The sequence below is a fragment of the Notothenia rossii genome (assembly GCF_949606895.1).
Source record: "Notothenia rossii genome assembly, contig: scaffold_262, whole genome shotgun sequence".
NCBI lineage: Eukaryota > Metazoa > Chordata > Actinopteri > Perciformes > Nototheniidae > Notothenia > Notothenia rossii.
In genome coordinates this window covers 1-59,462 of record NW_027639968.1, presented here as the reverse complement: position 1 = coordinate 59,462, position 59,462 = coordinate 1, and the positions used below count along the sequence as shown (strand labels likewise).

General features: G+C 44.9%; 1 protein-coding gene across 1 annotated transcript; it reads right to left on the bottom strand.

The window, feature by feature from the left end:
- Positions 1-6,206: 6,206 nt before the first annotated feature.
- gpatch1 (G patch domain containing 1) lies at positions 6,207-48,725 on the bottom strand (the record flags this gene model as incomplete). The annotated part of the gene is made up of 16 exons (XM_079695410.1): positions 48,566-48,725; positions 44,981-45,115; positions 44,738-44,823; positions 44,452-44,612; positions 39,191-39,288; positions 38,798-38,838; positions 37,977-38,216; positions 29,221-29,371; positions 24,880-24,959; positions 20,900-21,125; positions 18,799-19,053; positions 15,302-15,486; positions 14,810-14,937; positions 13,005-13,093; positions 10,748-10,917; positions 6,207-6,483 (listed from the first exon to the last, which is right to left on the bottom strand). Coding segments are annotated over exons 1-16 (2,386 nt in total), but the record flags the coding sequence as incomplete, so codon positions are not given.
- Positions 48,726-59,462: the final 10,737 nt, after the last annotated feature.

Sequence of the window (59,462 nt, the reverse complement as noted above, 5' to 3'; positions counted from 1 at the left end):
AGACACTACATACTGATATACACCTGAACATCAGCAGGAGAGGACTCTTTAAAGTAGAGACACTACATACTGATATACACCTGAACATCAGCAGGAGAGGACTCTTTAAAGTAGAGACACTACATACTGATATACACCTGGACATCAGCAGGAGAGGACTCTTTAAAGTAGAGACACTACATACTGATATACACCTGAACATCAGCAGGAGAGGACTCTTTAAAGTAGAGACACTAAATACTGATATACACCTGAACATCAGCAGGAGAGGACTCTTTAAAGTAGAGACACTTCATACTGATATACACCTGAACATCAGCAGGAGAGGACTCTTTAAAGTAGAGACACTACATGCTGATATACACCTGAACATCAGCAGGAGAGGACTCTTTAAAGTAGAGACACTCCATACTGATATACACCTGAACATCAGCAGGAGAGGACTCTTTAAAGTAGAGACACTACATACTGATATACACCTGAACATCAGCAGGAGAGGACTCTTTAAAGTAGAGACACTACATACTGATATACACCTGAACATCAGCAGGAGAGGACTCTTTAAAGTAGACACATTACATACTGATATACACCTGAACATCAGCAAGAGAGGACTCTTTAAAGTAGAGACACTACATACTGATATACACCTGAACATCAGCAGGAGAGGACTCTTTAAAGTAGAGACACTACACACTGATATACACCTGAACATCAACAGGAGAGGACTCTTTAAAGTAGAGACACTACATACTGATATACACCTGAACATCAGCAGGAGAGGACTCTTTAAAGTAGAGACACTACATACTGATATACACCTGAACATCAGCAGGAGAAGACTCTTTAAAGTAGAGACACTACATACTGATATACACCTGGACATCAGCAGGAGAGGACTCTTTAAAGTAGAGACACTACATACTGATATACACCTGAACATCAGCAGGAGAGGACTCTTTAAAGTAGAGACACTTCATACTGATATACACCTGAACATCAGCAGGAGAGGACTCTTTAAAGTAGAGACACTACATACTGATATACACCTGAACATCAGCAGGAGAGGACTCTTTAAAGTAGAGACACTACATACTGATATACACCTGAACATCAGCAGGAGAGGACTCTTTAAAGTAGAGACATACTGATATACACCTGAACATCAGCAGGAGAGGACTCTTTAAAGTAGAGACACTACATACTGATATACACCTGAACATCAGCAGGAGAGGACTCTTTAAAGTAGACACATTACATACTGATATACACCTGAACATCAGCAAGAGAGGACTCTTTAAAGTAGAGACACTACATACTGATATACACCTGAACATCAGCAGGAGAGGACTCTTTAAAGTAGAGACACTACACACTGATATACACCTGAACATCAGCAGGAGAGCACTCTTTAAAGTAGAGACACTACATACTGATATACACCTGAACATCAGCAGGAGAGGACTCTTTAAAGTAGAGACACTACATACTGATATACACCCGAACATCAGCAGGAGAGGACTCTTTAAAGTAGAGATACTACATACTGATATACACCTGAACATCAGCAGGAGAGGACTCTTTAAAGTAGAGACACTACATACTGATATACACCTGAACATCAGCAGGAGAGGACTCTTTAAAGTAGAGACATACTGATATACACCTGAACATCAGCAGGAGAGGACTCTTTAAAGTAGAGACACTACATACTGATATACACCTGAACATCAGCAGGAGAGGACTCTTTAAAGTAGAGACACTACATACTGATATACACCTGAACATCAGCAGGAGAGGACTCTTTAAAGTAGAGACACTACATACTGATATACACCTGAACATCAGCAGGAGAGGACTCTTTAAAGTAGAGACACTACATACTGATATACACCTGAACATCAGCAGAGAGGACTCTTTAAAGTAGAGACACTACATACTGATATACACCTGAACATCAGCAGGAGAGGACTCTTTAAAGTAGAGACACTACATACTGATATGCACCTGAACATCAGCAGGAGAGGACTCTTTAAAGTAGAGACACTACATACTGATATACACCTGAACATCATCAGGAGAGGACTCTTTAAAGTAGAGACACTACATACTGATATACACCTGAACATCAACAGGAGAGGACTCTTTAAAGTAGAGACACTAGATACTGATATATACCTGAACATCAGCAGGAGAGGACTCTTTAAAGTAGAGAAACTACATACTGATATGCACCTGAACATCAGCAGGAGAGGACTCTTTAAAGTAGAGACACTACATACTGATATACACCTGAACATCAGCAGGAGAGGACTCTTTAAAGTAGAGACACTACATACTGATATACACCTGAACATCAGCAGGAGAGGACTCTTTAAAGTAGAGACACTACATACTGATATACACCTGAACATCAGCAGGAGAGGACTCTTTAAAGTAGAGACACTACATACTAGAGATGTTAAGATTCACCGATTCGCATCGGTGCACCGGCATAAACGTTCAAGATGCGAGTGCACCGGTTGAAAGAGTGCACATCGGCTACAGTTTGGGTTGAACTCGCGATGCATCGATTGCGTAGCGTCTTTGCATCGGTAAAAAACCGATTCATTCATATAAAATCCCCTTATCTTGTCAACGTTCAGCAGAGACGATCTTTGATATTTGCTTCGCCACTACGGAGAACGAGAGTCTCAGTTATCAACACACACGGAAGTTGAGGAGAAAGAGAAACACAGCGCAGCGAAAAATACCTACAAATCAAACGTTTGGCAACACTTCGGATTGTTCAAGAAAGACGGTGTAATAGTCATTTATGCTATATAGTTGACCGCAGGTCATGGAGAGTAATAAGGTATCCGTAGACCTTTGTATGAGGTATCTTTATTACTTAACAGGTCTACAGCCATGATACATAGATCCGTCCTAGATGCGGACTTGCATACACACAGTATCACTCCGCAGCCGCACCCCATCAGTAACGTCCTGATGGTATATGTGCGCGGCACTATTACTACAGACGGTCAACTTGAAAAATCACTCGCAAATTGTTAACGATGCCGAGCCGCTTTAAAGTACACAAGTAGTACGAGGAACTTAGCGACGCACATAAAGAGGCGACATGGGGTCTGCGGCTGAAAAGAGAAACCTGAAAGTGAGACATATGAGTTAAATCACTCAGTGAGGTGTTCTGTCAGAGAGAGGTGTTTAGCTTACAGCAGCCTGTGACGGCCAATAATAATTTAAATGTCTTCCTTACTGTAAGCAGTTATGAAATACCTGTTTGTGAAAGGTTATTTGTTTTCTTTATTGTTCAGATAGAAACCACTGCTTTCTGCTCACTGGTGAGTTAGCCTCTGAGTGTTAAGCACATCAGGCTGGCAGCTGTATGGGCATTGCTCTATGGTAGCTGTTATTTGCACATTGTTAATCATGAGCAATGCATCCTTACATTGTTTAACTGTGAGGTGTTATACAATCGTACTGTACTCTGGAGAGCTTTTAAAGGTAAAAAAAATAAACGGCATGATGGGATGTGCAGTACCAAATATGTAAAGCACTTTTTTGTTAATGTATGATTTGCTGCATATAAGGAATAAAACAAAAATCCTCTGTCGTACCATATTGAAGTATCATTATTTTTGCATCGTGTTGAATCGCATCGTATCGCCCCGAATCGCATAATGTTGAATCAAATCGTATCGAACTGTATCGCAACAGGGGTGAATCGTATCGTATCGCATCGCCTGGTGTTTCAAAGGTATCGTTAATGTATCGTATCGTGGCAACGTATCGAGATGCGCATCGCATCGGCCTCAGTGATGGAGATGCACATCCCTACTACATACTGATATACACCTGGACATCAGCAGGAGAGGACTCTTTAAAGTAGAGACACTACATACTGATATACACCTGAACATCAGCAGGAGAGGACTCTTTAAAGTAGAGACACTAAATACTGATATACACCTGAACATCAGCAGGAGAGGACTCTTTAAAGTAGAGACACTTCATACTGATATACACCTGAACATCAGCAGGAGAGGACTCTTTAAAGTAGAGACACTACATGCTGATATACACCTGAACATCAGCAGGAGAGGACTCTTTAAAGTAGAGACACTCCATACTGATATACACCTGAACATCAGCAGGAGAGGACTCTTTAAAGTAGAGACACTACATACTGATATACACCTGAACATCAGCAGGAGAGGACTCTTTAAAGTAGAGACACTACATACTGATATACACCTGAACATCAGCAGGAGAGGACTCTTTAAAGTAGACACATTACATACTGATATACACCTGAACATCAGCAAGAGAGGACTCTTTAAAGTAGAGACACTACATACTGATATACACCTGAACATCAGCAGGAGAGGACTCTTTAAAGTAGAGACACTACACACTGATATACACCTGAACATCAACAGGAGAGGACTCTTTAAAGTAGAGACACTACATACTGATATACACCTGAACATCAGCAGGAGAGGACTCTTTAAAGTAGAGACACTACATACTGATATACACCTGAACATCAGCAGGAGAAGACTCTTTAAAGTAGAGACACTACATACTGATATACACCTGGACATCAGCAGGAGAGGACTCTTTAAAGTAGAGACACTACATACTGATATACACCTGAACATCAGCAGGAGAGGACTCTTTAAAGTAGAGACACTTCATACTGATATACACCTGAACATCAGCAGGAGAGGACTCTTTAAAGTAGAGACACTACATACTGATATACACCTGAACATCAGCAGGAGAGGACTCTTTAAAGTAGAGACACTACATACTGATATACACCTGAACATCAGCAGGAGAGGACTCTTTAAAGTAGAGACATACTGATATACACCTGAACATCAGCAGGAGAGGACTCTTTAAAGTAGAGACACTACATACTGATATACACCTGAACATCAGCAGGAGAGGACTCTTTAAAGTAGACACATTACATACTGATATACACCTGAACATCAGCAAGAGAGGACTCTTTAAAGTAGAGACACTACATACTGATATACACCTGAACATCAGCAGGAGAGGACTCTTTAAAGTAGAGACACTACACACTGATATACACCTGAACATCAGCAGGAGAGCACTCTTTAAAGTAGAGACACTACATACTGATATACACCTGAACATCAGCAGGAGAGGACTCTTTAAAGTAGAGACACTACATACTGATATACACCCGAACATCAGCAGGAGAGGACTCTTTAAAGTAGAGATACTACATACTGATATACACCTGAACATCAGCAGGAGAGGACTCTTTAAAGTAGAGACACTACATACTGATATACACCTGAACATCAGCAGGAGAGGACTCTTTAAAGTAGAGACATACTGATATACACCTGAACATCAGCAGGAGAGGACTCTTTAAAGTAGAGACACTACATACTGATATACACCTGAACATCAGCAGGAGAGGACTCTTTAAAGTAGAGACACTACATACTGATATACACCTGAACATCAGCAGGAGAGGACTCTTTAAAGTAGAGACACTACATACTGATATACACCTGAACATCAGCAGGAGAGGACTCTTTAAAGTAGAGACACTACATACTGATATACACCTGAACATCAGCAGGAGAGGACTCTTTAAAGTAGAGACACTACATACTGATATACACCTGAACATCAACAGGAGAGGACTCTTTAAAGTAGAGACACTACATACTGATATACACCTGAACATCAGCAGGAGAGGACTCTTTAAAGTAGAGACACTACATACTGATATACACCTGAACATCAGCAGGAGAGGACTCTTTAAAGTAGAGACACTACATACTGATATACACCTGAACATCAGCAGGAGAGGACTCTTTAAAGTAGAGACACTACATACTGATATACACCTGAACATCAGCAGGAGAGGACTCTTTAAAGTAGAGGCACTACATACTGATATACACCTGAAAATCAGCAGGAGAGGACTCTTTAAAGTAGAGACACTACATACTGATATACACCTGAACATCAGCAGGAGAGGACTCTTTAAAGTAGAGACACTACATACTGATATACACCTGAACATCAGCAGGAGAGGACTCTTTAAAGTAGAGACACTACATACTGATACACACCTGAACATCAGCAAGAGAGGACTCTTTAAAGTAGAGACACTACATACTGATTGAAATAGTAAGTTGTGTTTTGTTTACCTTGCTCTTGGCTGGAAGTGGAGGAGGGGATGGAGGAGGGGATGGAGGAGGGGATGGAGGGGGGGATGGAGGAGGAAAAGGACGAGATGTTGAATAGTTGTTCCTCTACTTTCACTTCCTGTTCCTCTCTTCCCTCTTCCTCCTCCTCTTCCTCTGATGAAGAGGAGGATTCGTCAGAGGAGCTGGCGAAGATGGCTTTAAACAGATCCAATGGAGGCCGGCTCTCCTCTTCCTCCTCTCCTTCTTCTTCCTCCTCGTCTGGGTCCTTTGACTTCCTCTGTATGAAGAGAACATTGTAGGTTACAGACACACACACACACACACACAGAGAGAGAGAGAGAGAGAGAGAGAGCCAGAGAGAGAGAGAGAGAGAGAGAGAGCCAGAGAGAGATAGAGAGAGAGAGCGAGATCGAGAGCGAGCGAGAGAGAGAGAGCCAGAGAGAGAGAGAGAAAGAGAGATAGAGAGAGAGAGAGAGAGAGAGCCAGAGAGAGTGATAGAGAGAGAGAGCGAGATCGAGATAGAGCGAGAGAAAGAGAGAGAGAAATAGAGATAGAGAGAGAGAGAGCGAGAGAGAGAGATAGAGCGAGAGAGAGAGAGAAATAGAGATAGAGAGAGAAAGAGAGAGAGCTCTAAAGTCAGAAGTTAGTGAGTTAGTGGTTAGTGAGTGTGACGGGGTTCAATTGTCCGTTCAAAAAAACTCTGGCCTAGTCGATTGGGTTGAGCTCCAAACAATTTAATAACAGCAGCAAAACAAAAAAATAGCGAATCAGTGCAAGTTAGACAACAAAAATCAAAAAAACAAAAACAGACCCAATCGACTCACCACATTTCTACATAAAAAATCAGATTCAAACATAAACAGGTTAACCACCTCATAATCATTTAACAAGATTAACAAACGCACAATAAATAATAAATGTCATGGGTTCATAGCAGGAAATGTTTGGTGTGTGTGGTGTGTGTGTCAGCTGTCAGTGGCAGTCAGTCACTCTGTGACTCGCTCCGTCACACTGAGTTAGTGGTGAGTGAGTTAGTGGTTAGTGGGTGAGTGAGTTAGTGGGTGAGTTAGTGGTTAGTGAGTTAGTGGTTAGTGGGTGAGTGAGTTAGTGGGTGAGTTAGTGGTTAGTGAGTTAGTGGGTGAGTTAGTGGTGAGTGAGTTAGTGGTTAGTGGGTGAGTGAGTTAGTGGGTGAGTTAGTGGTTAGTGAGTTAGTGGGTGAGTTAGTGGTTAGTGAGTTAGTGGGTGAGTGGTTAGTGGGTGAGTTAGTGGGTGAGTTAGTGGGTGAGTTAGTGGTTAGTGGGTGAGTTAGTGGTTAGTGGGTGAGTTAGTGGTGAGTGAGTTAGTGGTTAGTGGGTGAGTGAGTTAGTGGGTGAGTTAGTGGTTAGTGAGTTAGTGGGTGAGTTAGTGGTTAGTGGGTTAGTGAGTTAGTGGGTGAGTTGTTAGTGGGTGAGTTAGTGGGTGAGTTAGTGGGTGAGTTAGTGGGTGAGTTATTGGTTAGTGGGTGAGTTAGTGGTTAGTGGGTGAGTTAGTGGTTAGTGGGTGAGTTAGTGGTTAGTGAGTTAGTGGTTAGTGAGTTAGTGGTTAGTGGGTGAGTTAGTGGTTAGTGAGTTAGTGGTTAGTGAGTTAGTGGTTAGTGCAGTGGTTCTCAAACTTTTTCTGTCAGGCCCCCCCTTTGGAGAAAAAAAAAAGTCGGGCCCCCCCAACCCAAATAGTCAGGCTCAGTGGCGGCGGCAGAAATTTATTTTGGGGGTGCTGTGGGGTAGCTTGACGTTTCATAGAGGGTGCTCAAACATTTAGGGTTTCCCATTAATGTACCGGGCGCTACAGGGGAATTTTCTACTGCAACAATCCCCACGCATATACACAATGAGACAGTTACAATGAAGGCTCGATAATAAGCTCACGGCATAGGGTAAAGTGCTATTTTTATAGGTGGTGTGTGGACCTCACATAGGGGGGTCCGGGGGCAAGCTCCCCCGGGAAGATTTATTTTTAAATATTGAAGTTAAAAGCATCAATCTGGTGCACTTTGAGAGCAACATTAAGAGATCTATGGATACATCTCTCAACACCCAGATGAAACAGAACTGTAAACAGATTTACTTTTTCTTTATGGATATTTTACAAATCACCCTTTTAAACGTTATTCTTGTTTTACTGCCATATAGTATTTCATACCTGTTTTTCATTTATTCTCTTATTTTTTTATGACTATAATGATCATATAAACGTGTGCCTCAGAAATAATTGTTTACATTAATCGTGAACAAACCGTTTGAGACCCACAGAGATAACATAGACTAAAGTGAACTATCTAAACACTGAGAGTCCTTTAGCTCAGGGGTTCCCAACCCCCGGTCCGCGGACTGGTACCGGGCCGTGGAGGTGTTACTGCCGGGCCGCGAAATGGCTGTGAGTTTATCGTAATATTTGCAGAATTAGAAATATTTAAAAATATTTTATCATTGTTCATTTATGCACAGAGAAAGTTACCGGTGCGCCAATAGGAAGTGGAGCACACAGGGGACAACCGTTTAATCGCAGACTGTTATGTTTATGTGGGGAAGTGGCAGTGCATACATTATTTGAGATATATTTCGAACTCGGACTTCATTTTAAGGACATTGCGGCCAGGGGTGTAGAGCTATTTTTTTTATTTGTAAAACCTCCTTCACTTCATGAAATGGCTGCAGCTTCAGGAGGCAGCCTCTGAGAAGTGCAGCACCAGCGTGTACACACAGCCTTCACTGTGTTCCCCACTGCAGGCTGCTGCGTTTCACACACACACACACACCGAACGGCCTGAATATTACCCCTATTACTCGTTGTATGAAGGAAATGTCCGGTCACAAAGGCACATGATGTGTGTGTGTATGTGCTCTGCTCAGCTCCGCTGTGTGTGTGTGTGTATGTTCGGTGTGTTTGTGTGTGTCCAACAACGGCATTTGTTTTCAAATTACCATGAACAGTAATTACACACATCTGGCCAACTCCATAGGTATGTGGGTGTTCCCAAAAGAAGTTAGTTTAATCTTAATCTCGATGTAGTGCTAAATGCTGTCGGAGTGCACCGGAACCAACGCCCCGGTATGACGTTATTATGGCTGGCAAACAAGCCCAGGGGTCTCCCTGACATTTCAGTTATATCAATATGTGTACAGTGGTCCTAATTTTTTTTGATTGTATCCTGGTTTTAAACGTTGTTAATATGTTTTGGATGGATATTGTTCTATTATTTGTTACATACAATGTAACAGCCTGATATTGCCATATTAGGCTATATTATATAATATATTATATTAATATTTGTAAAGCGGTCCTAATTTTTTGTTTTAATTGTATCCTGGTTTTAAACGTTATTAATATGTTTTGGATGCATATTAGTATTTCTTCAGGCTGTTAAAAACAATTAGCCTCTGTTGCCACCTGCTGGTGAGTAAATATTAAAATCAGCTAAAATTGACAACCGGTCCGCAATTTTTTTTTAATGTATCTGCCGGTCCTTGGCACAATAAAGGTTGGGAACCCCTGCTTTAGCTCACTGAGTCTCTCAGTCTGACAGGAGAGGACTCTCCTCCACTTTGTTGTTGAAAAAGCTCCTTATATCCGTTAGCGTAGCTCGCTAGCACCAGAAGCTAACAACAACGATCCCCGGTACCAGTGCGCTCTCTCTCTCTCTCGCTCGCGCACACAAAATGTCTCGTTCCACACACACACAGAGCCGAGCTTTAATGAAACACAGAGACCCAGACGGAATAGTACTGCATCATATTATTTTCGAATAAATAATTTTTCAATTTATGATTTATTTTTTTATCTTTTACATTTTTACTCCTGGTCTCTCGCGCCCCCCCTGGTATGCCTTTGCGCCCCCCAGGGGGGGCGCGCCCCCCACTTTGAGAACCACTGGGTTAGTGGGTGAGTTAGTGGTTAGTGAGTGAGTGGTTAGTGAGTTATTGGGTGAGTGGTTAGTGGGTGAGTTAGTGGGTGAGTTAGTGGTTAGTGGGTGAGTTAGTGGTTAGTGGGTGAGTTAGTGGTTAGTGGGTGAGTTAGTGGTTAGTGGGTGAGTTAGTGGTTAGTGAGTTAGTGGTTAGTGAGTTAGTGGTTAGTGGGTGAGTTAGTGGTTAGTGAGTTAGTGGTTAGTGAGTTAGTGGTTAGTGGGTGAGTTAGTGGTTAGTGAGTGAGTGGTTAGTGGTTGAGTTAGTGGTTAATGGTTAGTGAGTTAGTGGTTAGTGAGTTAGTGGTTAGTGGGTGAGTTAGTGGGTGAGTTAGTGGTTAGTGGTTAGTGGGTGAGTTAGTGGTGAGTGAGTTAGTGGTTAGTAGTTGAGTTAGTGGGTGAGTGAGTTAGTGAGTTAGTGGTTGAGTTAGTGGTTAGTGAGTTAGTGGGTGAGTTAGTGGTTAGTGGTTAGTGAGTTAGTGGTTAGTGGGTGAGTTAGTGGTTAGTGAGTTAGTGGTTAGTGGGTGAGTTAGTGGTGAGTGGTTGAGTTAGTGGTTAGTGAGTTAGTGGTTAGTGGTTGAGTTAGTGGTTAGTGAGTCGTTACCTCTGGATCTTCAGCTCTGTTTGCAGTCTGGTTTCTTGCGGCGCTGAGCAGCTCAGACAGCGGGTCCTTCTTCTCCTTCTCCTTCTCCTCCTCCTCCTGCTTCTGCTCCTCTTTCTGCTGGGACTGATCCCACCTGGACCTCCTTCCCGACTCCGGAGGTTTGGGAGGAGCTGAGGAAGAGGAGAGCAGTGGATACAGAGGAAGATGGAAACGGATTATAACGCATTGATCTGTCCTCACTCAAAACAAACTCAAAACCAAATCTTCCTTTTTATTTTATTTTGAAAAATAAGCCATTCTGAGCTTTAAGGTGGGGAGGTAAGTTTGAGAAACCGGCTCGAGATACACTTGTTGTTATATTCCATGGAATGCTCTCAACTTCCTGATAGCAATGAATATCTGAAGTGCTTTGACAAAAAATACATTAAATATCATCTTTGGAGCCGTAGTTCTGTAAAAAGCACGACCAATCATCTGAGCCGGCTAAAGTAACTGGATGGCCTACCTGCCTGTCAGCCTTCCATCTGTGCACAAACTTATCTCGTGCCCTCATTGGTCATGTGCGCGTTCACGTGTGTGTTGGAGGAGGGGCTCTGTGAGGAAGGGGCAGATTTTTTCCGGCTGTGTATTTTCTAATTGGTCATTTAGCCACAGCGCACTCGAGCTGGTTTCTCCAAAATTACCTATCCCACCTTTAAAGCAAGGAAAAAGTTACTTTGTGCTTTTATTTTGAAAATGTAAGTGTCATGCTGAGCATAAAGGTCTCATGTCATGGCCATTTCTACTGATCATGATTCCATTGTTGAGGTCTACTAGAATAGATTCACATTGTTCAATGTTCCAAACTCACATTGGTTTCTCAAACAGCATCTCTGTATAGTTTGTGTATTCACTCTCTGTCCTAAACGGCTTGTTGGAGCTCCTGACCCCCACTCCCCCCCCCTCCCTATGAGCCCACTGTGCTCTGATTGGTCAGCTCGCTGCTGCGAGGAGCTGTCAGTGTGAGCTGGCTTACTGGTGTGGTTTCCTGCTTGCTTCGAGACAGCGAGAAATCCGCATCCCCCCCGCACCCTCAAACACGGCGTACCTACAGTGTAAGCGCGCAATAGTTTTGCCACGCTGCGAGGCTCCACTAGCGCCGCTCAGACTACAGTCTACCGGTCCAGAGGGTAAACCCTGTGTATTAATACCTTCCAGTGGCGTTTTCTCCTGGAGGCCAAGGGAAGCCAGGCTTCCCCTGTTTTTCTGATTGTAGTTATAATTTTAATAAATAAATAAAAACACTTTGTTTAGTTTCGGAAATTCTTTGTCGTGTGTCTCTCCCCCATTCTCATTGAGTATTTTACAAAGAGTGAAACAGCGCCCCTCTAGATGTTATGGTGAAACAGTAGATTGCACTCTCTGTTGCGAGAGGAGGCCAGCCGAAATTGGCTTCCCTTGGTGAAAAAAAAATGGAGGGATTGACCAATCAGATGAGGCTCACGTCATGTCCCTGCCAACCTGTGATTGGTCAGGGCCATGCCAAGGGAAGCCAGAGGCGGCTGGCTTCCCTTACCTCACAATCCAATAAAATCACATCAACTTAGTGGTGCAGTGACGCGTCCTAAAAAGCAGAAGTAAGCTGCGCTCGGTTTCCCTCGACAAAATAGCAATTGGATTTCTCAATAGGATTTTGGAAAATAGCTCGAAAAAAGGTGAGTGGAAAACGAACCTGTTAGGTAAATGCACGTTTTGTTCAGTCGGATAATATCCACATGTCTACCCTACTTTTATAATTTTCTAATCATAAATCTAATCGATAGAAGATAGATAGCGTCACTGCACCACTCTCACCGCCGTTAGAAAGTAGCAAGGAGGAACAAAGGAGCCAACCGGACGTTAAAGCTCTCCTGATTTACTTTGTGAATGAATGCTTATTAGAGTTTGGGCTGGAGAGTGCGTGCGGACCTGTCGGTCATAGATAGCAGGCGTGTGTAAGTCCTGCATCTGTATGATACAAATGTGTGTAAAATGGTACCGGGCGCTGTAATCACTCATCTGGTTACGTTATTACATTGACCACCACACCCCCCCCCCCCCCCGACCCAAAAGAAAGGACGTGTTATTGGCTTCCCCTATTTCCCCACGCCACGCTACTGATACCTTCAGGTATTAATACACACGGTTTAACCTCTGCCACCGGTAGACTGTAGTCTACCGGTGGCAGAGGTTAAACCATGTGTATTAATACCTTCAGGTATTACTATCGGAGGCTTACCTGGCGTGTCTCTGCTCTCCGGCACCGACAGGAAGTTGAACACAGAGAACTTGTCCCTCTTCACTTTATGGAGACCCACAAACCCAGAGCTGCAAAAACACATTAAAAACATTCTTATATTTCACATTTAAAGGACCAGGTGTGTGTGTGTGTGTGTGTGTGTGTGTGTGTGTGTGTGTGTGTGTGTGCGTGCGTGCGTGCGTGCGTGCGTGCGTGCGTGCGTGCGTGCGTGCGTGCGTGCGTGCGTGCGCATCACTTCCTGTTCCCTGGTCTCAGAGCCAATGGGATCTCTCCATAGGATTTAGGAAACTATCTGAACTAAGGTCTGTGTTTGAGACACGTTGAAGAGACGGATCACGTTTTGTTCTACATTAAATCATCAGCAGTGACCCCACTGGTGATTTCTGAAGAGTGGACGTGTCTGAGAAACGATGGTTGTTACCAAGTGGCTGAATAGGACTACAGAAGTCGTGGAGGTCGTTGTACGTCATGACGCCGAACACGTAAACACTCCTCTAAGTTAGTTTCTGTTCTGCTTGAGAGCAAGTCCCTGCCTCCTGCAGACTGTTCAAACAAACGCTTCAACTCCTTCCATCTAGAATCTGTGTGTTTGAATATGGATCTGAAGTTGGCGAGACGTGGAAGACCTGCTGTAGTTAGTTTATAGCATAACGTTAGCATTTTGCTTCAGCAACTCAATCAACTTAGTATTCACTTGTCCACTAAAAAGACAACATTTCTCAATATTTCACTTCCTTCCATGATCATTTTAGGCTGTGCAGGTTCTATCATATGTCAAGGTGTCTGTCAGAATGAAATCCTCTGTCACTTTTCAATGACAGCCGACTGGTAAAGAGATTGTCAGAAATACTTGTATTGTCCATCGCAAAATCCCTGCATTAAAAACAGGTGTTTGTCATCAAAGCAACAACAAAAAAGCTGCATATCTTGATGTTCAGGTCTCTGAACACTGAGGGCTGTGAACATGAGAAAGTGCTCTGCTCTTTGTACCATTGCTCTCCTAAGTTAAATACTTTTTTCTGTTCAACATTTAAAATAAACGGAAGTATTGGGCTACTTTTCAGTAACAAAATATTGCGCAACACATGTTTGAGGATAATGTCCAGTGAAACCATTATTGTCCTCATGAGTACAGGTTTTCTACAATTCTGTGTGTGTGTATATTCTCCAGATATACCATTGTGGTCCTCATAACTCAGGGACTTGCTGTGTGTATGGGTAATGTCCAGCTAATCCAGAGGGGTTCTCATAAGTCATAATTGTGTCAGGAAACTCCCGCCCAGTCCCGCCCCCGTCCTCACAGTCCTGTAGAATTTCAGGTCTACAGATCTCTACACTCTTTTACCAAAACTGAATTCTAAATAGCCAGAAATGTAGCTGAATTGTTTATGATCAGTTCAAGCACTCTGCTGTCTCTCTACGGCAAAGGGAAAGGTGGGTCCCCATAAGTCAGTGTTTGAACTGGTACGAGGAAAAAGTCCTGACAAACCACCCGTACGTGGGAGTGTATGTGTGTGTGTGTGAGTGTGAGTGTGAGTGTGGGTGTGTGTGTGTGTGGTGTGTGTGTGTGTGTGTGGTGTGTGTGTGGTGTGTGTGTGTGTGTGTGTGTGTGTGTGTGTGTGTGTGTGTGTGTGTGTGTGTGTGTGTGTGTGTGTGTGTGTGTGTGTGTGTGTGTGTGTGTGTGTGTGTGTGTGTGTGTGTGTGTGTGTGTGTGTGTGTGTGTGTGTGTGTGTGTGTGTGTGTGTGTGTGTGTGTGTGTGTGTGTGTGTGTGTGTGTGTGTTACCCAGGGTGAGGGTCTGGGATGTTGAATCTCTTGCAGAGCAGTTTGTCTGGATGCCACTCGAACGTTTCTCTCGTCAGTTTCCCGAACATCTTCATGTTCACCGCCGCCTGCTGGTCGTCAACGACAACCTGACAACACAAACAAACAACGAGAGATTTAAAGTAAATTGCGGAAACATTGAGATTTAACATTGATGTGTAACGTTAAACTCAAATCGTCTAAAATGTTAAAGTGCCAAAAGAATATTTTTTCATTGTACACTATAGTTATAATAAATACATATAAAATCATAACATGGTATTATTCAAAATAAATTAAAGCATTTCAAATAATTCAAATGTATAATTTTTCAAAAGAGCTTAGATTGTTCATTTTTTATGTATTTCAGTTTTCAATTATAATCACTAGATACATGGAAGCATGACATTAGTGTTACTGCATGTTTAAAGCTCTTGTATCAGTCATACGGTGTGTTAGCGCCCCCTGCTGTACCTCCTGCTCCTTGCCCTCCTCCTCTTCCTCCGGCTGCTCCTCCTCCCCTCTCTTGGCTCTGGTGAAGCGAGAGGAGAGGAAGGAGGAGGACGGTCTGTAGAGGATGGACGCTCGGACGAACTCGTCTCTCTCTCTGCTGCGTTCCCACTCCGTCATGCTGGGGTCCAGACTCTGCTCCAGACCGCCTGAGGGCGCATGGAGCGGTATCAGTATATGATATCATGAAAACACTACGTTTCAGCAGAGGTGGGCGTCTAGCCGTCATTTGACACCCTTACTCAGCTTGGAACGCCCTGAACTCCAGCCGAGGGCGTCCAAAAATATTAATAATACGAGAGAACAAGGACATCCCCCTGTTGGAGGGGCAAAGGGGTCTGGTGGGATTATTTTCGTGGCCAGCAAAGCGTGTTCCTGTGACGGCGACTGTGGCTGTGAGGGAGTGCGGTCGTCTTTCAACCAGAAGGTTGTGGGTTCGATCCCAGCCCATGCAGTCAACATCTCGATGTATCCTTGGGCAAGATACTTAACCCTGAGTTGCTCCCGATGGCATGGCCAACGGTGTGTGAATGTGTATGAATGTTAGGTCCTATAGAGTAAGGTACACTGCTCTGTATGAATGGGTGTGAATGGGTGAATGACATGTAGTATGTAAAGCGCTTTGAGGGGTCTTAAAGACTGGATAAAGCGCTATATAAGTACAGTCCATTTACCATTTACCATTTACGGCAAGTGTATTGCGGGCGAGCGCCAGAGCCTCGCAGCGGCGAAACTGAGGCTCTGGTAAACTGTGGTAACATGACGAGCCCCCCCCCCCCGCTCTCGGGGTGGACGCCCTCTCATCCCTGTTCTGGCAGAAACACTGTAGTGGAGTATATATACTTTGTTACTGTACTTAAGTACATGTTTCTGGTATCAGTACTTTACTCCACTACTTATCTTCCTGACCACCTTTTACTTTCTACTTCTTACATGTTGAACTCAAATACCTGTACTTTCTACTTCTTACATGTTGAACACAAATACCTGTACTTTCTACTTCTTACATGTTGAACACAAATACCTGTACTTTCTACTTCTTACATGTTGAACTCAAATACCTGTACTTTCTACTTCTTACATGTTGAACACAAATACCTGTACTTTCTACTTCTTACATGTTGAACACAAATACCTGTACTTTCTACTTCTTACATGTTGAACTCAAATACCTGTACTTTCTACTTCTCACATGTTGAACTCAAATACCTGTACTTTCTACTTCTTACATGTTGAACACAAATACCTGTACTTTCTACTTCTTACATGTTGAACACAAATACCTATACTTTCTACTTCTTACATGTTGAACTCAAATACCTGTACTTTCTACTTCTTACATGTTGAACACAAATACCTGTACTTTCTACTTCTTACATGTTGAACTCAAATACCTGTACTTTCTACTTCTTACATGTTGAACTCAAATACCTGTACTTTCTACTTCTTACATGTTGAACACAAATACCTGTACTTTCTACTTCTTACATGTTGAACACAAATACCTGTACTTTCTACTTCTTACATGTTGAACACAAATACCTGTACTTTCTACTTCTTACATGTTGAACACAAATACCTGTACTTTCTACTTCTTACATGTTGAACACAAATACCTGTACTTTCTACTTCTTACATGTTGAACTCAAATACCTGTACTTTCTACTTCTTACATGTTGAACACAAATACCTGTACTTTCTACTTCTTACATGTTGAACTCAAATACCTGTACTTTCTACTTCTTACATGTTGAACACAAATACCTGTACTTTCTACTTCTTACATGTTGAACACAAATACCTGAACTTTCTACTTCTTACATGTTGAACTCAAATACCTGAACTTTCTACTTCTCACATGTTGAACACAAATACCTGAACTTTCTACTTCTTACATGTTGAACTCAAATACCTGAACTTTCTACTTCTCACATGTTGAACACAAATACCTGTACTTTCTACTTCTTACATGTTGAACTCAAATACCTGTACTTTCTACTTCTTACATGTTGAACACAAATACCTGTACTTTCTACTTCTTACATGTTGAACACAAATACCTGTACTTTCTACTTCTTACATTTTGAACTCAAATACCTGTACTTTCTACTTCTTACATGTTGAACACAAATACCTGTACTTTCTACTTCTTACATGTTGAACTCAAATACCTGTACTTTCTACTTCTTACATGTTGAACTCAAATACCTGTACTTTCTACTTCTTACATGTTGAACTCAAATACCTGTACTTTCTACTTCTTACATGTTGAACACAAATACCTGTACTTTCTACTTCTTACATGTTGAACTCAAATACCTGTACTTTCTACTTCTTACATGTTGAACTCAAATACCTGTACTTTCTACTTCTTACATGTTGAACACAAATACCTGAACTTTCTACTTCTTACATGTTGAACTCAAATACCTGTACTTTCTACTTCTTACATGTTGAACCCAAATACCTGTACTTTCTACTTCTTACATGTTGAACACAAATACCTGAACTTTCTACTTCTTACATGTTGAACTCAAATACCTGAACTTTCTACTTCTCACATGTTGAACTCAAATACCTGTACTTTCTACTTCTCTCATTTTCCAAACAGCTGGTTCCTTTAGTCTGAATGTGTGTTCGGTGGCGTGATCATTATTATTTAGAGTCATTGCGTGCCTATTGATTTGAACACGATCCGTGTATCCATCATTTCCTGGTCTTCTCCAAAGAAGAGGGACCAATGGAAACGTTGTCATGTTGCCGTTGGTCACCATGGAAACATTCATTAGCTAACAATGACATTATTGTTCTATTAATATAAAGGGAGGTCAGGTACTCTTTAAAACAGCTGCTAGTTATGGGTACTTTTTACTGAAGTACGTTTCAAAGCCTCTTTAATTTGACTTGAGTAAAGAAGTTTGATCAGTAATTCTACTTGAGTAAAGGATGTGTGTACTTCTACTACTTGAGTAAAGGATGTGTGTACTTCTACTTGAGTAAAGGATGTGTGTACTTCTACTTTAGTAAAGGATGTGTGTACTTCTACTTTAGTAAAGGATGTGTGTACTTCTACTTGAGTACAGGATGTGTGTACTTCTACTTGAGTACAGGATGTGTGTACTTCTACTTGAGTACAGGATGTGTGTACTTCTACTTTGAGTACAGGATGTGTGTACTTCTACTTTGAGTAAAGGATGTGTGTACTTCTACTTGAGTAAAGGATGTGTGTACTTCTACTTGAGTACAGGATGTGTGTACTTCTACTTGAGTACAGGATGTGTGTACTTTAGTATCTATGCATTTTACAGAAACTGACGTCGACCTTTCTTCCAAAAACAGATTTCAATAACCCGTATATTAGAGAGTATTCTAATTTAGTAATATGTATATATAGTGTTTTTAATTCGTAATATGTCGATGTGTCTGCTGAGGATCAGAGTGCATGCTGGGACTTGTAGTACCTCTGTCACCCTGCTTCAGGCGGTTCAGGTACAGATCGTAGCGCGCCTGTTTGCTCGGGTTCTTGTCGAATGGTCGGAAGCTCTGATTGGACGCCGGCACCCCCCTCCACGCTGTCAGCGCCTCCTGCTGCAGGCCGACGCCCACATCTGGACGCCGCACTGCATCATGGGAGGTGGAGTTGGGGGTGGAGGTTCGGAGGTCCAGCAGTCGCTTCCTGTCTTCAGGCCTCAGAAGCTCCAGGACGGAGCTGGGACCTGAGCAGGGGAACACAATCAGAAAGATGGATAATCATTTATTATTCATTTATTATTTTAAACGTTATTTAACTTTATGTATCTTTGATTTGATCTTTAATTGTATTAATCTCTGTGTGAATCTGTGCTGATTTTCATTCTGACCCCACAGGGATTAATAAAGGTCCATCTTATCTTAAAGGTCTCCCATCATGTTATTTTTAGGCATACATTATGGGTCTCAGATATATACAAATATATAAAAACATGTCTATGATCTGTTTTGCTCAAAAAACTAAACAGATCATGTATTTCAGAAATCCCTAATTTCCCTCAGTTTCAGCTGATAGAGAAACGCTGATCTGGGTCAGTAGCTAGAAACAAAAACAATGGAGATCTCATCAGGAGAACTCTCCCAGCAGAAACTCAGCTAAACACTGCTGTGATGAAACTCCACATCATGTTCCAAACCACATCAAGGATTCTCTCTGAAACAGCATGGAGCTCAAACTCTCTCTCTCTCTCAGGTTTACCACGAGGTGACTTCCTTTTGATTTCCTGCTTCTTCACACAGACTCTCTCCAGTACAGGTTAGCTCTGAGTGTTAGCATGCTAATGTAAACACAGACCATATTACTTCAGAACACGTCTCTTTGTTTCTGACAGCAACGTTTCTGATTGGCCCGTGGGTGTAAAGCCCGCCCACATTTTAGTAATGTGGTCATGACGCAGCAAATCTGGATCAGCTCCGTTGTTCCCCGTTTTTAGAGATGTGGGTACGGAGGAGAAGAGAGAGGGTTTATTTCCTGACACTTTGTGAGTCTCCTGACACACCGGGGACACACCGGGGACACATGGGGACACATGGTGATGTAGAGGAGACATCACTTTGAGAGTCTCCTGACACACCGGGGACACACCGGGGACACATGGTGATGTAGAGGAGACATCACTTTGAGAGTCTCCTGACACACCGGGGACACACCGGGGACTCATGGTGACTCATGGTGATGTAGAGGAGACATCACTTTGAGAGTCTCCTGACACACCGGGGACACATGGGGACACATGGTGACTCATGGTGATGTAGAGGAGACATCACTTTGAGAGTCTCCTGACACACCGGGGACACACCGGGGACACACGGCGACACATGGTGATGTAGAGGAGACATCACTTTGAGAGTCTCCTGACACACCGGGGACATACCGGGGACACACCGGGGACACATGGTGATGTAGAGGAGACATCACTTTGAGAGTCTCCTGACACACCGGAGACACACCGGGGACACATGGGGACACACCGGGGACACACCGGGGACACATGGTGATGTAGAGGAGACATCACTTTGAGAGTCTCCTGACACACCGGGGACACATGGTGATGTAGAGAAGACATCACTTTGAGAGTCTCCTGACACACGGGGACACACCGGGGACACATGGTGATGTAGAGGAGACATCACTTAGTGAGTCTCCTGACACACCGGGGACACACCGGGGACACATGGTGATGTAGAGGAGACATCACTTTGAGAGTCTCCTGACACACGGGGACACACCGGGGACACATGGTGATGTAGAGGAGACATCACTTAGTGAGTCTCGGGACACACCGGGGACACATGGTGATGTAGAGGAGACATCACTTTGAGAGTCTCCTGACACACCGGGGACACACCGGGGACACATGGTGATGTAGAGAAGACATCACTTTGAGAGTCTCGGGACACACCGGGGACACATGGTGATGTAGAGGAGACATCACTTTGAGAGTCTCCTGACACACCGGGGACACATGGTGATGTAGAGAAGACATCACAAAGTGACTTCTGCATGATAGGAGAGCTTTGAAGTGTCCCTACCCTGCAGGGCGTCCTCCCCCAGCAGCGCCCTCCTCTGGCCGGAGTCCAGCTGGTGTCGGCTCCCCTGCTGAGACTGCTGGGACTCCTCCGGCACCATGTGGCCCCTGGAGACCCTCAGAGCCTCGGCCAGAGCCGGACTCACCCCCGACAGGTGAGACACATCCGGAGAGGGACGGACACGACGGATTGGACGGAAGTCTGGAGGCAGGGAGGGAGGAGGGAAGATCTAAAGGGGACAGGAGATCAGTTTAATACAGAGGCAGGCCTTCACACTAATTACAGGTTATTAACACAATGAGTAATTTGTGTTATCATTATTTTCAAATACAATTATTTTCTTTATAAAAACAAGATTTGGTTTTCAAAAAGGTATTTTTCGTCGTCTTAGAATTGGGTCAAAGCGGTCATAATGATCATTATAAACGTAAAGATTAAGGATTTGAATCTGGATAGAGAGACACTTCTCTACTTTGAATAACTATGAATGCAATTACAATAATAATACAGGAGGGAATTTCAATTATTGATTTAATCAGTTCATTCAAATAATGATCAATTAATTGAAAGAAATAAAAATAATAATAATAATGAAGGTGTTTATTTTAATATGTATTATATCAAGAAATAAAAATAAGATTACATTAAGATTAATAATAATATATAATGATGTACAATTAAAATACATATTTTAATCATATAATTGTTAAAGGTCCCGTGTCGTGGCCATTTCTACTGATCATAGTTCCATTGGTGAGGTCTGCTAGAATAGATTCACATTGTTCAATGTTCCAAACTCTCATTGGTTTCTCAAACAGCATCTCTATTCACTCTCTGTCCTACACGTCTTGTTGGAGCTTGAGCTCCTGCCCCCCCCCCCCCCCTCCCCCTTTGAGCCTACTGTGCTCTGATTGGCTCGCTGCTCCGCCCTTTGAGGCTCGAGGAGTGGACAGTGTGAGCTGGGTTACTGGTGTCGTTTCCTGGTTTCTGCGTGGGGTCTGCGAGACACCGCGGAGCTCAGCCTGAGTACACACACACACAGCCAGGCTGAGAAAAGATAAGGCTGGCTGAGTGTGTGTGTGTGTGTGAGCCGTTACGGCACCATGCCCGTTACGGCACCATGCCCGTTACGGCACCATGCCCGCCCGTTATGTCACCATTCCCGTTATGTCACCATTCCCGTTACGGCACCATGCCCGTCCGTTATGTCACCATGCCCGTTACGTCACCATGCGGCACCATGCCCGTCCGTTATGTCACCATGCCCGTTACGTCACCATGCGGCACCATGCCCGCCCGTTATGTCACCATGCCCGTTACGGCAACATGCCCGCCCGTTATGTCACCATGCCCGTTACGGCACCATGCCCGTTACGGCAACATGCCCGCCCATTATGTCACCATACCCATTACGTCACCATGCCCGTTACGGCAACATGCCCGCCCGTTATGTCACCATGCCCGTTACGGCACCATGCCCGTTACGTCACCATGCCCGTTACGGCAACATGCCCGTTACGGCACCATGCCCGTTACGGCACCATGCCCGTTACGGCAACATGCCCGCCCGTTATGTCACCATGCCCATTACGTCACCATGCCCGTTACGGCAACATGCCCGCCCGTTATGTCACCATGCCCGTTACGGCACCATGCCCGTTACGTCACCATGCCCGTTACGGCAACATGCCCGTTACGGCACCATGCCCGCCCGTTATGTCACCATGCCCGTTACAGCAACATGCCCGTTACGGCACCATGCCCGCCTGTTATGTCACCATGCCCGTTACGGCACCATGCCCGTTACGGCAACATGCCCGCCCGTTATGTCACCATGCCCGTTACGGCACCATGCCTGTTATGTCACCATGCACGTTACGGCACCATGCCTGTTATGTCACCATGCCCGTTACGGCACCATGCCCGTTACGTCAACATGCCCGCCAGTTATGTCTCCATGCCCGTTACGGCACCATGCCCGCCCGTTACGTCACCATGCCCGTCACGGCACCATGCCCGCCCGTTACGGCACCATGCCCGCCGTTACGGCACCATGCCCGCCTGTTATGTCACCATGCCCGCCTGTTATGTCACCATGCCCGCCCGTTACGGCAACATGCCCGCCCGTTATGTCACCATGCCCGTTACGGCACCATGCCCGTTACGGCAACATGCCCGCCCGTTTTGTCACCATGCCCGTTACGGCACCATGCCCGCCCGTTATGTCACCATGCCCGTTACGGCACCATGCCCGCCCGTTACGGCACCATGCCTGTTATGTCACCATGCCCGTTACGGCACCATGCCCGTTACGGCAACATGCCCGCCCGTTATGTCACCATGCCCGTTATGTCACCATGCCCGCCCGTTATGTCACCATGCCCGTTACGGCACCATGCCCGCCCGTTATGTCACCATGCCCGTTACGGCACCATGCCCGTTACGGCACCATGCCTGTTATGTCACCATGCCCGTTACGGCACCATGCCCGTTACGGCAACATGCCCGTTATGTCACCATGCCTGTTATGTCACCATGCCCGTTACGGCACCATGCCTGTTATGTCACCATGCCCGTTATGTCACCATGCCCGTTACGGCACCATGCCCGCCCGTTATGTCACCATGCCCGTTACGGCACCATGCCCGTTACGGCAACATGCCCGCCAGTTATGTCACCATGCCCGTTACGGCACCATGCCCGCCCGTTACGTCACCATGCCCGCCCGTTACGGCACCATGCCCGCCTGTTATGTCACCATGCCCGCCCGTTACGTCACCATGCCCGTCACCATGCCCGTCACGGCACCATGCCCGCCCGTTACGGCACCATGCCCGCCGTTACGGCACCATGCCCGCCTGTTATGTCACCATGCCCGCCCGTCACGGCACCATGCCCGCCTGTTATGTCACCATGCCCGTTACGGCAACATGCCCGCCCGTTATGTCACCATGCCCATTACGTCACCATGCCCGTTACGGCAACATGCCCGCCCGTTATGTCACCATGCCCGTTACGGCACCATGCCCGCCCGTTATGTCACCATGCCCGTTACGGCACCATGCCCGCCCGTTACGGCACCATGCCCGTTACGGCAACATGCCCGCCCGTTATGTCACCATGCCCGTTACGGCACCATGCCCGCCCGTTATGTCACCATGCCCGTTACGGCACCATGCCCGTTACGGCACCATGCCTGTTATGTCACCATGCCCGTTACGGCACCATGCCCGTTACGGCAACATGCCCGCCCGTTATGTCACCATGCCCGTTACGTCACCATGCCCGTTATGTCACCATGCCCGTTACGGCACCATGCCCGCCCGTTATGTCACCATGCCCGTTACGGCACCATGCCCGTTACGGCACCATGCCTGTTATGTCACCATGCCCGTTACGGCACCATGCCCGTTACGGCAACATGCCCGCCCGTTATGTCACCATGCCCGTTACGGCACCATGCCCGCCGTTACGGCACCATGCCCGCCTGTTATGTCACCATGCCCGCCTGTTATGTCACCATGCCCGCCTGTTATGTCACCATGCCCGCCTGTTATGTCACCATGCCCGTTACGGCACCATACTCAGGAAGAAACAATGGAAAAAGAAAGATCCCCAATGAGGCGTTCTGGGGCAGCACAGACTGTGTTAGAGTGTTACTCCCTACAGGGGGTACTCTGAGGGTCTGAGACTCTGCAGACCGGTCACATGCAGAAGCTACAGAACACAAGCGGACGGGTCAGAACCAGAGCAGCACGACACGGACCTTTAACATTCATTTAGGAACCAATTTAGTTTTAATATCAAATGTGTTTAAAGACTTTATTCTTTTAGCGTTTTCTTTTGAATATCTTTAATTTTGTAAAATCAAAGACATCAATAATAATAGATTTCATTTAAATTGCGCCTTTAAGGGACCCAAGAGGTAAAGACAAACACAACAAACAAACAAGTAATAATAACAACAACAACAAGAGTCTCACTGTTTTCTGCTCCTGAGTTCTCTGAGCCAGAGTGAAGCCCTCCAGGATCTTCCCCAGGTACGAAGCGTCTCTGCTTTGGTCTGTGGACAATCAGAAGAGACAACAGACATTAAGAGACAACAGACACTATAGAGATAACAGACACTATAGAGACAACAGACACTATAGAGATAACAGACACTACAGAGATAACAGACACTATAGAGACAACAGACACTATAGAGACAACAGACACTATAAAGACAACAGACACTATAGAGACAACAGACACTATAGAGATAACATACACTATAGAGATAACAGACACTATAGAGACAACAGACACTATAGAGATAACAGACACTATAGAGACAACAGACACTACAGAGACAACAGACACTATAGAGATAACAGACACTATAGAGACAACAGACACTATAGAGATAACAGACACTATAGAGACAACAGACACTATAGAGACAACAGACACTATAGAGATAACAGACACTATAGAGACAACAGACACTATAGAGACAACAGACACTATAAAGACAACAGACACTATAGAGACAACAGACACTATAGAGACAACAGACACTATAAAGACAACAGACACTATAGAGACAACAGACACTATAGAGATAACATACACTATAGAGATAACAGACACTATAGAGACAACAGACACTATAGAGATAACAGACACTATAGAGACAACAGACACTACAGAGACAACAGACACTATAGAGATAACAGACACTATAGAGACAACAGACACTATAGAGATAACAGACACTATAGAGACAACAGACACTACAGAGACAACAGACACTATAGAGATAACAGACACTATAGAGATAACAGACACTATAGAGATAACAGACACTATAGAGACAACAGACACTATAGAGACAACAGACACTATAGAGATAACAGACACTATAGAGATAACAGACACTATAGAGACAACAGACACTATAGAGACAACAGACACTATAGAGATAACAGACACTATAGAGATAGAGACACTATAGAGATAACAGACACTATAGAGACAACAGACACTATAGAGATAGAGACACTATAGAGACAACAGACACTATAGAGACAACAGACACTATAGAGACAACAGACACTATAGAGATAGAGACACTATAGAGACAACAGACACTATAGAGACAACAGACACTATAGAGATAGAGACACTATAGAGACAACAGACACTATAGAGATAGAGACACTATAGAGACAACAGACACTATAGAGACAACAGACACTATAGAGACAACAGACACTATAGAGACAACAGACACTATAAAGACAACAGACACTATAGAGACAACAGACACTATAGAGATAACATACACTATAGAGATAACAGACACTATAGAGACAACAGACACTATAGAGATAGAGACAACAGACACTATAGAGACAACAGACACTATAGAGACAACAGACACTATAGAGACAACAGACACTATAGAGATAACAGACACTATAGAGACAACAGACACTATAGAGATAACAGACACTATAGAGATAACAGACACTATAGAGACAACAGACACTATAAAGACAACAGACACTATAGAGACAACAGACACTATAAAGACAACAGACACTATAGAGACAACAGACACTATAGAGACAACAGACACTATAGAGACAACAGACACTATAGAGACAACAGACACTATAGAGATAGAGACACTATAGAGACAACAGACACTATAAAGACAACAGACACTATAGAGACAACAGACACTATAGAGACAACAGACACTATAGAGACAACAGACACTACAGAGACAACAGACACTATAGAGATAACAGACACTATAGAGACAACAGACACTATAGAGACAACAGACACTCAACAGACACTATAGAGACAACAGACACTATAGAGACAACAGACACTATAGAGACAACAGACACTCAACAGACACTATAGAGACAACAGACACTATAGAGACAACAGACACTATAGAGACAACAGACACTCAACAGACACTATAGAGACAACAGACACTATAGAGACAACAGACACTCAACAGACACTATAGAGACAACAGACACTATAGAGACAACAGACACTCAACAGACACTATAGAGACAACAGACACTATAGAGACAACAGACACTACAGAGACAACAGACACTATAGAGACAACAGACACTATAGAGACAACAGACACTATAGAGATAGAGACACTATAGAGATAACAGACACTATAGAGACAACAGACACTATAGAGACAACAGACACTATAGAGATAACAGACACTATAGAGATAACATACACTATAGAGATAACAGACACTATAGAGACAACAGACACTATAGAGACAACAGACACTATAGAGATAGAGACACTATAGAGACAACATACACTATAGAGATAACAGACACTATAGAGACAACAGACACTATAGAGACAACATACACTATAGAGATAGAGACACTATAGAGACAACATACACTATAGAGATAACAGACACTATAGAGACAACAGACACTATAGAGACAACATACACTATAGAGATAACAGACACTATAGAGACAACAGACACTATAGAGACAACAGACACTATAGAGATAACAGACACTATAGAGACAACAGACACTATAGAGATAACAGACACTATAGAGACAACAGACACTATAGAGACAACATACACTATAGAGATAGAGACACTATAGAGACAACATACACTATAGAGATAACAGACACTATAGAGACAACAGACACTATAGAGACAACATACACTATAGAGATAACAGACACTATAGAGACAACAGACACTATAGAGACAACAGACACTATAGAGATAACAGACACTATAGAGACAACAGACACTATAGAGATAACAGACACTATAGAGACAACAGACACTATAGAGATACCAGACACTATAGAGACAACAGACACTATAGAGACAACAGACACTATAGAGACAACAGACACTATAGAGACAACAGACACTATAGAGATAGAGATAACATACACTATAGAGATAACAGACACTATAGAGATAGAGACACTATAGAGACAACATACACTATAGAGATAACAGACACTATAGAGACAACAGACACTATAGAGACAACAGACACTATAGAGACAACAGACACTCAACAGACACTATAGAGACAACAGACACTATAGAGATAGAGACACTATAGAGACAACAGACACTCAACAGACACTATAGAGACAACAGACACTATAGAGATAGAGACACTATAGAGACAACAGACACTACAGAGACAACAGACACTATAGAGACAACAGACACTATAGAGACAACAGACACTATAGAGATAGAGACACTATAGAGATAACAGACACTATAGAGACAACAGACACTATAGAGATAACAGACACTATAGAGATAACAGACACTATAGAGATAACAGACACTATAGAGACAACAGACACTATAGAGATAGAGATAACAGACACTATAGAGATAGAGATAACAGACACTATAGAGATAGAGATAACAGACACTATCTTCTTGGTGTACTGCTGAGTATATATAAAACGGATAAGTCAAATCAAGCAATCTGATTGGTTCTTAGCCGTGATACAATGAGCGTATATCACGGGTAGAATTGTAGTTACATTTCACAACAAGTCAGTATCCCTCCGCGTCTGAGGAAAACTACAACCGTTACAGCTGTTACATTACGTCCGTTATGAAACTAACTAACAAAGCTTAAGATGGAAACATGTAAGGTTAGCTTGGACCTCCGGGGGGTCTCACTATGGAGGAGTGGATTGAGCAGTGCCTATCTCCAGAAAGCACCTAAACGACGACATGCAGAGCTACGTGAAGAGCAGGTAGACCAACTGGAGAAAAACCTAAACAAACAGAACACCGTGAAGCAAACAAAATGGGGACCGGAGAAAGTGGAGCAATATTCTCTCCACGCCAAGCAACAGCCTCGAACAACCTCAACCTATACAAGTGACCACGTAAGCCATGCTACTGATGCTGGACAGGTTTTCAGTGGATGCACAATAAACAGCAACATACACATGAATGTAAATAAACAGCCAAATAATGGATCAACGCTCTAATATGTTCACTAGCTGTTAGTGTTGTTGCATAGCAACCACCTCGCACTGTTTCGTGCAGAAGGCAACGGAGGGACTATTTTATTTTTGAACATCATTATTTACTAATAAAAACTATTTACATTAGAGTGTGTATTTTTCTTTCATATTGCCACACTTGGTAACCGTTTTATAAAAGCAACAGCTCACTTCAGGCCGTGGTATACGCTAGGGGGCGTGGTTCGACCCCCTTACCACGGCCTGTCGTGATCTATTGCTTAACTATAAGTACTGACCTCTCTTCTTGGTGTACTGCTGCGGGGCCGTCCAGCCGTACAGCCCGTCTCCAGGTTCCTCCCCCCCCAGCTCCTTATCGTACCGGGACATGGAGTCTCGATGATAAACCTCTTCATCATCGTCATCCTCCAGAGCGCCGATACCAAACGCCTACAGGACAAAGAGCAGCAGCTTTTAGAAGACTTGTCTCACTTCTCCGCTGTTTCCTTGTCCCTCTTGTCTCTCTTCTCTGTTTCCTTGTCCCTCTTGTCTCTCTTCTCTGTTTCCTTGTCCCTCTTGTCTCTCTTCTCTGTTTCCTTGTCCCTCTTGTCTCTCTTCTCTGTTTCCTTGTCTCTCTTGTCTCTCTTCTCTGTTTCCTTGTCCCTCTTGTCTCACTTCTCTGTTTCCTTGTCCCTCTTGTCTCACTTCTCTGTTTTCTTGTCCCTCTTGTCTCACTTCTGTTTTCTTGTCCCTCTTGTCTCACTTCTCTGTTTTCTTGTCCCTCTTGTCTCACTTCTGTTTCCTTGTCCCTCTTGTCTCACTTCTCCGCTGTTTCCTTGTCTCTCTTCTCTGTTTCCTTGTCCCTCTTGTCTCACTTCTCTGTCTCCTTGTCCCTCTTGTCTCACTTCTCTGTCGTTTCCTTGTCCCTCTTGTCTCACTTCTCTGTTTCCTTGTCCCTCTTGTATCACTTCTCTGTTTTCTTGTCCCTCTTGTCTCACTTCTCTGTTTCCTTGTCCCTCTTGTCCCACTTCTCTGTTTTATTTTCCCTCTTGTCTCTCTTCTCTGCTGTTTCCTTGTCCCTCTTGTTTCTCTTCTCTGCTGTTTCCTTGTCCCTCTTGTCTGCTGTTTCCTTGTCCCTCTTGTCTCACTTCTCTGTTTTCTTGTCCCTCTTGTCTCACTTCTCTGTTTCCTTGTCCCTCTTGTCTCTCTTCTCTGTTTTCTTGTCCCTCTTGTCTCACTTCTCTGTTTTCTTGTCCCTCTTGTCTCACTTCTCTGTTTTCTTGTCCCTCTTGTCTCACTTCTCTGCTGTTTCCTTGTCCCTCTTGTCTGTTTCCTTGTCCCACTTCTCTGTTTTATTGTCCCTCTTGTCTCTCTTCTCTGCTGTTTACTTGTCCCTCTTGTTTCTCTTCTCTGCTGTTTCCTTGTCCCTCTTGTCTGCTGTTTCCTTGTCCCTCTTGTCTCACTTCTCTGTTTTCTTGTCCCTCTTGTCTCACTTCTCTGTTTCCTTGTCCCTCTTGTCTCTCTTCTCTGTTTTCTTGTCCCTCTTGTCTCACTTCTCTGTTTTCTTGTCCCTCTTGTCTCTCTTGTCTGCTGTTTCCTTGTCCCTCTTCTCTGTTTCCTTGTCCCACTTCTCTGTTTCCTTGTCCCTCTTGTCTCACTTCTCTGTTTCCTTGTCCCTCTTGTCTCTCTTCTCTGCTGTTTCCTTGTCCCTCTTGTTTCTCTTCTCTGCTGTTTCCTTGTCCCTCTTGTCTGCTGTTTCCTTGTCCCTCTTGTCTCACTTCTCTGTTTTATTGTCCCTCTTGTCTCTCTTCTCTGCTGTTTCCTTGTCCCTCTTGTTTCTCTTCTCTGCTGTTTCCTTGTCCCTCTTGTCTGCTGTTTCCTTGTCCCTCTTGTCTCACTTCTCTGTTTTCTTGTCCCTCTTGTCTCTCTTGTCTGCTGTTTCCTTGTCCCTCTTCTCTGTTTCCTTGTCCCACTTCTCTGTTTCCTTGTCCCTCTTGTTTCTCTTCTCTGCTGTTTCCTTGTCCCTCTTGTCTGCTGTTTCCTTGTCCCTCTTGTCTCACTTCTCTGTTTTCTTGTCCCTCTTGTCTCTCTTGTCTGCTGTTTCCTTGTCCCTCTTCTCTCTCTTCTCTGCCGTTTCCTTGTCCCTCTTGTCTCTCTTCTCTGCTGTTTCCTTGTCCCTCTTGTCTCTCTTGTCTGCCGTTTCCTTGTCCCTCTTGTCTCACTTCTCTGTTTTCTTATCCCTCTTGTCTCTCTTCTCTGCTGTTTCCTTGTCCCTCTTGTCTCTCTTCTCTGCTGTTTCCTTGTCCCTCTTGTCTCTCTTCTCTGCTGTTTCCTTGTCCCTCTTGTCTCTCTCCTCTGCTGTTTCCTTGTCCCTCTTGTCTCTCTTCTCTGCTGTTTCCTTGTCCCTCTTGTCTCTCTTCTCTGCTGTTTCCTTGTCCCTCTTCTCTCTCTTCTCTGCTGTTTCCTTGTCCCTCTTGTCTCTCTTCTCTGCTGTTTCCTTGTCCCTCTTGTCTCTCTTCTCTGCTGTTTCCTTGTCCCTCTTGTCTTTCTTCTCGGCTGTTTCCTTGTCCCTCTTGTCTCTCTTCTCTGCTGTTTCCTTGTCCCTCTTGTCTCTCTTCTCTGCTGTTTCCTTGTCCCTCTTGTCTGCTGTTTCCTTGTCCCTCTTGTCTGCTGTTTCCTTGTCCCTCTTGTCTCTCTTCTCTGCTGTTTCCTTGTCCCTCTTGTCTGCTGTTTCCTTGTCCCTCTTGTCTCTCTTGTCTGCTGTTTCCTTGTCCCTCTTGTCTCTCTTCTCTGCTGTTTCCTTGTCCCTCTTGTCTGCTGTTTCCTTGTCCCTCTTGTCTCTCTTCTCTGCTGTTTCCTTGTCCCTCTTGTCTGCTGTTTACTTGTCCCTCTTGTCTCTCTTCTCTGCTTTTTCCTTGTCCCTCTTGTCTCTCTTCTCTGCTGTTTCCTTGTCCCTCTTGTCTCACTTCTCTGCTGTTTCCTTGTCCCTCTTGTCTCTCTTCTCTGCTGTTTCCTTGTCCCTCTTGTCTCTCTTGTCTGCTGTTTCCTTGTCCCTCTTCTCTCTCTTCTCTGCCGTTTCCTTGTCCCTCTTGTCTCTCTTCTCTGCTGTTTCCTTGTCCCTCTTGTCTCTCTTGTCTGCCGTTTCCTTGTCCCTCTTGTCTCACTTCTCTGTTTCCTTGTCCCTCTTGTTTCTCTTCTCTGCTGTTTCCTTGTCCCTCTTGTCTGCTGTTTCCTTGTCCCTCTTGTCTCACTTCTCTGTTTTCTTGTCCCTCTTCTCTCTCTTCTCTGCCGTTTCCTTGTCCCTCTTGTCTCTCTTGTCTGCCGTTTCCTTGTCCCTCTTGTCTCACTTCTCTGTTTTCTTATCCCTCTTGTCTCTCTTCTCTGCTGTTTCCTTGTCCCTCTTGTCTCTCTTCTCTGCTGTTCCCTTGTCCCTCTTGTCTCACTTCTCTGTTTCCTTGTCCCTCTTGTCTCTCTTCTCTGCTGTTTCCTTGTCCCTCTTGTCTCTCTTCTCTGCTGTTTCCTTGTCCCTCTTGTCTCTCTCCTCTGCTGTTTCCTTGTCCCTCTTGTCTCTCTTCTCTGCTGTTTCCTTGTCCCTCTTCTCTCTCTTCTCTGCTGTTTCCTTGTCCCTCTTGTCTCTCTTCTCTGCTGTTTCCTTGTCCCTCTTGTCTCTCTTCTCTGCTGTTTCCTTGTCCCTCTTGTCTTTCTTCTCGGCTGTTTCCTTGTCCCTCTTGTCTCTCTTCTCTGCTGTTTCCTTGTCCCTCTTGTCTCTCTTCTCTGCTGTTTCCTTGTCCCTCTTGTCTGCTGTTTCCTTGTCCCTCTTGTCTCTCTTCTCTGCTGTTTCCTTGTCCCTCTTGTCTGCTGTTTCCTTGTCCCTCTTGTCTGCTGTTTCCTTGTCCCTCTTGTCTCTCTTCTCTGCTGTTTCCTTGTCCCTCTTGTCTGCTGTTTCCTTGTCCCTCTTGTCTCTCTTGTCTGCTGTTTCCTTGTCCCTCTTGTCTCTCTTCTCTGCTGTTTCCTTGTCCCTCTTGTCTGCTGTTTCCTTGTCCCTCTTGTCTCTCTTCTCTGCTGTTTCCTTGTCCCTCTTGTCTGCTGTTTACTTGTCCCTCTTGTCTCTCTTCTCTGCTGTTTCCTTGTCCCTCTTGTCTCTCTTCTCTGCTGTTTCCTTGTCCCTCTTGTCTCACTTCTCTGCTGTTTCCTTGTCCCTCTTGTCTCTCTTCTCTGCTGTTTCCTTGTCCCTCTTGTCTCTCTTCTCTGCTGTTTCCTTGTCCCTCTTGTCTCTCTTCTCTGCTGTTTCCTTGTCCCTCTTGTCTCTCTTCTCTGCTGTTTCCTTGTCCCTCTTGTCTGCTGTTTCCTTGTCCCTCTTGTCTCTCTTCTCTGCCGTTTCCTTGTCCCTCTTGTCTCTCTTCTCTGCCGTTTCCTTGTCCCTCTTGTCTCTCTTCTCTGCCGTTTCCTTGTCCCTCTTGTCTCTCTTCTCTGCCGTTTCCTTGTCCCTCTTCTCTCTCTTCTCTGCCGTTTCCTTGTCCCTCTTGTCTCTCTTCTCTGCTGTTTCCTTGTCCCTCTTGTCTCTCTTCTCTGCTGTTTCCTTGTCCCTATTGTCTCTCTTCTCTGCTGTTTCCTTGTCCCTCTTGTCTCTCTTCTCTGTTTCCTTGTCCCTCTTGTCTCTCTTCTCTGTTTCCTTTTCCCTCTTGTCTCTCTTCTCTGCTGTTTCCTTGTCCCTCTTGTCCCTCTTCTCTGCTGTTTCCTTGTCCCTCTTGTCTCACTTCTGTTTTCTTGTCCCTCTTGTCTCTCTTGTCTGCTGTTTTCTTGTCCCTCTTGTCTCTCTTCTCTGCCGTTTCCTTGTCCCTCTTGTCTCTCTTCTCTGCCGTTTCCTTGTCCCTCTTGTCTCTCTTCTCTGCTGTTTCCTTGTCCCTCTTGTCTCTCTTCTCTGCTGTTTCCTTGTCCCTCTTGTCTCTCTTCTCTGCTGTTTCCTTGTCCCTCTTGTCTCTCTCCTCTGCTGTTTCCTTGTCCCTCTTGTCTCTCTTCTCTGCTGTTTCCTTGTCCCTCTTGTCTCTCTCCTCTGCTGTTTCCTTGTCCCTCTTGTCTGCTGTTTCCTTGTCCCTCTTGTCTCTCTTCTCTGCTGTTTCCTTGTCCCTCTTGTCTCACTTCTCTGCTGTTTCCTTGTCCCTCTTGTCTGCTGTTTCCTTGTCCCTCTTGTCTCTCTTGTCTGCTGTTTCCTTTTCCCTCTTGTCTCACTTCTCTGCTGTTTCCTTGTCCCTCTTGTCTGCTGTTTCCTTGTCCCTCTTGTCTCTCTTGTCTGCTGTTTCCTTGTCCCTCTTGTCTTTCTTCTCTGCTGTTTCCTTGTCCCTCTTGTCTCTCTTCTCTGCTGTTTCCTTGTCCCTCTTGTCTGCTGTTTCCTTGTCCCTCTTGTCTCTCTTGTCTGCTGTTTCCTTGTCCCTCTTGTCTCTCTTCTCTGCTGTTTCCTTGTCCCTCTTGTCTCTCTTCTCTGCTGTTTCCTTGTCCCTCTTGTCTGCTGTTTACTTGTCCCTCTTGTCTCTCTTCTCTGCTGTTTCCTTGTCCCTCTTGTCTCACTTCTCTGCTGTTTCCTTGTCCCTCTTGTCTCTCTTCTCTGCTGTTTCCTTGTCCCTCTTGTCTCTCTTCTCTGCTGTTTCCTTGTCCCTCTTGTCTCTCTTCTCTGCTGTTTCCTTGTCCCTCTTGTCTGCTGTTTCCTTGTCCCTCTTGTCTCTCTTCTCTGCCGTTTCCTTGTCCCTCTTGTCTCTCTTCTCTGCCGTTTCCTTGTCCCTCTTGTCTCTCTTCTCTGCCGTTTCCTTGTCCCTCTTCTCTGCCGTTTCCTTGTCCCTCTTCTCTCTCTTCTCTGCCGTTTCCTTGTCCCTCTTGTCTCTCTTCTCTGCTGTTTCCTTGTCCCTCTTGTCTCTTCTCTGCTGTTTCCTTGTCCCTCTTGTCTCTCTTCTCTGCCGTTTCCTTGTCCCTCTTGTCTCTCTTCTCTGCTGTTTCCTTGTCCCTCTTGTCTCTCTTCTCTGCTGTTTCCTTGTCCCTCTTGTCTCTCTTCTCTGTTTCCTTGTCCCTCTTGTCTCTCTTCTCTGCTGTTTCCTTGTCCCTCTTGTCTCACTTCTCTGCTGTTTCCTTGTCCCTCTTGTCTCTCTTCTCTGCTGTTTCCTTGTCCCTCTTGTCTCACTTCTCTGCTGTTTCCTTGTCCCTCTTCTCTGCTGTTTCCTTGTCCCTCTTGTCTCACTTCTCTGTTTTCTTGTCCCTCTTGTCTCTCTTCTCTGCCGTTTCCTTGTCCCTCTTGTCTCTCTTCTCTGCCGTTTCCTTGTCCCTCTTGTCTCTCTTCTCTGCTGTTTCCTTGTCCCTCTTGTCTCTCTTCTCTGCTGTTTCCTTGTCCCTCTTGTCTCTCTTCTCTGCTGTTCCCTTGTCCCTCTTGTCTCACTTCTCTGTTTCCTTGTCCCTCTTGTCTCTCTTCTCTGCTGTTTCCTTGTCCCTCTTGTCTCTCTTCTCTGCTGTTTCCTTGTCCCTCTTGTCTCTCTCCTCTGCTGTTTCCTTGTCCCTCTTGTCTCTCTTCTCTGCTGTTTCCTTGTCCCTCTTGTCTCTCTTCTCTGCTGTTTCCTTGTCCCTCTTGTCTGCTGTTTCCTTGTCCCTCTTGTCTCTCTTCTCTGCTGTTTCCTTGTCCCTCTTGTCTCACTTCTCTGCTGTTTCCTTGTCCCTCTTGTCTCTCTTCTCTGCTGTTTCCTTGTCCCTCTTGTCTCACTTCTCTGCTGTTTCCTTGTCCCTCTTGTCTCTCTTCTCTGCTGTTTCCTTGTCCCTCTTGTCTGCTGTTTCCTTGTCCCTCTTGTCTCTCTTGTCTGCTGTTTCCTTGTCCCTCTTGTCTCTCTTCTCTGCTGTTTCCTTGTCCCTCTTGTCTCTCTTCTCTGCTGTTTCCTTGTCCCTCTTGTCTCTCTTCTCTGCTGTTTCCTTGTCCCTCTTGTCTCTCTTCTCTGCTGTTTCCTTGTCCCTCTTGTCTCTCTTCTCTGCTGTTTCCTTGTCCCTCTTGTCTCACTTCTCTGCTGTTTCCTTGTCCCTCTTGTCTCTCTTCTCTGCTGTTTCCTTGTCCCTCTTGTCTCTCTTCTCTGCTGTTTCCTTGTCCCTCTTGTCTCTCTTCTCTGCTGTTTCCTTGTCCCTCTTGTCTGCTGTTTCCTTGTCCCTCTTGTCTCTCTTCTCTGCCGTTTCCTTGTCCCTCGTCTCTCTTCTCTGCCGTTTCCTTGTCCCTCGTCTCTCTTCTCTGCCGTTTCCTTGTCCCTCTTCTCTGCCGTTTCCTTGTCCCTCTTCTCTCTCTTCTCTGCCGTTTCCTTGTCCCTCTTGTCTCTCTTCTCTGCTGTTTCCTTGTCCCTCTTGTCTCTTCTCTGCTGTTTCCTTGTCCCTCTTGTCTCTCTTCTCTGCCGTTTCCTTGTCCCTCTTGTCTCTCTTCTCTGCTGTTTCCTTGTCCCTCTTGTCTCTCTTCTCTGCTGTTTCCTTGTCCCTCTTGTCTCTCTTCTCTGTTTCCTTGTCCCTCTTGTCTCTCTTCTCTGCTGTTTCCTTGTCCCTCTTGTCTCACTTCTCTGCTGTTTCCTTGTCCCTCTTGTCTCTCTTCTCTGCTGTTTCCTTGTCCCTCTTGTCTCTCTTCTCTGCTGTTTCCTTGTCCCTCTTGTCTGCTGTTTCCTTGTCCCTCTTGTCTCTCTTGTCTGCTGTTTCCTTGTCCCTCTTGTCTCTCTTCTCTGCTGTTTCCTTGTCCCTCTTGTCTGCTGTTTCCTTGTCCCTCTTGTCTCTCTTCTCTGCTGTTTCCTTGTCCCTCTTGTCTCTCTTCTCTGCTGTTTCCTTGTCCCTCTTGTCTGCTGTTTCCTTGTCCCTCTTGTCTCTCTTCTCTGCTGTTTCCTTGTCCCTCTTGTCTCACTTCTCTGCTGTTTCCTTGTCCCTCTTGTCTCACTTCTCTGCTGTTTCCTTGTCCCTCTTGTCTCTCTTCTCTGCTGTTTCCTTGTCCCTCTTGTCTCTCTTCTCTGCTGTTTCCTTGTCCCTCTTGTCTGCTGTTTCCTTGTCCCTCTTGTCTCTTCTCTGCCGTTTCCTTGTCCCTCGTCTCTCTTCTCTGCCGTTTCCTTGTCCCTCTTGTCTCTCTTCTCTGCCGTTTCCTTGTCCCTCTTCTCTGCCGTTTCCTTGTCCCTCTTCTCTCTCTTCTCTGCCGTTTCCTTGTCCCTCTTGTCTCTCTTCTCTGCTGTTTCCTTGTCCCTCTTGTCTCTTCTCTGCTGTTTCCTTGTCCCTCTTGTCTCTCTTCTCTGCCGTTTCCTTGTCCCTCTTGTCTCTCTTCTCTGCTGTTTCCTTGTCCCTCTTGTCTCTCTTCTCTGCTGTTTCCTTGTCCCTCTTGTCTCTCTTCTCTGTTTCCTTGTCCCTCTTGTCTCTCTTCTCTGCTGTTTCCTTGTCCCTCTTGTCTCACTTCTCTGCTGTTTCCTTGTCCCTCTTGTCTCTCTTCTCTGCTGTTTCCTTGTCCCTCTTGTCTCTCTTCTCAGCTGTTTCCTTGTCTCTCTTCTCTCTCTTCTCAGCTGTTTCCTTGTCTCTCTTCTCTGCCGTTTCCTTGTCCCTCTTGTCTCTCTTCTCTGCTGTTTCCTTGTCCCTCTTGTCTCTCTTCTCTGCTGTTTCCTTGTCCCTCTTGTCTCTCTTCTCTGTTTCCTTGTCCCTCTTGTCTCTCTTCTCTGCTGTTTCCTTGTCCCTCTTGTCTCACTTCTCTGCTGTTTCCTTGTCCCTCTTGTCTCTCTTCTCTGCTCTTTCCTTGTCCCTCTTGTCTCACTTCTCTGCTGTTCATCCTGTGCTCTCCATGTCTCCAAGTCCTCCATGTTGCTCTCAGACGGGAGACAACAGAAAACTAAAGACAAGCGAACAGTGAACTGACCGTCTAGAGTTCGATCGACCGGACTTCTCTCTGCAGATGAGAGCGTCCTTAGCAACGCTCAATAAGTCCTTGACAGCGGTCTGTACTACTGGATGAACAACGTGTCACGTGTTCTGAGCGGACCAATCAGAATCCAGTAACTAAGCCATGTAATAAACGAGATGAACTCACGGTTCCAGCGACGCCCCCTCTTCTCGCGCCTCTCTCTCTTCCTCCGAACAGTCGACTCCTCGCCTCAGATTGAGGTCTGAACAGATCGATGTGTTCTGGCGCCGCTCGGCCCATCAGAGCGCGGCCCGGGTCCAGACCCCGGTACCCCAGACCCTGAAGGCCCCCTCGCGGTGTGAAGTCCACCGGGGTCACGTCTTTAGGGGCAAAGGTCACGTCCTCCGGGGCGAACTCATCCTCATCCTGCAGCAGAGCGGACATGTTACTGTGAAGCATCTCTCTCAAAGGCAAGGTTCAACACAGAGCCTATTGACCTACACTCATACACTACGAGCTGCTCTCGACTTCCAGCTCAAATCTACCATTGCTCTGATTTCTCCTCACCGTGTGTATATGGAGAGTTTCTACTTTTTCAATGCTATTTTTATTTTTAAGCGTCTCTGAGTTTCTAGAAAAGTAAATAAACAAACATTTCCCACATGATCTCATCAAGAGTTAATGATATACAAAATGATCTGTGTTTTAACGTCCTCCTCCAGGGAAGAGGACAGAGTCCCAAAATGTCCTTAAATGCATCCCCACATGTTCTATAAATGGAGTGTAAAATAATTCAGTGAAAACTATTTTATGTTATACTTATATGTAAAAGTAAGAATGCATATATCAGGTTGCTGAAAAGAGAATCCACTGAACTGTAACCTGAAGCTTAGTCTTACGTGTTCACGGTATTTCTGAAGCAGAAACCTATTCGTTATTAAAATGCCTTTCTGTTATTTATATTTAAAAAAGAGATATGTATTATTTTAGTTATGAATGAGCCTCACCTCAGAGTCCTCTGATCCAGCAGGGGGCAGCAGAGAGCCGTCTGTGAGGAGCACACAAAGAAGAACACACTTAATACAAATAGAAATCCACATTTAGAGGAGGATTTATTCTTGATTTGATTTCCTCTTGAGAACCTGTCCTCCTCCCTAGAACCCTCCTCTGTCGGTCTTTATATCAGAGCTTTAGACTCTTCACGCACTCTCCCTATTCTATCTGTAGTTACGTGCACATCTCAAAACATCCTCGTGCACTGTTCTGCTTTATCAGTTCTATGTCCTATATATATCCATGCTGCTCTGCTGGAGGAGGCCTTCAACGTCTCACCTCCACCTCTCCTCTGCAGCTGCTGAGCTCATGGTGAGAGAGACTGAGTGTGAGCTAATCAAACGCACCCGGGTGCTGCCTCCGGGGTTTCCTCTTCACTCGCGGCCCGACGCCTTGCCCCTGCCTCCAGCCCATCCTGCGCAGAATCTCCACCCCCACGGACGACCTGAGGGACGAAACAAACGCACCTCAGACTCCTGGTGGACCTCAGGCTTTCATTTATTAGTATTTAATAACTCTCCCTTCACCTTTACATTAAAGGTGGGGTAGGTCAGTTTGAGAAACCGGCTCGAGATACACTTGTTGTTATATTCCATGGAATGCTCTTAACATCCCGATAGCAATGAATATCTGAAGTGCTTTGACAACAATCCATAAATAAATGCCTGTCTGTCAGCCTTCCAGCTCGTGCACGCACAAATGTATCTCGTGCCCTCATTGGGCATGCATTGCAGCAGTACTTCAATGACTCGCCAGCAGCAAGCGGCCACTTTCACCATGGCAGAGTTAGGTTCAACATCGTCTACTGGGCGCAAAAGAAAAAATGTAACGGAGCAAATGAAGAGCAAACATAAAGTGGAAACTAGGAGAAGTCAAACCAGAGTTGCTTTGGCTGTGTAGTATTGCTAACCTAGATGTGTTTAGCTTTGCCTGATACGTAACGTTACTGCAGCCTGCTCTCGCGGAGGAGGGGCTCTGTAAGGAAGTCTGAAGGAAGGGGCGGATTCTTTTTGGCTGTGTACTTTCACATGTTAGTGCACTCGAGCCGGTTTCTGAAACTTACCTACCCCACCTTTAATATATAAAGTTGTAGGGAGGAATTATTGTGTGGGTGGGCCTGGAGAAATGTAGGTGGGCCAGGGGGAGACTTATTAAGCGTGGGGTCTGAGCTGGAACTTCATTAATGATTTTTTAATGCACTAATTGAACATAAGCATAAACTAGCAGTGAAAACAAAAACATAGGCACGGCGGCCTCAGAATGTGTGTTCTACTGACATCCACATGAGTGGGGATGGGTATCGTTAAGGTTTTAACCGTAGGCCCACTACTACTTTTATCGATACCGCTTAGCAAACCGGTGCTTTAACGGTACTTTTATCGTTTTTTTGGAGAAAAAAATAAGTTAAACTAACTTAACAAATTGTGAACAAAACTAACTTTTTATTTAAATTAAATACATAATATTTCACATCAAAAGAAACAACAATCGTATACATCGTATTGAATAATCTGATGACAGAACTGTAAACAGAATAGCTGAAACTTTAACAAACTAAAGAACTCAGTTACCTCTAATCATTAACCCATGTTTGTATAATGTAGTTAACTCCGTGTGTTGCTGCTAGCATACATAACACCTGACGTGGAAACGTTACTCGTGGACGGGGGGGGCTACAGAGCTACTAGAAAGACAGTGGAACCCGGTGCATTCCTCCGTCTGGATGTGGAGCACTTTGATAAATGTTTAGACAAATTGCTCGTGTTACCGCCCTCACATGATCAACTCTTATTGCACTTTTGGTAACGAGCATTGTCCACATCGAGACGGGTAAAGTTTAACCACACCTCGGAGCGCGTTCTCTCCGCCGTCTCCTCCGGGTGTGTGTGTTGCTGCATGTAGCAGCTGCGTGTGTGTAAACGGCCCCGCCGCCTCGCAAGCAGGCGGGGATTGGAAAGATCTAAAATACTGAAAATAATCATCGACGCATTTTGCTGTCTTTTTGCATATTAGAAACGGAGTTGGCGACACTAAAACTGCAATATAATGTTTGTGTAGCAATAATACATATGACAGATATGTTTTACATGTCTCTCTCCAGTACCGACCGATAACGTCGGAGCTTAATGGTACAGGGTATATGCAGAAATCCTTGGGTCAAATTTAATACTTTTTAAGACCTTTTTTAAGACCCTTTCCAAACATTTTAAGACCTCATCGCAACTTTGAGTTCTAACCGGTTACATTGGCGACACACTTTACCTCACATTGACTATATTGATTGTAAGATAGCAAAACTAAACAGAGTGCAGACAGACTACTGAAGCCTCCTCTCCACATGAACTTCAACCTCTCTGTGAAGGTCAGGTTTAATGCAGTATGCTGCTTTGTTGCTTCTGTACTCTGTGCTCTTTCATTCCAGTCAAACTCCTCAGAAAACATTAGAAACCAGTATTTGACCAATAAACAAAACAATTGACAAAACTTTGAACTATGAAATATGTTAAACTTTGGTGAGCTTCAGCGGGGTAATGCCATATAGGAGCTCCCTCACAAATACCCAGGGGTTAAATTGGGCTGGGGCTGTCCGGGGCTAAGCCCTGGCACATAGGACGATGCTCTGACGTCATCACCCTCACACATTTGTCATATGTTTACAAAAAAGGATATATATGTTAAGACTTTTCTCGTTCTTAATATAGACTATATTTAGGGTCGATATGTGTTGACTTTACTTTAAAATAGCAGATCTCTGTGACCGTATATAGTTTGGCTTAGACCCCGGCCCCACGAGGACGCATACGCAAACGCAAAAGAGTCTTCCGTTCACACGCATTCGATTCATTAACGTATCCGTTCACACTAGACCGCTGGAAATGCTGGAAATGCTGTAGTACATATGCCAGGCCTGTAAGTGGCGCCGCTGCCGCCCAAAATACACCAAAAGCAGCGAAGAAGACCCCGGAGCCTGGTTGCCATGGTTGCCCTTCTGTTTATTCTCCGCGGTGGACGGCGTGTTGTCCTGCTGTATCTCTCAGGTAGTCCACAGCAGATGAAAAACACCCACCTCTCCGCCTCTTCCAAGGAACGAGGGGACCGTGCGGCAGTTTCCGTTAAAAAAAATGTTCCGCCGGTCAACATGTCCGTTAGAGTTTAAATCTTCCGTACAAAATTAGGAAAGTGCCGGTCAGAGGTCTTCTTTGTTATTTATTGAGCTTTAAAACAAATTGATAACGACTCTGTTCTCTGTATAATAATATAATAATATTTAATAAACGGTGACTGCCTCTCTTTTCCTCCCCGTCTTCTGACAGCCCAGCAGCAGCAGGAGACGCGGGGAGAGGGAGGCGGGCTATTTCATCGTAATCAGAAAATGATCATATAGGGCACACACGGAGCCGTTGGACCCCCAGATCGTTGCGTGGGCCGGTCTACCCACCTTGGGACCCCCCCCCACAGAGCGGAGCAAGGCAACGAAACTTAAAATAATAAGCAGCATTTTACGGCGCGCTATGCATGGGGCCGCCTTGTGGGGTTTCCCGACATGTCGTTTCAGTAAATTAAAGGGTGTTTCATGTTGTCGTTGCTGTGGACCTTCTTAATACTTTGGAAAATGCCGTTTAATACTTTTTAATAGCCTTAATTTTCGCTAAATTGATTTATCAACTTTTAATACTTTTTAAGACCCCGCGGACACCCTGTGGTACCACGGTCTTTAATAATTCAGCCCTGGAGCCCTTTTAATACCGGGGCTCGGTACCCATCCCTACACATGACTGGCTCGGCGGCCACAGGTCGTTTATCCTCGACAGTCGCACAGTGGGCACACACTGAGAGAGTCTTTTCATATTCAGCAAATGTGTACACGCTTCACTGCAGAGCTCAAGAAGAAAAAATACTTTCATTCACTCGGGGCAAAACTTACTTTACTTACTAATTTACTCACGTTAAAAAAATGCACTCCCTATTCCATTGTCATGAAGGTGGAATCTAACTATATCCAGAATAACTTTGATTGGATCCAGGCTAGAAACATGTTTATTTCTGCTGTACAGTTGGGCATTTTAACATGGGGGTCTATGGGGATTGCTCCTTTCTGCATCCATCCCCTGTTGGCCACTAGAGGAACTGCAGTTTGTGGCACTTCCTTCTGGGCTTCCCAGCTCTGCGCTATAACGCGCTGATTCGCTGTGGGTGGGCCAGACGTGCATGTGGGTGCGCCCAGGCCCACCCGGCGCACCCACAGCTAAGCCACTGGTAGGGAGAGTTGTTCAGTGTGTGGTGGTGTGTTCAGGGACTGGTTCAGTGTGTGATGGTGCTTTCAGGGACTGGTTCAGTGTGTGGTGGTGCGTTCAGGGCAGGGCTCGACATTAAGGACTGCCCGATGGCCCGGGCCATCTAGTATTTAGCTCGGGCAATGAAGCCTCACCTGCTGGTTGCCCGATCGGGCAATCTATTATACCAGTATCATGCAGCTCGTGGATCAGTAATGAGTGACCCGACAGTAAAACTAAACATATCTATAACTAGTTACGGTAGTTTGAGAGGTAATTAAAATAGCTACGTGTGATGTTCTAACCTGAAGTGTGTGTTTTGTTCCGCTCACCGCTGCATGTGATCATGCAGAGCTGCGTGTCGACTCGTCAGCAGCAGCTGATCTCTCTCTCCCGTCAGATTAGACTTCACTCTTGTTTATGTCCATATCGATCAGATCGAGCTAGTTCTAGCTAATGATAGGACTACCTGCTTATTAAAAGACACCTAAACAATAAGTGTCGCTCTGCAACTGGGTGAGGCCACAAAGTATAGCGCAGCATTATGCATTTGTTTACATGCCCACCGGAACCCCGAGGCATTACCGACAGATCAACGCACAATCAACCCAGACAGGACATCTCTTTCTCCATATTAAGTGTTAGACATTAGAATGGACTCTTCTTGTCTGTCACATAAGTGGCGCAACTGAAGCGGTATTGCGCTAAAGGGAAATTATTTTGACCGAAGAGATTTAGATTTGCCGGCTAACGGGAACTCTGACGTCGCCATTTTGTGTGCTTCGCGGATGCGCTCGGTTCCTCTCGACGGCTGCTCGGGTCTGCTCGGTCAGCTTCCGGATGAGGAAGCATTCGTTGGACCAACTTACAGCAGATAACATTACAAACATTTTTAACAGGGGCCATAATAGTGTAAATAATGTTTGTTTTGGGAGTTACAACTGAATGTAATGTTTTCTACTTGTTTACATCTGGAAAGGCATTTGCCTTCATCAGATGGAAAGTGTCTTCACCAACAACTTAAGTATTTCTTATAGCTATGCAGGGCATGCAAGAGAGCAAACACAAATAAGAACAAACAAACAAGTGAAATGAAGAATAAAATTGAAATTGTACAATATAATATTGTGGGACTGGTTCAGTGTGTGGTGGTGCGTTCAGGTACTGGTTCAGTGTGTGGTGGTGCGTTCAGGGACTCGTGGTGCGTTCAGTGTGTGGTGGTGCGTTCAGGGACTGGTTCAGTGTGTGGTGGTGTGTTCAGTGTGTGGTGGTGCGTTCAGGGACTGGTTCAGTGTGTGGTGGTGCGTTCAGGGACTCGTGGTGCGTTCAGGTACCGTGCTGGAGCGATGAGTTCCTCCAGTTTTGTGTCTCCTGTAATAAGTGAGTTTTGAGCGTTCACGGCTCTCGCTGTTTCTCTGGTTTTGTCTGTGCGGCTCGACGTGAACTCCTGAGACGTTCTGATCTGACTCGGGGCGATGCCGTGCTCCCCGAAGTCCTGACAACAAGAACAACAACAAGATCAACAACAACAACAAGATCAACAACACCATCACTCTCACTGACTCTGCTTTCTTTCCTATATCTGGGTGTAAATTAAACACTGATTGTTTTCCTCGTTACCTCCTCGTCCATGAAATCTTCCGGGCGGGCATTTTGTTTCTCAGATTTCTGTTGCCGCGACGACACAAATGTTGACGGGGCCCAGCCTTAAAACAACAACAGGATCAGGATCAGGACAACACGTCAACAACACACAGTTCAGGTTGTTGATTGGTAACTGTAGGTAATACAGTGATGCTACTCTTGGCTCCAGATCCCACTGATATGAGGAAGCGTGAAGCCTCGTGACGGAGCAGCACTGACCTTCCTTCGTGCCCACGGTGTTGAAATATCCTGCAGAAAAGCCTCCAGTGAACGCCCCGTGGAACCTCTGGAACCTTCCCTTCTCATCTTTCACCGTCTGGTCGTGCAGAGGAACCGGCCTCTTCCTCGCCTCGTCTGGAACACACACAACACTTCATTATGTATTCAGAGAATACTTCATTATATACTTTTTTTGGTGGTCTAATGTAGGGGTTCCCAAACTTTTCAGCCCGCCACCCCCAAAATAACAGTGCCAGAGACTGGCGACCCCCTGTCGACGGGGGGGGGGGGGGCTAGTGAATTAATTTCAGAAAAAAAAGAAAAAAAAGTTTGAGAAACACTGCGCTAGTGGATTGTCAAAGATTTTGTAATCATCTCGCGACCCCCACTCGGGGTCGCGACCCCCACTTTGGGAATCCCTGGTCTAATGCAGTGGTTCCCAACCAGGGGGGTGCGCCAAAGATCGCAGGGGGGGGGGGGGGGGGGCAGGCCTCATATGAGGCCAAATATCCTATTTAGACTTTTTTTTCCTTTACATATAATTGTAACGCAATACATGATTGTCACTAAAAGCCTTGTCTCTACTTTACTATAAAATATAAAAAATAATTGATGAATTAATTTGAACAAAAATTGAAGTAAAAAGACAGAAATGTATAATTCTTTCTTTCTATAGAAATGTTTCTTCTGCCCGTAAAGTGTCCAAATCGGGCTTTTCTGGATAAGCACATTTTTAAAACATAGTCATTGTCCATGCCGGTTTCAGTTGGATGATGTCCCAGTTGCTCCGATCAGATCGGTCTCCTCCATTTTGTAGATTATTTAGGACTTTTGAATCCACAGAAACACATCTCAGAATCCGGCTCACTTTGAGCATGTGTTTTAAACAGTTTCATCCCTTTGTGAATTGTTTCTACTTCCACCCTCCTTTAATTTCTTCATACAGCGAGAATCCAAATGAATGAATCCTGAGTCCAGTAACCATCAGAGTCTCTCCATAGAGCTCCTTAGTTACGCTCTCATCCTCCTTTAACCAAACACTTCACAGAGAATAAGGCGTCCGCTAAATGCCTTCATTGTAAATGATATTGTTGGAGAATAAACCCCACAGATCCTCCGGTGTGTCATTAACAACGCAACACAAAGCAACAAGAACGTTGTCTACAGTAGCCATGAACTCGCATGTCGGATGTGGATGCGTGGGCCACCCGAATAGGTTAAGGGGCCTTTGGCTTTCCTTGCCGGGGGGGGTGCGGTGCCCCCACAAATAGAATCAAATTCTGTGGGAAACACTGGATGCCTTCTCTGTTTATGCTGCTGAAACACAAACAATTACCAAACTGGGATCAATAAAGTACTTCTTATCTAATCTGATCTGATCAGTGTGTGCATGTGATGCCTCAGTATACCCCACACCATGATGAAGACTTGCATCTTGAATTATGAATAACAATTTGCATATTAACTAGCTAATCAAATATCTGAGTGTTTTTGCAGTATTAAACCCTGCATTATGAGCCCGTCTGTTTCTATGTGTTGCTTAATGTGCTCTCCATGGCTCTGTGAGTACACAGTGTGTAGCTCTGTGAGTGCACAGTGTGTAGCTCTGTGAGTACACAGTGTGTAGCTCTGTGAGTACACAGTGTGTAGCTCTGTGAGTGCACAGTGTGTAGCTCTGTGAGTACACAGTGTGTAGCTCTGTGAGTACACAGTGTGTAGCTCTGTGAGTACACAGTGTGTAGCTCTGTGAGTGCACAGTGTGTAGCTCTGTGAGTGCACAGTGTGTAGCTCTGTGAGTACACAGTGTGTAGCTCTGTGAGTACACAGTGTGTAGCTCTGTGAGTACAGTGTGTAGCTCTGTGAGTACACAGTGTGTAGCTCTGTGAGTGCACAGTGTGTAGCTCTGTGAGTACACAGTGTGTAGCTCTGTGAGTACACAGTGTGTAGCTCTGTGAGTACACAGTGTGTAGCTCTGTTAGTACACAGTGTGTCCCCATGCTGCTGTGTAGCTCTGTGAGTATACAGTTTGTCCCCATGCTGCTGTGTAGCTCTGTGAGTACACAGTGTGTCCTCATGCTGCTGTGTAGCTCTGTGAGTACACAGTGTGTCCTCATGCTGCTGTGTAGCTCTGTGAGTACACAGTGTGTAGCTCTGTGAGTACACAGTGTGTAGCTCTGTGAGTACACAGTGTGTAGCTCTGTGAGTATACAGTGTGTCCCCATGCTGCTGTGTAGCTCTGTTAGTACACAGTGTGTAGCTCTGTGAGTACACAGTGTGTAGCTCTGTGAGTACACAGTGTGTAGCTCTGTGAGTATACAGTGTGTCCCCATGCTGCTGTGTAGCTCTGTTAGTGCTCAGTGTGTAGCTCTGTGAGTACACAGTGTGTAGCTCTGTGAGTATACAGTGTGTCCCCATGCTGCTGTGTAGCTCTGTTAGTACACAGTGTGTCCCCATGCTGCTGTGTAGCTCTGTTAGTACACAGTGTGTCCCCATGCTGCTGTGTAGCTCTGTGAGTATACAGTGTGTCCCCATGCTGCTGTGTAGCTCTGTTAGTGCTCAGTGTGTAGCTCTGTGAGTACACAGTGTGTAGCTCTGTGAGTATACAGTGTGTCCCCATGCTGCTGTGTAGCTCTGTGAGTATACAGTGTGTCCCCATGCTGCTGTGTAGCTCTGTTAGTGCTCAGTGTGTAGCTCTGTGAGTACACAGTGTGTAGCTCTGTGAGTACACAGTGTGTCCCCATGCTGCTGTGTAGCTCTGTGAGTACACAGTGTGTCCCCATGCTGCTGTGTAGCTCTGTCAGTACAGTGTGTCCCCATGCTGCTGTGTAGCTCTGTTAGTACACAGTGTGTCCCCATGCTGCTGTGTAGCTCTGTTAGTACACAGTGTGTCCCCATGCTGCTGTGTAGCTCTGTCAGTACAGTGTGTCCCCATGCTGCTGTGTAGCTCTGTGAGTACACAGTGTGTCCCCATGCTGCTGTGTAGCTCTGTGAGTACACAGTGTGTCCCCATGCTGCTGTGTAGCTCTGTGAGTACACAGTGTGTAGCTCTGTTAGTACACAGTGTGTAGCTCTGTTAGTACACAGTGTGTAGCTCTGTTAGTACACAGTGTGTCCCCATGCTGCTGTGTAGCTCTGTGAGTACACAGTGTGTAGCTCTGTGAGTACACAGTGTGTAGCTCTGTTAGTACACAGTGTGTCCCCATGCTGTAGCTCTGGCAACACAGAGACCTTCAGGATAAACACCATCCTATATTATCTGTTCTTAAAGATCCTGAGTGTTTGTGATTCATGAACTCCACTTCTGAGTTCATGTGTACTTATATGTGTTACTGCCAGAGAACAGGCACAGGTAGCCGGCTCAAGAGACACACAAACCAATCACACAAACACTCAGATATTTAAATGTATTTCATTTAAAACTCAGATTTGAGTGTGGAGGCCAATATATTGTTGTTAGCTCGTTAGCTTAGCATCCTCTGAAGTGGCCGTTAAACACGCGCTGTGTCATTTCTCTCCAGATATAAACAGGGTCATGATGTTAAAGGTTTAATAAAGGTTTAATAAAGACACTCAGAGCTTCTTTACCTTCTTCCAGAGGCTCCAGAGGAACCCCGTAAGACACGAAGTCCTCCTCACCGTCAGACGCCATGTTTTACTATCACTACCGGGGCCGCGGGGGGACAAAGTTCACAGGAAACGCGAAGGGTTTCAGTCAGGATGAGGAAGTGCGACACCAGGTGGAGAAAGACTGGAACTACCACGTTCATATATGCTGTTTATTAATACATTAATGAAACAAACAAATAATAACAACAATAATAATAATGATCTTGGCTCTTGAGTATTCATCTGTAAATATCTGTCATTTATTATTTGAATATGATTTTCTAGTTTCCTTCCTCCTTACTCATCACCGATTGGGTTATCAGATTGTCGTTAATTGGGATTTCCACATATCAAAAGTGTTATCTGCAGTTTATGTATAGAAATAGAGAGTGAAGTAATGGTCCGTGTGACGGGGGGAGATCTGGCGTCAGCGTCTCACTTTGGACTGAAGACAGGGTTTTAAAGTGTCTCTGAGGATCTGCTGGATATCGCATGTCGGTCCAAAGATCACAGCAGTTTGTCATTTATTGTCTCAGAGCTGGAATCGAACAGCAGATCCGAACCCCCCACTGAGCCACAGTGAAACCACAGGATCAGCAGAAACTCAGAGGTCTTCAGGGGTTTAAAACAACTGGAGCTGAGGGGGGGATATGTAGTTCAGTAGAAAGAGAGAGGAGAAAGAAAGGAACCAGAGAAGAACCAGGAGAAGCTGGAAGAAAGCCAGAAGAAAAGAGGAGAGATGGATAAAGCTACAATTCAAGTTTCAAGTCTTTATGTATGTAGATATGTCACAGGCTCCTCCAACAGTGCTGCCTTTATTTATACAGGTGAATGTCCTTGAGACACAGGGTCTCATTCTCAAGAGAAACCTGTTCAGTGGTAACACCACACACAGTTACAGACAGACAGGACACTGAACACAGAGGCAACAATCAAATAAAACATCAAACTCATATCGTCAGATATAGCAGGTGCAAACACCCTCAGATGATTTCTCCAGCTTCTTTGAAATGAGTTTAAAATCTGTGATGGGTATGAGGGGACGGACAGAGTGATGTACTGTATCAAAGTGCTCCGCTTAAGGTCCTGCTGAAGTGTGTTCCAGGTCGAGGGGGCAGAGTATGATATGGCTTTTTCCCCAAGGGTCGTGCGTACTGAGGGGACGGACAGAGTGGTGTCATTTTGAGATGGCAGGCTATAGCTTTACTGTTAGCGTGAGATGTGGACAGTGGTGTAGTGGGGACTTTTTTTACTGGGGGGACGCTATTTTAATTAGGTCATCCCAAACAATGCCACACAAGTGCGCACGCGCGCAGTGCACTCACAAAACGGGCAAACAGGTCCACAGAAACTACCGGCATGCTTGGTCCTACTTTAGTTACTGTACTGCAAAAAGCAGACGGCTCTGCGTTCAACACACACACAGACTCAGAACCATGGAAACACTGGCACATAAGTTACATCAACAATTTATAGGCCGAAATTGCATAAGCTACAGTATTGCAACAGACAGCGCTGCTTCTCTCTCTCTCTCTCTCTCTCTCTCTCTCTCTCTCTCTCTCTCTCTCTCTCTCTCTCTCTCTCTCCACTTTCAAAATCTATTTAAAACTCATAACAAACAAACACAATTCCCAAAGTTGTCATGAAATTAACTTATTAAATAAACGAAACGAAAAATATAGCCTACTTATGCAAACAACATTGAATCTGGACTTGAAATTATTCTGATTAGGCCTAGCCACATCGCAAATAAGCAGACAGCACTGCTGTTTTCACACACACACACACACACACACACACACACACACACACACACACACACACACACACACACACACACACACACACACACACACACACACACACACACACACACACACACACACTGCGTTTTGAAGACTGATACATCCTAAATGGATGAACAAACTTTGCAGCCCAGTTTCCCAGCTTTGCAGTCTATCCACGGGTCTGCCTCTTGTTTCTAACGCAACATCTCCTCCGTCCATACCTCTGGGAAAGGTGAGCTTGAACGTTGCTAGCATAGCTAACGTTGCTAGCATAGCTAACGTTGACGTTAGTACTAGCATAGCTAACGTTGCTAGCATAGCTAACGTTGACGTTAGTGCTAGCATTATCCACATCTTTAGGCGGCTCTTCTGATGATGTACTAGTAGCAGCTTTACTTGTAGCTTCGGTGCCGCTAGCCTCTTTCTTTTTGTGAATATTATTCTTTTTAGAAAATAAGTCAAGTATAGAATGTTTGCCTGCCATTGTAGAGCTTTCTCGAGTCGTTAGCGTTCTTGAGGGAAAGAGCTCCCGCCAAATCACTGACACACCCCCAGCTCGCTGCGGGGTCACGAGCGTGATGAGGAATCATCATTTTTTTTAAGGAAATCGTTTTTATTTTTTATTATAATTACTGTGAGTGCACAGTGTGTAGCTCTGTGAGTACACAGTGTGTAGCTCTGTTAGTGCAGTGTGTAGCTCTGTGAGTACACAGTGTGTAGCTCTGTGAGTACACAGTGTGTAGCTCTGTGAGTGCACAGTGTGTAGCTCTGTTAGTGCAGTGTGTAGCTCTGTGAGTACACAGTGTGTAGCTCTGTGAGTACACAGTGTGTAGCTCTGTGAGTACACAGTGTGTAGCTCTGTTAGTACACAGTGTGTAGCTCTGTGAGTACACAGTGTGTAGCTCTGTTAGTGCAGTGTGTAGCTCTGTGAGTACACAGTGTGTAGCTCTGTGAGTACACAGTGTGTAGCTCTGTGAGTAGACAGTGTGTAGCTCTGTGAGTAGACAGTGTGTAGCTCTGTGAGTACAGTGTGTAGCTCTGTGAGTAGACAGTGTGTAGCTCTGTTAGTACACAGTGTGTAGCTCTGTGAGTACACAGTGTGTAGCTCTGTGAGTACACAGCGTGTAGCTCTGTGAGTACACAGCGTGTAGCTCTGTTAGTACACAGTGTGTAGCTCTGTGAGTACACAGCGTGTAGCTCTGTGAGTACACAGCGTGTAGCTCTGTGAGTACACAGCGTGTAGCTCTGTTAGTACACAGTGTGTAGCTCTGTGAGTACACAGTGTGTAGCTCTGTGAGTACACAGTGTGTAATGCTTGTCTTTTTTGATTCTAATATTTCAGCTCTTCTCTTTGAATAATCTAACTTTTAGACTCAAAACATTCTTATTTTCCCTCAAACTATTTCAGATACTTGCTCTCCTGTAATATTCAGACTTTTTAAATATATGAAGAAAAGCACAACCCTGCCCTCTCGCTGCAGAGAGCGCGTCTGTATGAGAGTCAGTCAAACAGTGAGGGTGTGATGCCAGCTGTGGCCAGCAGGCGGTGCTCTCTGCACACATTCAGCGCTCTGGCTTCATGTGTTTAACCTGTTCCTCTCCGGTCTCTGTTGAACAGACGAGCTGTGGGGTTAGTTTAGTTTCAAAAAGATAAAGCATAACTATGAGTTTAAAAGAAAACAAACTGAGTCAAGCAAAAATAAAACACATTTCAAAAAGGAGGAGGAGGAGGAGGAGGAGGAGGAGGAGGAGGAGGAGGAGGGAGAGGAGGAGGAGGAGGAGGAGAGGGAGGGGGAGGAGGAGGAGGGAGAGGAGGAGGAAGAGGAGGAGGAGGGGGAGGAGGAGGAGGGAGAGGAGGAGGAGGAGGAGCAGGGTTCCCCTTGAGATTACCAGGCAACGCAATAATTTACAAACTCTTCAACTATAACCCAAATTATATTTTAAAACATTTTAGAAGGCCTCACGAAATACTTTAATGTAAATTAAAATGTGAAGGGATGTGTGTAATGTGGTGATTATTATTCACCCGCAGATCTATGGGTTGGGGTATTGTTCCGCACGGACATTTTAGTTAACCGGACTTCCTGTTGATGTGAAATCCGAAAACATTTAAAAAATAATACTTTATTGTGAGTGTGCTTTCTTTTCTCTTTGAAAGTCATCACATAACGGCATTGTAATACACGGTTCGGCTGCATTACATATTACATATCTGCCGTAGTTCTTTATTTATAGAGCCCTGATGAGAAGACTTCTAGACAAACATGAGGAACTGCTGGCGAAACTGAAAACGTGACGTGGATCATAAATATATCAACAATTAAACAACATCTTACATTTCTTTTCACACAATACGTCTCTTTGCAGGATCAACACTAATTCAGCTGACTTTTATATTTGATCCAATCGGTAGATAGGCTGTATTTACACCATAAAGGTGGACAGCTGATAGACAGGGACACCTGGTGGTTAAAGCACGTTATTGAAATGTATTATTTGTATTATTAGATATTAATAGGAGACACAGACAGACAAACTAATAAAGCTTTATTTAAACATTAAGGAATACTTTAGGTTAAGGTCTTCTTTTGAATAAGAGAAAAGCTTTGGGGGTATAAACAGTAAGCCTGACAAAGTACTAATATATTGCTTTCCTGCCATGCTAACTACTGTATGTTGAAGCACTTATTTTAACTGATATTATACATATGTATTATACTCTTATAAGATGTATGTAGATAGAATAAGTAATGTGCAGAATGACAGTTTAATGCTGGAGGTATTCACACATATTGATAGATGTCTTGTGATGCACTGTTGAGGAACCTGAGACCCAGGTTCTTCATCTCCGGCCTTGTCAGGTTTTGAACAATCAATAAATAAAGAACACAGAATTATTAAATATGAAACACAGAATTTGTGTGATTATACTAAATGATTTACAAATAAACACCACTGCATATTTACAACTGTTAAACATGCTGATGTAACGCAAATGTTTCCAACTTGGGATCAATAAAGTATATCTTATCTTAAGATGATCGATGTCTTCTGCCATATTTACAAAATGTGCCTCTGAACCTTGAGAAGTGCATGTTTCAGGTTTATCAATGAACAACAGGAGGGGTCACAGACATAAGAGCAGCTGTTAAATAAAGCTCTTCTGACCTTAGCTGGCATGTGGGTATATATTAATGCTGCCCATTATGGACACAAGCAGTTTTCACCCATTTATTAATGACATGTTTTAAATGTGAGTGTTTCCTATCCCCTAAACCTCCAGGGATGTTCACAGTTTAATACTGGCAACTTCTTATTGTGGGAAATACGAAAAGTTATTTTAAAACTACAACTCCCAGTAGAGACGTGCCATAGATAGAGAACATGTTTCAAAACACACAATAGCCAGCATGTGTAGTTCTGGGGACGGGGTGGGGGAGGGGGGGACGGGGCAGACCCGTTCAAATCCAGTTTTGGACAGTCTGCCGTGGTTCCATCCCATTTCAAAGTGCTGTTCGACGCTCGGCGTAACCCTCGGAGCACACTCAAACATCCAATCCCAGAGCTTGAGGACTATCACGGGGTTTGTCAAGCGAAGCGGAGAGAATACTTACTTCCGGGTGTAATATTCTCTAAAGCAACTGAGCTGCTCAGACCCTCGGTCCTGACGGACTCAACTTGTGTTTATTAATCAAACAAATAAATAAATAAACACAAGGATAATGATGTGTTGTTGTTGAGTAGATAACAGTGTGGTTTAGAAAATAATACAACATTAGAAGGAAAAAACGATGAATCAATACAGATTTCAGTTTTCTGAGCCCCTACTCCCCCCATAACTGACGGCAACAAAAGTCCTACATTATTCAATTAAAATAAAGAAGTAAAAACAATAAGTGTGGCTTGATATTGAGTTAGAAAAAGGTTGATAAACGCTGTGAGAATGGATCTGAGGAGAGCATTTCTCCGTGACCCCAACTCCTCTATTACCAACGTTCAGGGAGCTCTATGCAAGTCAATGGGACGCCCTGCCCTTTGAAAAGTGACTTCCAAGGGGTACCCTGTCCGTAATAGAGTGACGGGGAGGGGCCCTGACCGAGCGTCAACGTGTGACGGGTTGGGAGTGAGAACGTGTTGTGAGGAGAGTTCTGATGGAGCAGCGCCTGCAGAGCAAACTGCTAGCCTGCAGACTGTGATCATTAGCATTCAGTATTCATGCAGACAATAGTTTGAGTTTCAGTTGCTTTGAAGTTTTGAGTCACCTGTCATTTTAAAATCAACCCAAAATCCATCCTCCTCCTCCTCCTCTTCCTCCTCCTCTCCCTCCTCCTCCTCCTCCTCCTCCTCCTCCTCCTCCTCCTCCTCCTCAACCTCATCCTCATCCTCCTCCTCCTCCAGAGCAACATGAATATATAGAAGACATTGATCAAAGGCCACTTTCTGCTTGTGATGCTGAACATGTCAGACTCCTCAATAACCTCAAAACACAGATGTTCACATCTGACGAGAAGACAAAGATAAGGAGATGAGGCAAAGGAAAGGAAGCGAGGAAGTAAACAAAGAAGAATGAGGAGGTAAGAAAGGACACAGGAGAGGAAAGGAAAGGAGGAGGTAGGGAGTGAGAAATGGGAGGAAGCGAAGTGTGTGTGTGTGTGTGTGTGTGTGTGTGTGTGTGTGTGTGTGTGTGTGTGTGTGTGTGTGTGTGTGTGTGTGTGTGTGTGTGTGTGTGTGTGTGCGTGTGTGTGTGTGTGTGTGTGTGTGTGTGTGTTCTTGGTGCCTGTGTGTGTGTTAGTGTATGTGTGTGTGACTGTTATTGTGTGTGTGTGTGTGTGTGTGTGTGTTAGTGTGTGTTCTTGGTTCCTGTGTGTGTGTGTGTGTATGTGTGTGTGTGTGTGTGTGTGTGTGTGTGTGTGTATGTGTGTGTGTTTGTGTGTGTGTGCGTGTGTGTGTGTGTGTGTGTGTTCTTGGTTCCTGTGTGTATGTGTGTGTGTGTGTGTGTGTGTGCGTGTGTGTGTGTGTGTGTGTGTGTGTGTGTGTGTGTGTGTGTGTGTGTGTGTGTGTGTGTGTGTGTTCTTGGTTCCTGTGTGTGTGGGTGTGTGTGTGTGTGTGTGTCTGTGTGTGTGTGTGTGTGTGTGTGTGTGTCTGTGTGTGTGTGTGTGTGTGTGTGTGTGTGTGTGTGTTCTTGGTTCCTGTGTGTGTGTGTGTGTGTGTGTGTGTGTGTGTGTGTGTTAGTGTGTGTTCTTGGTACTTAACCCCCCCCCTTTCATTCCTCAACAGATTTCTCGTCCTCTCGAGCCTTGATAATCCTAATCTGTGAAGGAGCATGTGAGCCGCCAGGGATTCTGGGTAAATCTCACAGTGGCGTGTTTGTTTAGGTTTTGCATGACGAGAGGAGTCAAAGGTCACGGGGTCACGAGAGGTCACGGGGGGGTCAACTGCCGTAAGCTGATCATGCTAACGGGCTAATGCGGCTAATAACGAGTGCACAAAGGAGAGGGTGAGAGAAACCATGAAGCTGTAATCTGTGGATTTAGATGAACTTTCCTACTTACTTATCAAAGAGTCACAAAACACACTGAAACCAAGAGGTCACACAGAGGTCAAAAGGAGGTCAAAAGGAGGTCAAACATGTAGCTGTGATCTAGTGTTTTAAGCTGGACCACATGCTAACGGGCTAATGCGTATAATAATGAAAAGGACAAAAGACGAATCATGAGTCAGAAATCTACGGATTTACCGTGACCTGCTTCTGAGTCACAAACACACTGAAAACAAGAGGTCACACAGAGGTCATATGGAGGTCAAATGAAGGTCAAACAGAAACAGAGAGTCTGGAGCAGGGGTGGGCAACCTTTTTGATATGAAGTGCCATTTATAAACAAAATTGTGATCAGGGTGCCGGTCAACGGGGGAGGGGGAAGAGCTCGACGCTCGTGAACTGTCAACAGGACGGCGGGGGGAGCCTCGCTGCGGGGAAGCAGTGTGTGGAACCCTTTCACCTGTCAGCGCAACTTACATTATGCGGTCTAAACACATTTAAATAATTGGTTTAAACGGCATGATAATAATGACGACTGTCCGTTCTGTGATTCTCCAGAGCACACAGATGGCCAGTCCGCCCCTGTGTAGCATGTTATGTTTGATGAGAGATGAGCAGATCGCCACTGGGCTCTCAACTAAAGACACAGCCACGCAAAAAATGCGGCATGTGTACAGCTCCCTATGGGTACTGCAATGTGTGAAGTGCGGGCGCGCTCCGGCAGCACTTCACCCCTGATCGTTTCACCACGGAGGAAAGCGGCAGAAAGTCGCCTGGAGTTAAAGAGAGCGGGGCTGCGTTGCGTGCATGGCTTCTTTCTGCAGGTAACGGGGAGACGCGCTCAGGCGGCGGTCTCGTTCAGGGTCCGAAAATAAAATTGTAATATTGTGCCCACTTATTCCACTTATTCCACTTATTCCACTTATTCCACTTATTCCTAGTGTGCCACTGGTTACGGTGCCGCGTGATAATTTGTGAAGCCGCCATTTTATTTGCGGGCATAGCACTAAGGCATTAGCATTAGCCCCGCGCACCAACGCAGAGAGACTAACTTATGGCAACACAAACAAAACATGGTTGCGGTGGAGATGAGGAGGTGTCGGCGTTCTGGCGATTTTACCAGTCCCCAACTCCGGGGACTTCCGGCCTGGGACTTCGGGTGGCAGTATACGCCGTGAAGTTGTTTGCGGCCTGCCAGTAAACCCAAAGCAGAAGAAGAAGAAGTGACGTCAGCGGCTCCCTCAGAGACTTATTCCGGTGTGAACGCGACCTACTAGATAGTGTCAGGAAATAAACGTTCCGGGGAAATGTCCTTGGTGTGAAAGCGCCTAATGTTAAATGTGTTGGAAACTTCTGCAGCGAATCAGCACAGACTGACCTGAGAGAAACAGGAAGTGGCTCCAGGCACTTCCTGTTTCAGGTTTAGCAGCAGAGAGCGGGACAATAGTAACTGGGAATAGTAAATACATGAATGAAAAGCAGCCTCTTGAAGACCTGGAGGCTCGTCATCGTCACTTTCACACAGTCAGCGTTACATAAGAGCTGCAAAGGGCTCAGAGGGCATGGAGCTCTGACACAATGCTCTCTGCGTCAGCAACGCACAAAGAGACTCAGCAACTCAAGTTATTAAGAGTTATTCTGGGACAAACATCCACATATGAATTCTGTTTATCCCCGAAGAAATCTGAGCGTTTTCTGAGAATAGCTTCAGGTATTTTAGGAAAGATGCTCTTCATGTATTTACTCCACTGATTCAGTTCAGTGTTAACACAGGTACTCCACACAGACACGGAAAGGCAGAACATAGCTTTTACAGAGAAATATCCAACATTTCTTAAAATACTTTATAAGAGTCCACAAAATGGAGATATATAACATCATATAACATCAATAATATTTATGTATAAGGGCTGTCGATCAATTCAAGTATTTCATTGTGATTCATTGTGAATACATTTAAATCAACCTAAAGGAGAGGGAGCTAAAACCTTAAACTAGTCCAAGTACATTCAATGAGGTACAATGTTAAGGTACTTTTACTTTACTTAATATTTTCATGCCATGCTATTTAATTCCTCTGCATTTGTTGTCCACAGCTGACGGTAAATAGTTCTGTTAGCAAGAATAAACAATCTTTGAAATGTCCAAAATAGACCAATCAGAATCGAGTACACTGTAAGATGGTCTAAAATGTTAAAATAAATGAACATTACTGCAGATATACACCGCTGCCCTACTGCTGGGTGTCCTACTATCCTACTGACAACATACACTCTCCGTCTGTGTCGAGAACACCCGGGACCTTTCCCTTGCTGAACCCTCTGGACCTCATGCTGTCTGTTTGTCTGACGCTCAGTAGAGTCGAAGTGGAAAGAGATAGTTATGACTGTTTGTTTGGAGAGGAACGTTTTAACGCCTCACAGAAACTCAGTGATTTTGGATCAGTCAGATTGTTACTCCAATGTGAAACATACTTCAGTGGCAGGAGGTTTCCAGTCTCTGTGGAGAATTAACGGCTCAGATAACGAACAGCTCTTAATGCACATTTCTTCATTTCTGAGCAACCCGTTATCCTGAACTCAGAAGTCTTGAAGCCGAAACATAAATCATGGTGTGTGTGACGGATGTGAGGATTAGAAGTTCCTCCCTGATGTTTCAGCAGCTCCTGCTGATGAGCAGAGACACAGAGACAGGGTTTCAGGGTTCATGTTTGATTTACACCACAAAGATCTGTCTGTGTTCGTGATAGCATGTTCTGTTCCCCTGATGTCACACTGCACTCGTCGAATAACCAGCTTCTATGATAAGATAACACTCTTTGGTACACATAAATAAGACAGAAATGTTCCTGTACACACTCAGAAACATCTTCAGCAACTTGAAAACACATGCAGCGTTTAGAGAACATTCAGCAACTTGAGGAGACATGGCAACGTTTAGAGAACATTCAGCAACTTGAGGAGACATGGCAGCGTTTAGAGAACATTCAGCAACTTGAGGAGACATGCAGCCTTTAGAGAACATTCAGCAACTTGAGGAGACATGCAGCGTTTAGAGAACATTCAGCAGCTTGAGGAGACATGGCAGGGTTTAGAGAACATTCAGCAACTTGAGGAGACATGCAGCGTTTAGAGAACATTCAGCAGCTTGAGGAGACATGCAGAGTTTAGAGAACATTCAGCAGCTTGAGGAGACATGGCAGCGTTTAGAGAACATTCAGCAACTTGAGAACACATGCAGCGTTTACTAAAAGCTGCAAAAACCAAACGCTGAAGAAGCTCAAAACACAACGGAGACCAGGGGACACTAAAGAGTGACGCACACAGCTGGAGACCAGGGGACACTAAAGAGTGACGCACACAGCTGGAGACCAGGGGACACTAAAGAGTGACGCACACAGCTGGAGACCAGGGGACACTAAAGAGTGAAACACACAGCTGGAGACCAGGGGACACTAAAGAGTGACGCACACAGCTGGAGACCAGGGGACACTAAAGAGTGAAACACACAGCTGGAGACCAGGGGACACTAAAGAGTGACGCACACAGCT